This window comes from Oryza sativa, chromosome 8 (assembly GCF_034140825.1).
Source record: "Oryza sativa Japonica Group chromosome 8, ASM3414082v1".
In the NCBI taxonomy this organism is placed as follows: domain Eukaryota; kingdom Viridiplantae; phylum Streptophyta; class Magnoliopsida; order Poales; family Poaceae; genus Oryza; species Oryza sativa.
The window spans coordinates 22,580,604-22,652,692 of record NC_089042.1 but is presented as its reverse complement, the minus strand read 5'-3'; the positions used below and the strand labels follow the sequence as shown (position 1 = coordinate 22,652,692).

Here is a 72,089-nt window from a genome sequence, read left to right as displayed (position 1 = left end):
TATATGTCTAACAAAATAACAAATATGTTTTTTTAAAAAAATAGGAATCCTAGTATATCCTTCCATATATATCTGCTACCTACTTCCACACCCTTATCCATTAACGAGAACTCTTCTATACATACATGACAACGAAGTACTCCACCCTGTTGCTATTACCTCGGGGCATGACGACCATCGATGGATCGACGATATAACCCACGTCTCCACCGACGCCGAGCCGATCCGATCAACTGAAGAAGGCGTCGACATACCACATCACTTCATCGATGACTGGGCTTGCGAGACGACATCATCAGGACAAGAGACGCTCACTACTGGAGAATCAATCTTTTGCTGGGTCAGCTTAAAACCACAATACTCCCGTTCCGTATTGAAACTGGGATTAAAAATCATCTTTTGTCTTGGTTGAAAAAGCCCATCGCACTTTTACGATCTTTAGTCGCGGTTGGTGTTATCAACCGGGACTAAAGATGATTTTTAGTCCCGGTTCATAAATCGTCCCGCCCTACCAACCGGAATTAAATTTCAACGCGAGTATATAATCCCTAGCCCTTATCCTCTCCTTCTCGTGCGCAAACAATTTCTCCTACCTTTCCTTCTCTCTCTCCTCTCTTTCCTCCTTATCCTTTTCTCTCTTATCTTGAGCGAGCGGCACGCATGCATTTGCCGAGAGGAGCGGCAGCGGTGGCCTGCGCGGGAGCGAGCGGCGGTGGCCCCACGCGGCGGTGGCCTGCGCGCAGGAGCAGGCGGCGGCCCCGCGCGACGACGGCGCGGCGGTGGAGGCAGCGGGCGCTGGGAGGAGGCGGCGCGGATGGGAGGCGACCGGCGGCGGCGGGCAATCTGGAGGCGACGACTTTGTGATGATTCTGAGATGATATTGGGGATAATTTTGTGATGTAAATTTGTGGGTGATTTTTAGATGTTTTTTTTGAATTTGTGGATGATTTTTAAATGCTTATATAAAGTTGCAAATGAATCTGTGACGTCAATTTGTCAAGGATTTTGTTTGTGTGGATGATTTCGTTGTTGAGTTCGGTGCGAAATCAATATGAAAGTAGCAAAAAACAATAAAAGAAAAAAAGAAAGAGAAAGAGAAAGCTTCACATGGCGCTTTTATTTTTACTCCCGGTTGGTGACTCTAATCGAGACTAAAGATGACGATCTTTAGTCCCGGATTCTTCCTTCCCGTTTACAACCCGGGACTAAAAAGGGTTGCGAACCGGGAGAGATGTGGGGTTCTCTATCACATCCATGAATATATATATGGGCTGCACACATATACAAACATGCATGGAGCAGTCCAAGTCAGTCAAATAATATGAACAAAAAGCAACCACTTCTCTTCGCACAAAGAGAGTTCAAACGTCTCCATGGAAGAGATAGAGATCAGAGAAAATATATGGATGCCTATTTTATTATCAATGTATTGTACAATGAGTGCGTGGTAACATTTTGTTTAGAGGAGTGTAGTATACATGATTGTGTATTATCATTATACAGAGTTTTAAATCATACTGTTAGGAAAACTATATGACTTTCTATCAGATAACTAATTAAGTTTTACTCTGGCTTATTTTTGATTTATTTCTTTTGATATCAGAAGATGCCAACCCAACCAGGACACTGCAGCACATTACTAGCCACTTACAGATGCCAACTCTATTCCATAGTCGTTTGACTGCTAGCTTTGTTGTTTTTATAGTGGGGAGTCCTTTTTCTCTAGAGGTATTTTACCATCCTTGAGGTGAGGAGCCTCCCCGCCCCCTTATCATTAAAAATAAATAAATTAAAAAAATCAATTTTATTTTGTAGTTACTGTTAATATTTTGATGTTTCCTCTTTATTTTTGTTTTCTTGCATACATACCAGAGAGTATATTGCTAGCAATCTTGGATGCTTATCTGTTCCTCCGATGCAATGCTATATTTAGGCTATAGCATGCAGCGCTACATCTATCATCGATTGGATTCGACTTTAGCCAGCCTGTATATACTCCTTTAGGCTGGTGCTACATACCGAAATGCATATACTCCCTTCATTTTGAATAGTTGTGACTTGTGAGTGTTAGTGCTATTTTAATTTTGATCATAAATCACTTTTAAAGTATAATATTTTGATGAGTAAAATTTACATGTGACATATATAATTTGATTACATGGTATAATCTTTTTTTTGAGAAATTACATGGTATAATCTTATGTAACATCCTCAAATTTTAAACTAAAATTTGACTGCATCATGCTGGCTTTTAATTAAATTTGTTTGGTTCAAAAATCTATTTCTTGTTTATTTAACAAAATTGGTTCAAGTATTATTAGAACCCTTCCAATTTATTCCCTTTATTCTAAACCCTAGTGAATTTGAGCAAATTCTCTCAAATTCAAACCATAGATTATTTTCTTAGTTCACCCTAATGTTAGTAAGGATTTGCCATACTTTAAACCCTAGTGAAACCCTTCCAAACTCCTAGTTTGAATTCAAATCTTTTCTAGGGAAATATTCAAAATTCCTGAAATCTACTGTTCATTGCACTCAAGGTGCTCGACAGAATGCCCAGCCCAGCTAGAGCAGCCCAACTCCAACCCAATCTTATGCAAAGTTTAGAATTGGTCCTAGGGGACCACATCCCACTCAAAACCGTGGTTCTCTTTACCTCTTCCTCCCTTTCACGCGCGCCGACCAGCAGCCGACTTTGCCGCGCGCCGAGCCGCCGCGCGTCGGTCTCGGGATCGATCGCGCGTGCCCAACCGCCTTGGCGCGCTGCCGCCCGTCCAACGCCTTCAACCCACCGTTGCCGCACCAATCTCGACGACGACAAAGCCGGGACGACGACCGCCGCACGAAATCACTGCTCGACGCCGTGCGCTCCCGTCCAAGCCGCCGCCGAGTGCGATTTCGTTTCTACCCGGGATGAATCGCGCCAATTCTTGCCGCACGGTTAGATTGAAGATAGACGGTGGTATCCCCTCCCTCAATTCAAACCATTCACCCCCATGCCGGCTGTTTTCACCCTCGCCGCTGCCGCGCGTCGTGCTCGGATTGGCGCCAACACGTCGCCAGCCGATTCCAACCGCGGTCAAGTCAATCCTTCGCCGGTAAGTATTCGAACGTGGCCTCCCGCCACTCAAATTGATCTTGCCCGCCCTCTCTCAGCCTCTGCCGCCCTAACCATATCCAAAGCTCGAGCTCATCCATGGCGATGACGGTGCCCGAGCTCATCCGCTCCTCCTAGCCCTATAAATAGGACCCCAATCCCTTCCCTGTCCATCATCGATCATCCATGACCATAGCCCCTCAACCCCGAAGCTCTGCTTCATCAATCCGTCTCACCAACCACCCTCGCCCGTCGGTCGAACACCTTGTGCGCGATCGACTTCACCCTTCTCCATCCATCCTCCGCCCTAAATACCTCATAGAACACCTTATATCAGCCATGTTCTAGCATACTAAGCCCTAACCAAAGCTCTGCGTCGAGTTTTACCTCACCGCATCAAGCCGAGCATCGCCGCCCCCGCGCTGCTCTGTTCTTCACCGCCGCGAAGTTTTTCCGGCCGCAATCCGTCGTTTCAACCGATCTCGGTGAGTTCTTCCGTTTCAACCATCTACATACTACCTAGATTCTATTTTAGCAATCCCTTTGCACTAACACACCACCCTCTGAGCTGCCGACGTGAGCACGACCGTCGCCTATGGAGGTGCTCGTCGGCAACTATTCTCCGCACCTTGCCAAAGGTCGGCAAGCTGTCGGAATCCCTCTAAATACCTCGTAGATGCTCTAGAACCCCTCCCCTAGCCATGTCTAACCCTTATCATTTTGATCGCTATCTCGGCCTAACCGTGCCACCGCCGCCCTAGCCGCTAAGCCGTCCACGCACCAAATTAACTCCTCCGCCGCCGCTCGCCGTCGCCGGAGATCCCTAGCTCCCTCCCCTCCTCGGCCGCAACTACTTTTATCCTCTAGCGCCGCCGCAATCCTAAACCCTAGCGCCGCTGGCCCGATTTGGGGAACGGCCGGAGGTTGAAGAAGAGAAGAGAGAGAGAGACTGACAGGTGGGACCCGCTCACAGTGCCATTTCTCTTTTATTCAATTTTCAAACTTTAGAAGCCCATATCTTTTAAAATATAGATCCAATTCCAGTGAAACTTGGACCAATATTCTTCTAAAATCATTCTCTATCTTTTGGACCCCTTTTTGTTATTTTTTTTGCATTTTATCTTATTTTCCCTATTTTCTTATTTTTAAATTTTATTTAAAACTTCTTGTTGAATTTGGATTTTATATGTCTAACCCTAGGTCTTGAGGATTCCTATGACACTCTAAATAATATTAATCAATCTCAGGACATCGAGCAAGGCAAGTTACCATATACCTGTTGATCATTTAAACCTATATTTTACAAATTATTTATTTATAGCCTTCTATTCAATATTCTATTTTCTATGCATAAATCAATCATAGAAACCCAGACAATTTAGTATTGCTTATTTTGCTTACAATCTGGTTAAAATATCCTATACTTAGATTGGGACGATACGTAAGATTTGGATGATTTCCGGGTGGCTAGTATTGTCTCAATCGATATAAGATTTACCAGGTACTTATGTCGAACGAACGAGTACGACCGCAGTTTCTAGAATGGGGACATACCTAGTTATTAGGTTAATTGGCAATATGGCACCTCTGTATAGTGGTTCTTATTTTTAAGTCCTCGCGCAGGAGGCAACTATAGCCGCGAAGGGCAATTTCTACCATTACCATGTACAGGTAATTGGTTTATTGAGCTCAATTATAATTATGGTTATATTTCTAAACCCTGATCGAGATGACGTGGTGTCATACGATCAGTTCCCCTTAAATACCTCGGGAACGCCAGAACTCCTCTTGCTGCTGTTAATATTACGTTCAGAGCATATGAGGATACAAGTTCATGGAACAGGTGCCACAATTGTTAATGACTTAATACTGGGCCATGACTAAAGCCGATAATTATCAGCAAGTCGTGGACTGCGGGTAAAGCGTACATCTACTGCAGTAGAATATCTTTGAAACTATTCGAATTGAGTACCGGGACTCATATGGTACCCTGGTTAGAAACTTAAAGTTTATATGTTTATAAATCTTGCTATAATTCTTCCAGATTGTCCAATATTGCTTTTTTTTTTGCAAAGAACCCCATTATATGTCAATGCATATTATATTTCCGAGATAACTTGCTGAGTATTGTGAATACTCATCCTTGCTCTTATAACCCCCTTTTTCAGATTTGGGTCAAGAGGACCCTTATGACTATTACTACGAAGACCTCGATAATTTAGAAAATCCCTAAAGGTTATACCTCACTAGTCAGAATGTATAGAAACTTCCGCTGTGTATTAATCAGTTAGAAGAGTACCTATTATTGTAAAACCCTTGATATTGTAAGACTTTAACGTATGCAATGAAGAACCAGTTATATTGTATGTATCAATTTTTACTGATCCAGGGATTGATACATTAATCTCAGTCGGATCCAAGTTGTTAGTTTTGGGTCTCGACATCTTAACTAGTTTTAAATCTAGTATAAAAAAAACTAGTTGTAAATCTGTCGTTAGAATAGTACTCCCTCCGTTTCACAATGTAAGTCATTTTAGCATTTCCCATATTCATATTTATGTTAATGAATCTAGATAGATATAATGTAAGTCTATATCTATCTAGATTTATTAACATAAATATGAATGTGGGAAATGCTAGAATGACTTACATTGTGAAACGGAGGAAGTAGTCAATTAAGTTTGGATGTGATCGAATAATGTCTAGTGACAATTATTTTATACTAATGTAGTGACTATAAGTTATATTTTGGACTGGGAATGAATTATTGCCAAAAATTTATGCTATTGCTCCATGAATCATGATAATTAATTATGCCCTCTCATAGCAATAGCATAACTAATGTCTTAGACACATTTTATGGTCTTACACACGTTGAACATTTTTACCGTAAAATTTGATATCTCACTAGAGAATACCAAAAAAATCACTCTTTCAATACTACATATGTATCAAAATATAACAACTTTTAACAATGAAATTGAAAAGTACTTGTACCTCAAGCTTATAGCCAAATGATATATTTTTAGATGGAGGTAGTATGCATTTTTACTTGCATAATCATCTTAATTATTAGATTCGTGCATACATATACTTATCTACCATAACATGCCTAATTTTTTTGCTGCTGATGACGTAGGAATTCTGCGCGAAGCACAAGAAGGACATGGCCGACGAGCACCCCGTCATCTCGTCAGACTCCATGTTCCTCAAAGCCATCCTTCCGACGCTCAATGTCTCACCGTGCAACCCCCTAACCATCACCGGCGGCGCCGGTTCAAGCACTGTCACCGCGGCGGCCTTCGCTGGCGGAAGCTCTTCACCTGCACCACTTCAAGTTCTGGTTTTCCAGCAGCAATCCACTGGCAACGGCAACGTGGAAATTAGCTTCAACAGCAATGCTTCGCCTATGGCCATGTAGGCGCCAGCCGATAATTCTATGATATCCTTCAACAACATCACTGCTGCACCGGTGGCCAATGCGGTGATCTCCTTCAACAACTTTGCTCAGTCGACAGCCGGGCAAGCGTCGGCGACGATGGGACATCATTTGTCAGGTGGTGTCCAGCAGCTGGATGCTCCCTAGCAGAAGGGGCCTTCTCCTACCAAGGCCCTTTGCCACCTTCCATGCGCAACCACATCAACCTGCTTCTAACGGCCTTGCCACTGCAGATTGGGATAGCCATGGACAAAGGCAAGGCTCCTTTGATCGAGCTTCCATACGGTATACCCATGGATGACTTCCTCGTCGGACAAACTGCATATGGCGGTGCCGGACCATCCATCGAAGCCCCTGACGCCACCGCCGCTGCGTACCCCTACATAGATGCATTGAACAATAACGTTGCAGCTGGCTCTCTCATGGCGTCACCAATGGAGCCAACGTTCAGCATCACCGAGCCAACCGTGTTGACCCAGGGTGAGGGATCAGAGACGAATGCGGTAGCAACAACACGTAACAACGCCGCACCATTAATGGTACCTGATCAAGTTACTGCTGATGCTGCAATGGATGCTGAAGAAGACATCATGTTTTCACTGGAGTCTCTCCTTGGGCTGGACTACGACATGCTGCCTATGGAAGACAGCAGCGCCGCCGAAGCCGCTGCCGCTGATGATTCAGCTGGCATGGACATTGGCTGGGACCTCGACCTGCATGATATCTTGGTGGAGAATGCCAATGACTTCGTGTTCCTGGACAGCATTGCCGGGAGCGAGTAGTCGGTAGTCATTTCATAGCAAATAAATTAGCTCTAGTTAAGTTAGAGATTAGAGAGAGGGGATGTGAACTCTCTATGATAAAACAACTTTAGTCTTGTTGCAAGTACTCTGAACATCGATGATTTTTCCTCCAACTGAGCAATCACTAATTTTGTGTTATGGTCACACATATATCGATGGAGGTAAAAAATACTACAATTGTTTCAGCAGACACAAATGATCTTTTTATATTAAATGTGTCCTTCACATATCCTACCCTCCCTACACAACACACACAACCCTAATACAGGGAAACAACTAAATGTGTTCCTCACGTATCCTACCATCCCCACACAACAGACACAACCCCAATACAAGGAAACAGCTATGAATGACTATGAGCTTAGGCCTAGTACTGCTTACTATAGCTACTATTATATATACGTGATTATGAACTCCTACACAAAATATGTTAATTACTATCACAATAATTTTCATAATCAATACTAATTTAAAGAAAAATATACTAACTATTTATCCCTAACTAGCACTAATCTTGAAATGATAATCACTATCTAACATAAATATGGTAATTATCACTATTTGATTACCACGATCAATGTAAGCGAAGGTGGGTGAGCTTGTTCGAACAAAATCCAACAGCTATCTTGGCAAGGGGATCCCTTCCCATTCTCATCCACTTTTCTTTACACACCACTGACATTTGAACTCTCATTCTCTCTTTCTATCCTCTGTTTTTGAGCAAAGGCTCCCTTTCTCTAAAGGGAAGATGACCTTGCCAAGATAGCTGTTGGATTTTGTTTCAACAGAGCTCATCCGATCAATTTTGTTGGATCCACCTATCCAATATTTCTTGAGAAAATTCCTAGGGTAGCTGCATGTCCCTATCCATCTCTTGCCCATGAATCAAACACTGAAAATCCTAATGGCAGGCGACGGATCCACTCGTCCCGATACAGAATTGATGAAGGGGTTTTTAAATTTGAGCAGGAAGTGACATTGGTAATTTCAGGCTAAAATGTACAACGAAGGACATGCGTCCCCTCTCCCACCGTAGATTTGACCCTCAAATGTGTGGCAGTGCATAACATTAGTTTTCTCTCCAAATAATAAAAAAAAATTGTTACTAACATCACTCATTGCACTAGTAATCGTCACCCTGGCTTGCCGGTATTCAAATAGAGCGCTTACTCCCCTTAATTCTAATCACTTCATGTCAGTGAAAAATTGAGCTGTAAGCGGTGTGTGTCATGCACATATGTGTGGCAATGGAGGATGAGACAATCTTCTCCTTCTTCCCTGATGGCCTCTGTCTCATGATTCTAGATGACGACATGAAGGTCATCAAAACCGCAACATCGGCAACGTTGTTCGAACTCCACTATCCATGTAGATTTTGGACGATTTTTGGTGTCCTGCGTGCAATATACATCAGTAGATTGTGTGTACAACACGCAGATATCTGGACGGGTATGGGTCCTTGATGAAATATTTTTGTTTGTGTAATCTTTCAATTTTTGTGGGATTTCTTGTGAATGAAAGTTTTATTGTTTGTATATAGGTGTTTTTTTGTAGGATTTGTTTGGAATAAGGAACTTTTGTGGTTCTTTCAACTTCTTTGATACCATCTTGTTTCTAAATGTTTTGGTCGCTTGATTTGAGATGCAAAATGTGTGTAGTACATTTTCTGATTTTCAGCAAGGTGTTTTGTTTTACTTTTGTATGTGGGTCGGCTATAGTCTACGGGTAAAGGGGCAGTCAGTGACTCATTGCATGTTATAAAAACTTTCTTTTTTAATGAAACTGAAGATAATGTGTCCCTTGCATATCATCTACTCAACCACCTCCCCCTACGAACACACAATGCGATGTTTTTCAGCAGAATGAAATGGTTCAAAAAGAACCAAACCGTGAGTTTTCAACATAGTGGAGTGGATTGGTTGCATTCGTTTCAAAAAATCCCTCAGTGACTCACGTGGTGAACATCTGTGCATTAAATGTCAATATTGGTTCATGTAGGTGTGATATTTTTTATCGGAACAAAATATTTTAAGAAGCACAAAAACATGTGTTTTGGAAAAGTCTCTCCATGACTCGCATGGCTAACATTTGTGCATTGGATGCCGATATTAGCCCACGTGGGTATGATTTTTTTCATTGGAACAAAATATTTCAAATAGCACCAAAACATGATTTTTGAATATATTGGAGTGGATTGGGTTCGTTCGTTTGAAAAATCTTTCCATGACTTGCGTGGAGCAAAGTTCGGAAATTAATGCTCGGGCTTAGATTGATGTGATATTTTTCACCGAAATGAAATATTTCAGAAAACAACACAATAGATTCTTATCGGTCTGCTCTTCTTCTTTCATGTAAATGCTATTGTGCTTTAACTATATCTGTAGCGATGGACCCGTTATGATCGTGTCTCACCAAGATATTTGTATATATTTCTTATTTTCCTGATATTGTAGAATAACCCCATATTTAGGGTGTTGTATAAACTAATGTATAAAAGGACTAAAATACTCCCAAGATAATGTTGTACATATATAGCAAATCAAGAGAAAGATGTGATTTCCGTTTACATATGAATACAATGAGCCCTCCTAGGACAAGAGGGGAGGGGTCTCCCCATTCCATCCACCTCTCTGAGCCTTCATCCTCTTCCTCTCATCTCCTCACAGGACCAAGCTTGGGCTGCCTCCCATTGGAGGGATGCCCTTGCCATGCATGTTGGATTTTGTTCCAACACCTGATTAATATGAGAATTTCTAGAGTCCATAGCAACATTTTATTATTTTAAATTTTAATGATTTTTCAGTTTATCATTTGGGGATTTATTTTATATTTATTCGGATTGTAATTAATCTCATGTTGGGTTCTATGATAAAATTGCATTTAAATATTTTTTATTTTTAATTAATTTTCTATGCATGCATGTCGCCGTTAAGGACATCACCCTGATCTAGTGATCTTCCACCCCCGTGCGTGCTTTGAGTCATAGCTCGGTCTGCCGCTCGATCCTATTGCGGAGCTCGATCTGGCACCATCGAAGTTTGATTCGCTGCCGTCGGCACCCCTTCCTTGCCACTGGAGCTCCATGGTCCGTCCTCACCACTACAGCTCTCCTGTCATTGTCAAGCTCAGTCTACACATCGGAGCTCAATCTACCATCAGTCGGGAGGGGATGGGAGGGTACACGAGGAGGTGGCACCGGCGAAGATGGGAGGGGGAAGAGGACCAAAAGCAGTTGAATGCGCGATGGGGGAGAAAGAGAATGGGACGAGGGGGTTCCGTCGATAAGCAAGGGTACTCTATATGTAATTTTTTTTATCTTGATAAAGAGTCTAAATATAAAAGTTGAGTTGATTTGTTAATATACAATATGAAAATGACTAACATACAAGGAATCGAGGCCTGAGACGAAATAGAGGCACAAGTTCCGCTCCGCCGTTCGCCATCGTTGATGGTCGGGTTAATTTCTGTCGGGCTCGGCACACCGTACGTGACGCGTGGTCGCGCGCGCGCTTCACCCGCACCTGCGGGGGCGCCCGGCGCAACGCTCGAGGAGGATACACGGTTGGATGAAGACTTGGTGAGTTGGCATGCGACAGTAACCGTGACGCTAGCTATCTCTTGCTACCTGATCACTTCTTGTCCATTTGCACTTAGGTGCAGCGTGCAACGTTGGTTTCCTCTGCATAGTAGCACGCACGATCGACGTGGGGAGTGGGGACTACTTTTTATTATTTTTTAAGTTGCTTTTGTTCTTTCCTCCCTATTGCTGCAATGGACGTCAGTTTCGAATGGGTGCAAAGTTTTTAAAGTATACGGGCGTATATTTGAAGTATTAAATGTAGACTAATAACGAAACAAATTATAGATTCTGTCTGTAAACCGCGAGACGAATTTATTAAGTCTAATTAATCCATCATTAACAAATATTTACTGTAGCATCATATTATCAAATCATAGTGTAACTAGACTCGAAAGATTCGTCTCGCAATTTACATGCAAACCGTGTAATTGATTTTTTTCCATATTTAATGCACCACGCATGTGTCCAAACATTTGATATGATGTTTTTGGCTAAAATTTTTTAGAATCTAAACAAGGCCTAAGGTAAAAAATATTTTTCCGGGAACCATCGTTATAGTAGCTGGTAGTTGCCTACATGAAATAGGGGTGGAGATATTTCGATATATATGGACCTGCATGCAAAACATAGAAACATAGAAATGATTAAACTACTCTTGTTCAACAAGACTTAGGAATGATTAATAAACCACTATTGTTTTTTATTTAGTACTCCCTCCATACTGGTAAAATATAACGTTTAGGACAACATTTAGCATACTAAGGGGTGATTAATTAGGGGGTATTTTTCTATATCTGTCCCTATTAAATACAGTTGTGCGTAGCATTCCATTTGAGAAGCAAACTTAACTCAAGCGGCTAGTGCGGTGAGGCTGGAGTCCTTGGGATGATTTTGCATGGGAAACGAGGTGAGCAGGCGTGCTGCGGATTAATTGTGGAAGCTTGGCTATTGAATAGACAAGAGCAATCCCGTCCACAAGGCCTAGCTACGGTTCATAACGTCGTTTAAATCGCAAACGAGGTTAGGGGCTAGAACGAAGTTTTTTTCTATATTGAGAGAGTACGTGCTGTATTTCCTATCATCGTTTTAGATGATATTTTTAAAGTTTTATATTAGTATGAAAGTTAAGTAAATGTTGTTGAGTATGCATATGTGGCTAATGGAGCTAGCGTGCCATAATTTTGTACGGTTCATCTCAATATTTGTGTTCATAAAGATGGCTTCATGTATAATACTAATTGTAGGAATAAGCACGCACTCGAGAGTAATTTGTGTGGACATGAATAAGTAATTTGCGGGCCCATACAAATTTACTTTAGATGACAAGATAAATTAATGGTAGTAATAATTGATATCAGGCTGACGTTGTAGAAATGACCGCAACGAAGAGAAAGGGAGATGGTATGGTTGATGACATAAAATTTTAGTAATAGAAAATAAATGGAGTATGATGACAATAGTGATAGAAACGCCTGTAGCGATAGTAACGGTCAAAAGGATGACGATTGGATATGAGTGCTGATTGGCCGATCTTTGTCAGCGAGGAATATTCTGGTACCGACATTTCAAGATTCTTTTCCAATGTGTATTATCTATATGTCATGATAGAGTTAACGACCATATATATGGCGGCGGGAAGGTTAAAAGTACCATTATTACTTTAAGAGAGCTGAAAAACACATATATTCCCACGAAACAAACTATAATTTCCATATTCTAACACAAGGAAAGGAAATATTTTTTAATTAATTGGAAGCTGAGAGTCTATCCTCTCATATCTGCTAGTACCAATTTTCACACCCCTATCCATTAACACACTTCAATACATGACTACAGTAAGCTTTCTCCGGTGCACTGCAAACGTAAGCGAGAAATGGAGCTTTTACGCCTGACCCAGCTCTTAGCCTCTTAATTATTGTCCTCACATGGACACGTTTGGCAGATGATGTTCCCATCTCCCCAAATTTTCACCAGGCCTGTTTTCCTCCGTTCTCCTAGACCGATGATTAATGTCCTAAGCAAAATTCCAATTTGGCAGATATACGATGTTGTGATGCAAGATAGTATTAAAAAGCACGACCATTTTGTTGGCGTTCCTCCGCTACGCCGTGCGTGCGCCATCGTCGATGGCCCGACGAATGCACGCCGTGATGTGTGGGCGCGGCACCCACGCAGCCGGTACTCGCTCGCCTTGCGCGCGCGCGGCCGCCCAAAGTTCGAGGCCTTCGAGGATATACACTGGCAGGTGCGTTGGCGCTCGACAGTGTGACTATAGCTTTCTATCTCTGGCTGGCGACCTCACTTCTCCTTTGTCCATTTGCACTTAGCTGCAGCGTGCGATGCGAGAAGAGGCGTACGTCGGTTTCCTCTACATGGTCTCAGGCACCGGATGGATGATCGACATGGGGGCCACTTTCTTTCTTTTTTTTAAAAAATATATTTTTCAGATGCTATGTTCTTATCCTTCATGTTGTTGTATTTGGGATGTTAGCAGTTTCATTGGACACTGGCGACATGGACTAGGTGGGTGAAAAATTTGAAGCGAAACAAGCGTTAAACTATTTCTATAGTTAGTAGGTGTGCAACGAGAGAGGGATGGAGATATTTCGATATGGAAATGCAAAACTTGGGAAAGGACTATACTACTTTTGCGCTCTTGTTGAACAAAGGACTAAACAAATCTTGTTTTCCATTGCAAGTGTATCGAAAATCAAGTAGGTGTTCTTGAGTGAGCGTGCACAATGTAATTAACGGAATTAGTACTACTACCGAATTGATTTTTCTGAATGAGATCCCTTTAGGTTGCAGGCAGACCATAACTACTACCACATGCAAAAGCCACTTCCCCGAATCGGTTCAAGGGCTGCATGCGAAAATATATTCACTCTGCTACTTCTCCCCTCTTCTCCCACTTCCTCTTGATCCAGGCCGGCCACCTGCTCGGGCTGGTGGCGATGACGGCGGGCTCGGGCAACGACAGGAGTGGTAGTGCCAGCGTCGACGCAGGCTGCGATGAGCTCGGGTATGGCCGCGGACTCTGCCTCGGACCACACGGATCCCGCCGTATCTCCTCACTATCTTCCTCGGCTTCCTCTCTCCTTACGGCCAATGGGCACGGGATCCGCCGATGCTAGCGAAAGAGTGGGAGCCGCAGAGCACAAAACCCGAGCCAGATCCATTGGCTGCGGGGCTTGCTCGGGGCGGATGCAGTAGCAGCGGGAAGCAGTGGATCCGGCCGAGGTGGATCCAGCGGCGACAGGCTCAGGAGCCAAGGGTGTCGATGAGGGCTGTGATGACTGACGAGCTCGGCTGCGGATCCCGCCTTCTCTCCTATATCTCTCTCTCTCCCCTGGCCTTGGCATATCCTCTCCTGACGGCTGGTGGGCATGGGATCCGCTGGCGGCGGAGGCTTAGGGGCCGGCGAGGTGGAGTGCGACGACGACCGAGTGGTGGCAAATTTGGCTTGGGTTTTGATTTTGACAATTTTTTCGACCAAAATTATTTTCGCATGCAGTCGGTATAGGTGACCGCATGAAGAAATTCCGTCTTCACATACGGTTGCGCTGGTCGCATGCGAAAATATTGATTTTCACAGATACCTGGATGCAGGTGGCTACTTTGCCCATATGCAAAAATAGGTTTTGGCCGTCTACAGAAACAATTGTTTACTGGTGTAGTATGCCATTAATTTGCATTGTTAATTCATCCCAGTATTTGTGTTTATAAAGTTGGGCTTGTGGATTCACATATTCGAATGCACCACATTGCATGGACACGAATTAGTAATTTGTGGGCTCTAATAAATTTACTTGGATTACAAGATAATTAAGTGAAAAGGAGAAAGGGTATGTCGTTGTGACTTTAATTTTCTTTAAAGGATCTATGACTTTAAATTTAATTAGTAGTAAAACATGCACAGAGGATGGCGACAAGTGAAGCGTCCGTGCTATCATAACGGTCACAGGACAACGGTTAGATGGAAGTAATACATATATGGCTGTTCTTCGTCGGCTTCCAAGAAACATTCTAATAGCACTATCACTTGAAGATTCTTTCAATGTCTATATATATTATCCATGCGCTATGATGAGTCAATGACCGTATACATATATGGCGGCGAAAGGTTAAAATACAATTATATATAAATAGTGGAACTGAAAAACACAAATATTTCAACAGTAAACTATATTTTTATATATCTAATAAAATAAAAAATAAATAGCAAGTCTGAGTATATATCCATATCTGCTACCTACTTCCACACCCTTATCCATTAATAACACTCTTCTATACATGACTATGAAGTACTCCACCCCGTTGTTATTACCCCGGGGCATGACGACCATCGATGGATCAATATAACCCTTGTCTCCACCGACTGATCCGAGCCGATTCGATCGACATTGAAGAAAGTGTCGACATACCCCGCATCACTTCATCGCTGACTGCGCTTGCGACGACATCATCAAGATGACTAGATGATCAACGCTCGAGAGTTTAGCTACATTTGTTCATGTATATATCCATGCATCTATGGCTGCACATATATACAAGCATGCATATAGAACAGTCCAAGTCAGTCAAAGATCATATATATTTATATACGAACAAAAAGCAACCACTTCTCGTCACACAAGAGAGTTCAAACGTCTTCACGGAAGAGATAGAGATCAGAGAAAATGGATGCCTATTTGTTTTCTCAAAGTATTATTGTACAATGAGTAATGTGCGGTATCATTTTGTTTAGAGGAGTGTAGTACAATTTACCATTGGCGTAGATTTTTAACCGGGATGTTCATGCGTATATGATGCACATATACACTTTTTTGAATAAAAAGGCCACAAGAACGTATAATAACGTGTATAAGTGCAAAATTGAGGGGCTTTCAACTTTGTGCAGGAAGTGACAGTCGTAATTTCCGGCTAAAAATGCATATAGAAGGACACGTTTCACCTTTCACACCGGCTCAAATGTGGCAGTGAAACTTCAGTTTTCTCCACAAAAATAATAAATTAAGGAAAAAAATCGTCACTACACGTCACTCATCCCCATCTCCCAGGCTTGTCCGGCCTATAAATGCAGCCTCCCTCCCCTCTATTCTCTAATCACTCAAAACACTCATCAATGAAATCTGATCAGCGGTAGCTTTTTTTTTTTCTTTCTGAAGGAACAAAAGTGAGCAATAGCTAGCGGTACATCTCTCTCTGTGGCAATGGATCAAGCGAGGATCTCGTTCTTCCCGGATGGTCTCCGTGTGATGATCATCGACGACGACGCAAAGGCCGTCAGAAGGGCAACGGCGACGTTGTCCCAACTGCAGTACGCAGGTAGATTAATTTGGATGATTTTCTGTATGAGATTTTTTTTTAATCTTGTTTGTGTAATGTTTCTTCTTGCCGGGATTCTTGTTTGTTCAATCTGTGTATTTTTACGGGGATTTCTTGAGGATGAAACTCTTTTGCTGTTTTCTGTAGGATTATTTTCAAGATCGACGAAATTTTTGGTTCTCTCGGTGTCTACGATACTGTATCTCTTGCTTCTAAATGCTTTTATTCCCTGATTTGAGATGAACAAAACATGTACTAGTATATTGTCTGATTTTTATGTACGTGGGTCAAGTATAGTCTGGGAATAAATTAAGTGGCAGTCAGTAACTCATCTTTATCAATTCCTAAATAAAACTGACCATGTTGTTTGATGTTTTGCCATGGTGATTCTTTGTATATTTTTTGTTTGAACCACTGGTTTTAGCCCTCTTTTATACAAACCATGGATGTATGTTCTTGCTTGTTTCAACTAAATTCAAATTAGTCGGTTGCGCACTTTTGCTTCGCGCCATAATAGTTTTTTTTTTAATAAAAGCTTGCTGTTTATGTATGAAGAATTTTGTTGTAGTATTGCACCTGATACTTCACTATTGTTTGAGTTTGCTCAATTAGTACACACCTATTGAGATTTCTCCCCCTCACTTTTCATAAAAAAAGAGGAAAAAAAGAACAGTTTTTGGAAGAATGTCTCCCACTAGCTTTTGAGTTGTAGTCATAACATGCATGAAACTGCTTACACAGTCAATTATTTAAAGCTGTAAAATGTCTTTTCCCACATAAAACAAAACAAAACTCTTACTGCATTTACTCCTTGTCTTTTCCAGTGGTGGCGACGCACTCCACCGCAAGCGCTGGTCTGCGTGCCCTCTCCGGCGACAACGTGGTAGAAATCCAAGCCATCCTCTGCGATGTCCACAAGGTGGTCTCCTCCGGCTTCGACTTCCGCCGCGTCGTCGAGTCCGAGCTTCGCATCCCCGTCATCTACCGTAAGCACTTACCATTCTCTCCCTCGAATGATCGACTATAAACTATACATGAGGTTTTCTCTCATCCGTGAAGCAATATATATCTCTTGATATTTGAGATGTACTTTTTCATGAACGAATTTAAAAAAGTAATGCTAAAAGTTAGAATGGAGTTGAAAACTTATCTTTGTAAATAGTCTTGAATTTTTATTTCATTTTTAAGGTATAAGTGTATGAGTTAGTTGGGAGGTAGATACCTCCACCCTGAAGGAGGTATATACCTCATAACTAATACTATGTGGTATTTATCTATATACTTCCAAGACTCAGAAATGCCTAGACATTATCAATTATAAATTTATCTTCTAGTCAGTTTAATCAATTCAATTTTTTTATCACTAAAACACAATAGGGAAGTATGTACCTTTTAAAGGATGGAATTAAGAAAAACCTCGTATATACATATATACACATATGTAATCTTTCGTTTGATCGTTGATGCTTGCGTACGTGCACGTGTGTCATGCAGTTCTGTCGAAGATGGAGGAGGAGGACATGGTCGCCGGCGAGGACGCGGAGTTCCTGAACCACCTCCTGCTGACGGCGACCTACATCGTCAGGAAGCCGCTCAACCCCACCGTGATGGCCCGGCTGTGGAGGGTGGTGGCATGGCGCATGTACTGCCTGGAAGAAAGGATTCAGGCCAATGTCGCTGCCAATGCTGGCGCTGGTGGCGAAGACGACGACGACGACGACGACGTAGTTATCGTCGAGGAGCCCCAAGTGCACTTCAAGGTGGTGAGAAGAACGTCCGGTGGCAGCAGGAAGAGGCAGCTGACAATCAACGTCGTCGACGACGGCAACCGCGGCAGCGGCAGCGGCGGCGGCGGCGGCGGCGGCGCAGGTTCTTACCCCCAGAAACACCACTTACACTTGCATGCATGCAATATATACTGATCTGAAATTGATACAGTAGCTTCCTGCATACATGGTCCGTGTGACGTGTAGTGTAGGAGAAAAGAATCCGATGCAATTAATTCTTTTTGTTTTTTCTTTACTTTCAACTTTGAAACAGTATTTTATAGACGTGAAATTGCAAAAAAATATGAAAAAAAAGTAGTATAAACAGATTGTGCATTATCATTTTTAAATCATACTGTTAGGGAAAGTTTCTATCAAATAACTAACTAATACTCCCTTTGTTTTTTAATATATGACGCCGTTGATTTTTTCTTACATGTTTGACCATTCGTCTTACTCAAAAATTTTATGCAAATGTATAAGATATAAATCACATTTAAAGTAGTATGAGTGATAAAACAACTCATAACAAAATAAATTATAATTACGTAAATTTTTTGAATAAGACGAATGGTCAAACATGTGAGAAAAAATCAACGGCGTCATCTATTAAAAAACGGAGGTAGTATAGTTTTTCTCCGGCTTATTTTTGATTTATTTCCTTTGGTAACAACAGATGCCAACCCAACCAGGATACTGCAGCACATCACTAGCAACTTACAGGTGCCAACTCTCTTCCATAGTCGTTTAATTTGACTGCTAGCTTTGCTGTTTTCACTACCTTAATTTCAAAAGCATCAATTTTATTTTGTAGTTTACTGTTAATATTTGGATGTTTCCTCTTTATTTTTGTTTTCTTGCATACGTACTAGTATACAGTATGTTGCTAGCAATCTTGGATGCTTATCTGGCCCTCCGATGCGATGCTATCTTTAGGCTATAGCATGTAGCGCTGCATCTTCGATAGGATTCTTGTTGTAGAGTCCTTCAGGCTGCTTCTACATTCCAAAATGCATATAATCCTTTCATTTTAAATAGTTGTGACTTGAGTGTTAGTGCTATTTTAATTTTGATCCTTAATCACTTTCAAAGTATAATATTTTGATGAATGAAATTTATACGCGGCATATATAATTTGATTACATGGTACAATTTTTTTTTATAAATTACATGGTATAATCTTAACTAGATGTAGTTAAATCTAGTATAAAAAACTAGTTGCAAATCTGTCGTTAAAATAGTAGTCAAATTAAGTGTGGATATGAATAACATGTAGTGACAATTATTTTATACTAATGTAGTGACTATAAGTTATATTTTGGACTGGGAATGAATTGTTACCAAAAAAATTATGCTACTGAATATATCATGATAATTAATTAAGCCCTCTTATTGCAATAGCATAATTAATGTTTTAGACAAATTATATGGTTTTAGAGATGCTGAACATTTTTATCATAAAATTTGATACCTCACTAGCGAGTACCACAAAACCGCTCTTTAAAATACTACATCTGTTCCAAAATATAATAAATTTTAACAATAAAACTGCAAAGTTCTTTGTACCTCAAACTTATAGCCAAATGATATATTTTTGAATGGAGGTAGTATGTATTTTCTCTGTACAATCATAGATGCGTGCATACATATACTACTTATGTACATGACATGCCTGAATTTCTTGCTGCTGGTGCCGTAGGAATTCCGCACGAAGCACCAGAAGAAGGACATGGCCATCGAGCGTCCCCTCATCTCGTCGGACTCCATGTTCCTCAAAGCCATCCTCCCGACGCTCAAAATCTCACCATGCAACCCCCTGACCCTCACTGGCGGCATCGGTTCAAGCAGTGTCGCCGCGGAGGCCTTCGCTGGCGGCAGCTCTTCAGCTGCACCACTTCAAATTCCAGTTTTCCAGCAGCAATCCACCGGCAATGGCAACACGGTGATTAGCTTCAGCAACAATGCTTCACCGATGGCCATGCGTGCGCCAACCGACAATACTATGATATCGTTCAACAATGTCTCTGCTGCGCCGGTCGCCAATGCGGTGATCTCCTTCAGCAACATTTCTAGGTCTGCTGCCATGCAGGCACCAGCGGCAAGGGGGCAACATCTGTCCGGTGATGTCCAGCAGCTGGATTTTCCCCAGCAGAAGCTGTACTTTGGGCCCTTCTCCTACCAAGGGCCTCCGCCACCTTCCATGCACAACCACATCAACCTACTCCCGCCGACGTCCTCCCCTGTGACCTGCTCCATGGACAAAGGCAAGGTTCCTATTATCGAGCTCCCATATGGGATGCCTGTGGATGACTTCCTCGTCAGTCAAACCACATATGGCGGTGCCGGACCATCCATCGGAGCCACTGACGCTGCTGCCGCTGCGTACCCTTACACAGATGCACCGAGCAATAACGTTGCAACTGGCTGTCTCATGGTGCCACCAATGGGGCCAGCATTCAGTATCACTGAGCCAACTGTGGTGGCCCAAGGTGAGGGCACCGGCACCGGTGTCGACGCCGGCACATCAGAGAAGAACGCGATAGTAGAAGCACCAAACAACCCCGCGCCATTAATGGTACTGGATCAGGTTGCTGCTGATGCTGCAATGGATGTTCAAGAAGACATCATGTTCTCTTTGGAATCTCTTCTGGGGCCGGACTATGACCTGCTACCTATGGAAGACGTTAGTGCTCCGGACACCGCTGCAGCCGGTGATGCAGCTGGTGGCTCACTGGACGGAGAGGAAGGCGGCATGGACATTGGTTGGGATCTCGACCTGGATGACATCCTGGTGGAGAACGTTAATGACTTCGCGTTCCTGGACAACCTTGCCGGGAGCGAGTAGTCAGTAGTCATCTCATCGCAAATATATTATCTCAAGTTAATTAAGCTAGAGATTAGAGAGAGGGGATGTGTGCTCAGTATGATAAAACAACTTTTAGTCTTTGTTGCAAGTACTCTAAACATTGATGATTTTTCCTCCGTTATCATGCCAGGAATGTGAACTTTTAAAACTCCAAATTCCTATATTGCAGATATGATATTATGATGCAAGATACTGGAGTATTATTTTGAGACATAGTAAGTATTTTGTTGCATTCCTGCGCTCCGGCGTCGTCGCGGACTAGGTGCCTCGCGTGGCTGCATGCCATGCACGCCGCTGGCCGATCGAAGTGGTTGTTTCGGTCGCATCTTCCTCTCGTACCCCGCGCCTCCTCACCTCACACTCTGCCTATTTTCCAACAAATGAAGGCTCACACTAGTGCTCTGAGTGCAAGGATTTCTGGTCACAAATAAGTATTTTGCGATCTTGAATAAGTTCACAGGGGTAACAGAGTGAGAAATAAGATATACTCTTCATCTATGAATACAAGGGTTCCTAGTCTTTTCTATTCATCCACAAATAAAATGGATTTTAGAGTACTTTTCCGCTCCAACTAACTACTTTATTATTTATTGCTCACTGATAGTTGAATTGTTATGCGTGATTATTTCCAACCGAGTAAACTTAAATGGGATGAAAGTACGTCCAGGCTCCATAAGTTGGTTTTGGCTAATTAGGTATGAAGGACCAACGAAAGGGCATGTAGCATAGTGGTTACAGTGACCTGAGTAGTATCCCAAGGTTCTAGGTTCAAATCTCGAGAAAATTGTGATTTTGCTATCGCAAAAGGATAGATTCGCTGGAATACTATCCCTTCAAAGTGATTCATTAAAATGCTATCCTAAACTAAGGGGTGTTCACTGAAATGCTATTTTGGGTCTTTTTGGTTGCTAGAAATGATTTAGCTCTATTTTCATTTTTGTTCTGACCAAAATACCCTTGCCTCATATAGGTTTTTACCAGATGGAATCGATCGAATCGATCTCATCCCGTCGGCATCGGCGCTGACTGAGGAGGAGCGACATCGGCAGCGGCGACATCGTCGCGCCTCCGCATCGGGTCCGGCTCCGGCGCCGGTGCCGGCCCCCGCCACTCCCTGACCTGCTCCTCTCCTTCCTCCTGCCCCAGTCCACTCGCGTCGCCGCCTCAGTAATGACCTCGGCAGGTGTCGGCGAAGAGCGTGGTGACCTCGACGATGGCGGCCGCGGAGGTGTTGGCGTTGGCGGCGGCGCAGGTGGGGAGGAGCGCGCCGAGCCTCGCGGTGTTGACAGGGAAGACGAGGAGGAGCGGGTCGCGGAGCAAGTGGCAGAAGCACCCCTCCCCGCCGCTGCTGCTGGGGGAGACACCGCGGAGGAAGGCCGCGCAGCAGGCCTCCGTGGGCGCGGGCGCCGGCCGCGCCCGCGGAGCCACCACCGCGACGTGCGACAGGCACGGCGCCACCGACACGATGGCCGCTGCGCACGGCGTCGCCGGCGGCACCTCCGAGAACGCCCCCGCCGCCGACGCTGACGCCGCCGCCGCGACCACGACACCACCCAGAGCTGTGCCGACACCACCCCGGCGCCAGGAAGACGGGGACGTGCGCCACCACCATTGCCGCCATGTTCGTCCGCTCGCGCCGCTGGGTCGCCGCGGCTGTCGCCGAAACGTCGGGGTGCTCGCTAGGTCGACGCCGGCCTCCCCGCCACGCCTGCTGCGCCCTCCCCACGCCCGTCGGCGGCGGCTGGCCACTGCCGCTCCCGAGAGAGAGGGGAAAAGAGAGATGAGTATGACAGGTGGGGCCCGCATAAGGGGTATTTTGGTCAGAACAAAAATGAAAATAGAGCTAAATCATTTCTAGCAACCAAAAAGACCCAAAATAGCATTTCAATGAACACCCCTTAGTCTAGGATAGCATTTTAGTGAATCACTTTGAAGGGATAGTATTCCAGCGAATCCATCCTTTTGCGATAGCAAAATCACAATTTTCTCTCAAATCTCCTATGGAGCGAATTTCAGATTGGGTTGTTTGCGGGGCTAAGTTCCCTATTTTAATGGACGTATATATATCCGGTTGGATGTAGAGGCCGGGTAAAAATACCCTTCTCTAAAAAAAAAGGTATGAAGGACCAGGCTGTCTTGTTCGTGACCCTGGTTAAGTGTTTCATTGGTAGCGGTTATAAACAGCTAGTTGGGGGATGTTGGTGGTCATTAAATTCCATTTTGACCCCATGCTCCCCCCCCCCCCCCAGCCCCAAAAAAAATACTTTTGGTAATAAAGTGGGTATAGTAGAAGATCAAAAGCATCAATTTCTTTTAGACTAATCCAGTTGCACAAGTTTTGGCGTCTCTTTTGATGGTCATTAAGTACCAATTTCGACCACCAACTAGCACAATGAATAAAGGGAAAACTAGCATTTCTTACACGTTTATCAATAATAAATAATGTAGTTGTATTAGGATTGGATAACTAATGTGGATGTAGGAATTATACACCAAAGTGAAGGAGAAATGAAGCCGGCATGCAAAGAAACATACCTCCGGCGAATCATGTGCAAGCACATGGATTGAAGGACCCACATGCTAAGCCAAACCGACCTAAAGTGGAATCAAACTATCGTGCATCGCCTTAGGAACTCACAAGTCCGCCGCTGGTGAAAGGCGGTGGAGAAAGGTGGTGCTAGGGGCTGAACTGCCATAGCCGCCTCTCATCTCCACCCTCCACGTGGTGATCCCTGGTTGGCTCCTGATGGCGGTTGTGGGAGTTACCGACTTCAATAACCATCATAAGCCACCTATAAATAGAGCTTACTCCCTCATTTGTAACACATACCTCAAGGAGCAATTCCCTATCCCACTTTGTATTCTCTATAGTTTCTAGTAGGAATAAAACTTAGGAGTTTTGGTCCTATAGTCTTCTCGGAGTTCTGGGTATGTCTCTAGTACTTTACTCTTCTTGTAAGACTATATTTGAATTAATAGAATTACCTTTTTTATTTATTTATGTTCATGGTTTATATATTTCTTTATTGAGTATATGTTCTATGAGTAGTATATACTTTGTATATCTGCTTCATCCTAGGCTAGTCGATCCATGCTATGGTAACAATCCAATAACCTTTATAGGTTGCTCTAGCTCCAACTTGTTCATCCTTAGGGTGAGTCCCGAGGGAGTTAGTGATATTATTTACTGGTATAAGCATGGTGCTTAGGCTAGATAAATGTCGTTAGATATGGTTGTGCACCACGGAAAGTGAGATAGGTGGCAAGTGTTAACAGCCTTGTTCGTCCCTTGTATTCCTCCACGTTCGGGTATGACGTAAGAGTGCGTAAATGCCATAACCACGCTGGCAGACCAGCAGGGAGTGGTCTCTCGGTAGTACCTGGGTGCCTGGAACTAAGTCCTATGTTGTAAACATGTGTACGTTAAGTGTATACTAGATATGATTAGTATAGAAGTACATATGAATTATAGGTTCCTAATGCTAATTTCCTATTAGATATTCTTTTAGAGGTGAATCTCCTGTGTGTCCACTACCTTATCAATTATTATCCTAACCCATGTTTAGACTATGGTGAATTAATTATAAGTTGATTAAGGAGACATAAAAGAAATCATATCTTTATACCATCACCTTCCTTGTGAAAATATAAATACAATACCCTTGGGAATACTCATGGGTAAAATGCTATAACGGTATCCGTGTGCTTGCAGATTTATCTGTGAATGTAAGAAATATTAGCAGTCTCCTCAGTATTTGTGAATGTAAGAAATACTAGCAGTCTCCTCAGTATTTTGCAAGTGTCAGTCAAAATAAGTTAGAAATGCACGAGTTCTCGAGGAACCACAACTGACTAGTCCAGAGTGCCTAGGCCGACCAAGCAATTGGTGTTACATTAGGACAGCTCGCCCCGAACTGTTGGGCTGGAGACCAGGAAGCTAGGAGGGCTAGGCCAGGCCGGCCACCCTAGCCTGACCGATGCAAGAAGCAAGGTCAGTAGGCTGGCCTCACCCACTCAGCCTGAAGGCCAATCGACATACTACCCTACTTACACTTTTGTCATCGCTTCGTGTATGAGAGTTAATCTGGGAGTGATATGGTTGGAGGGACAAACCCTTATAAGTTGGTTTCACTCTTGCTAAACTAGCAATGTGGTACTAAATATGTACATACAACTCTCATGGGCCACATAGGTCATATCCTAATTGGGCCAAGATGTCACAGTTTTATCTCACAAGGACGTTTTCATTCTCTCTGTGTTGGTCGTATTGTCCAGACCATGACAGGACTCTCCAACTAGTTCTAATTAAGATGCAAAGTTTTTATAATTTAGGAAATGTCTATTCATCCCCTAGGCAACATCAAAATCCTCAAGGTCCCTTTAGGGGCATCATAGTAATTTAACCTTAACATTAAACTTTGCTAAACAACCTAGAATCCCTTATATTTGTGGACTAAGGGAGTAATCGAAGTCAGACTGATAGGTTTAGGGCATTATGGTTGATTTCATAAATATTTAGTAATAGGAAACATGATGAAGGATATCGACCTTAATTAATGATTGGATGTTGGTTCGATTGTAACGAGTGTAATTAATGGTCAAAGATGATGGTTGGGATAGGAATAACACCAATGTATAGTCTTAGCCAGTATGCATGAGACACATTCTAACATCGAATGTCTTTCAAGATTCTTTATTTTGCCAGGTTATCTACCGGCCACGATTGGATCAATGGCCACACATATGGCGGCAAAGGTAAAAAAATAATACAATTGTTTCAGCAAACACAAATGATCTTACATATTAAAAATAAAATGTTCATTTTTTTACATGAAACCGAAGATGTTGTGTCCTTCACATATCATCTAGTAGACCGTCTACCCTACCCACACAACACATACACAATCCCTATACAGTTAAACAACTATAAATTAAATGACTACGAACTCAATCCTAGTGTCTACTGGTATTACATACACATGGATATAAACCCCAATACAAAATATGTTAGTTACCACTATTAGTTATCACTATACTTTAATAATAAATACTAATTTACAACAAAACATACTAACTATCTCTAATTAGCACTAGTCTTGAAATGATAATCACTAATTAACAATAAAACATGTTAATTATCACTGTTTAGTTACCAACGATCTATGTTAGACAAGATGGATGAACACAACAACCAATTTTACCGGATTCACTCCTCCAACATCTTTTGAGAATATTCCTATGGTGGCTGCCTCCATCCATGTCTCGTCCACTAGCCAAATAATGAAAACCACTACCTTTGAAAATCGATTTTCATAGGAAGGTCTTGGCCGAACAACCCTCGTTCATTTGTCATAGGCGGGTCCCTTTTAGCCTACCTATAAAAATAAAAGGGTATCTATTTTTTAAGTATTGATATCACTCCATGAATTAACATGCAAATTGATATTTGAAAAAAGAAAGGAAAAAGTACGAATTTCCCCCTGAACAATCGCAGTTGACCGAATTACCCCCCTGAACCCAAAAACCAGGCATTGATTACTTTAAACTCTTAATACCAGACGAATTACCCTCCCCCCCCCTCCTCAACACTGTTTTGAGTGGTTTTGACTTGAGTTTGCACACATGACGCTAATGTGACAATCCAGTAAAAGAACTCCATGGACCCACCAGTCACACCTCTCCCTCCCCGGTCATTCTCTCTCTCTGCCCCCGGTAGCACTCTCTCTCGTGCGACTCAGGCAGGCAGCTGCGGAAGCGGAGGCAAACCAGGCTGTCGGCGGCGGAGGCGGAGCTTGCTTGGGTGGCGAGCGGTGAGGCAGAGCTCGCCCGGGTGGCCGGTGGTGAAGGCGGAGGAAGACTGGGCGACTGGCGATGGAGTCGGAGGCCGACTAGGCGCCAACAAAGTTCTCTCTTTGTGCTGTTGGCGATTGAGGCGAGCGGCTGCGGGCGCGACTAGGTGGATGCGGCTGACGGCAAGCGCGAGCGGGAGGGGGACCCGATCGACGCCGAGCGACGAGGAGGGGGCGCGGCTGGGAGTGCACTCTAGGCAGCGACGGGAGCGGTGGGGAGGAAACTTTGGTCGGCGGCGAGCAGCCTGCCTCACCGGAGCTATGTCGTGAGCCATATCCCACCTCGCCGAAGCCAGAAGAGGGGCGGCAAGAGGTGGAGACATGCGCTGTTGGGTTCCACCTCCTCTTTCTCCTCTTCCCCTCTTCCCCCCCCCCTCTCTCTCTGGCATCGTCTATGGCGTGTGGGGGTGGGCAGCGTCGCGGGACGCGGAGGCAAGAGCGGTGAACTCCGGGAGGGAGCCAGAGTGGTGGGTGGCGCTGTGTTGCCGCCCAGTCGGCCTCTAGCTGCGTCACCGGCCACCCGGTCTACCTCCGTCTCCCCGGCCGCTTGCCTGAGCGCGTGCACGGGAGAGAGAGTGCGACCGTGGAGAGAGAGAGAGACTGGGGAGGGAGAGGTATGACAGGTGGGCCCAGGGAGTTTTTTCGACTGGATTACCACGTTGGCACCTCGTGTGCAAGCTCAAGACAAAACCACTCAAAACAATATCGATGGTGTAATTCGTCCGGTATTAAAAGTTTAGGGTGAGCAATGTCTAGTTTCGGGTTCAAGGGTTGATTCGTACTTTTTCTAAAAAATATATAACTTGTAGAAGTTGGATACGAACTTACAAGTTTGTTGAGCGATATATCTATATTAATCTTCTTGTTATTTTTTAAAATTATTTTTATGATTATTTAGATGAAAACATCTTTATGAGAAAATGGATGTCTATTTTATTTGTTTCCCTCGAAGTATAGTACAATGAGTTTGAGATATTTTTTTAAGGAGAGTGTAGTACAATTTACCGTTGGCATACGGTGCCATTTATCTGGGCTGTTCATGTGAATATCATTCACATAAACACTTTAGAGAAGGCCGCACAAGAACCTTTAACGTATAAGTGCAGAATTGAGGAAGGGGCTTTCAACTTTGAGCAGGAAGTGATACTGATAATTTCCGGCTAAAATGTACAGTAGGACTCGCTTTACCTCTCCCACGGTAGATCTGATACTCATTTTTATTCACAAAATAATAATAAAAATATTTGTTACTAATGTCACTCATTGTGGCAATATTACGGGTGTAAGTGGCTAACGCGCACGGGTTAGCCACTTACACCATTAGGCAGTAAAACCCATCCCCCTGGCTTAGCCGGCCTACAAACAGAGGGTTCACTCACCTCAAATCTAATCACTCTCGTCAGTGAAAACTGAGCAGTAAACCGTTTGTGTTGTCTAAAACTCTGAGCTTGTGTTAGGTGTGAGTGTGATGTTGCATATTTACTAGTGTGTACGCGTGTTCACCATGTTATACAAAAAAGAAAGAAAATCTCTTTAGTAATTAATGGAGGATGAGATGATCTTGTTCTTCCCCGATGGCCTTCATGTGATGATTATCGACGACGACGCAAAGGCCGTCAGAAGGGCAACGGCGATGTTGTCCGAACTCCACTACGCTGGTAGATTAATTTTGGATGATATTTGGTGGCCTCCATGCACTATAGATCGGTAGATTGTGTCTACAACGTGTAGAGATGCGTTCAGGTACTTGTGTCCTGGATAAAATATTTTTGTTTGTGTGATCTGTCGGTTTTCATGGGCATTTCTTGAGAATGAAAAATGTACTGTTCTTATATGTGTGCTTTCTATATGATTTGTTTACAAGAAAGAACTTTTTGGTTGTCTTGACTTCTTTGATATATATTATATTTCTTCTAAATGTTTTGATCCCTAATTTGAGATGTAAAATTTGTGTAGGACATTTTCTGATTTTCAGCAAGGTGTTTTGCTCCCCTTTTATATGTGGGTTGGCTATAGTCTAGGAGTAAAGTGGCAATCAGTAACACATTACACACACACACACACATATATATATATATATATATATATATATATATATATATATATAGATATATATATATATATATATATGAAAATGCTTCTGTACTCCCAGCTGTACTCCCAGGAGTACGTACTCCCTCTCCCATCCACCGTTCATCGCCCCACCAGGACAATCGTCCCCCCACTCCCGCTACCGGGTCTAACTATGGGAGTATCGGACCCGTTTTAAACAAAAAAAAAAAACAATCCCATGAAATCCGTAGGGACCCTATTATCTTTGAGTAATCAAATTCCCCCGGTCATTTCGTGATAGATTAACGGCCAGAGATCCCAGCTCGTGCGGCGCGGTGCCCGTCGTCCACCAGACACGCACCCGACGGCCGGTGAGATACTCCGAGGTTGCATCATCCTTCCTTCCTTCGATCGCTCTTGAATCGGCAACACTCGGCTGCGGCATCCTATACGAGTGGCATCGCGGCCTACGACGGCGACCATAGTTGAGGCCCGACTGGGCTAACATGGTGGCACCGTGCGCGCGAGTTCATTGACATATATCCTAGCAGGTTAATCGATTCTTGTTCCGCATCTGTCTTCTGCATGAATATCTTGATCTCATTGCCAGGTATTATAGTGCTAATTATCAGGTCACCAAGGGAGGGTGCGATCTACGTACTCTACCGGCGATTGGGAGAGGCTAGGTGCCCTAGGTGGCCGGGCACGATCCAGCAACGACTCGGAGGCGGCAGCGCGATTTATCGGCAACCCGATCGATGGTGCGATCCATCGGCGTACATGGCACCACCATCAGAGAAACAAGGCGGCGACAGAAGTGCCCAAGGTAACGCCGGCGACGAAAACCGGCGCCTGATCCTCTCGACAGTTCAGCCGGCCGTTCAGGTGACCCGATCCACAAGAAACGATTTGGGGTTTCTTTTTTCTCGAGCTGAGGTCTGCACTCGATCTATGCGATTTCATCTGTCATAGTTCATCCTCTATTGTCTACTTATCATGAGTTCCTGGGTGCTATGTTAACGAATTTCATTTGTCATCATTGTTCATCCTCCTCTAATAGTCCAGGTATCGTGAGTTCCTGACTGCTATGTAACAAGAAGATTACAGTATATATATTACTTGAAAGAAATTAGCCATTGATTGACTGATCTACACTGGCCTGGGTATATTCATTTCTATGGTCTCAGTTTTTCATGTCCAATATTTTCTTTTCTGGCATTATGATAAGTACATAACCACATACTACTCGATGAAAGTAAAGCATCATATATATCAGTATATACACCTCCTGGATGTATATACTGCTTCTCTGGAATGAGTATGTAATAATTCTTTTTTAAATCTATGGCTATATACTGCTTATCATCTCGCGGAGTTGCATCGAGTAGTATATACTTCTTCCTGGAGGAAATCAGTATATATATACTCATTCTGGCAGGGAAGACATCAGTATATACTGATTCTAAGAAGAAATCAGTATATACCGATTCATACTGATTCTAAGAAGAAATCAGTATATACCGATTCTAAGAAGAAATCTGCAGTATATACCGATCCTAAGAAGAAATCAGTATATCCTAACACTTCAACAGGTTTCGAATGGATAGAGGTATATACTACTTCAAAGAGCAATACAGTATGTGTGCTTCGCTGCCTGCGCATTGTAAATTTTCGATATTATGCTCGTCCAAGCAGAGAGCAGTATATATTGGATTCGTAAACCAAAGAAAAAAAAAAGAAAGTATAAACTCCAACCTAGGATCTAGTACGTAGTACCAGATTTTTTTTTAAAAAAAAACAACAATACATACCATTACTATTTCAAAAGAAGTATGTACGTACTTAATTACACACAAAAACTAGTAATAAACTACAACTATACGCAAAGAAAAATGTATGTACCATTGCTATAAAAAAACTAGTAATAAACTACAACTATACACAAAGAAAAATGTATGTACCACTGCTATAAAAAAAAATATATACACTGCTACCACACAGAACTAGTATATAAACTGCTGCTGAACCCTAAAAAAAGAGTATATATATACTGCTACCTATATATACTGTTGCTTACTAAAAACAGTACATACTTCCACGTAGAAATGACAGTATATACTTATCTATGAAAAAGTAGCATATGCATCACACTAAGGCTAAAATATATTGCACGTACGTTGGTTGGATTGTCGCTCACAATTCAAATTTACTTACAAGTTATCAGTATATACTTACTCAAAAAAGATATCAGTATATACTTCCTCCAAGGAAAGATCAGTACATACTCATTCCAAGAGGAGATCAGTATATACTTCTACTTACTCAAAAAATATATCAGTATGTACTTCCTCCAAGGAAAGAGCAGTACATACTCATTCCAATAGATCGGTATACTGACATTAATAAATAAGGTTATATACTGGTATTAAATAATAAAAAGTATGCACTCCTACTAAATAAAAAGTAGTATATATATACCGTACTACTTCCAAACAAAGTTGTTTATGTACTGTTACAACTATATAAAAGGTACTCCAGTATATATACGGCAACTACTACTACGTAAACTAGTATATATACAGCTACGCATTGCTTTTTTTTTTACGGGGAAAAAGTTCTGATACTGTTCATTCTGAATTCTCAGTATATACTGTTAATTTGTGAATCTAATCAGTGACATATACTACTTTTTAAACAGTACGTACACCGAGGAAAAAAAAGTATATACTCAACCATATCAAAATTTGAACCTGATGTATGTGGTTATGTACCGGGCTGACTGCATGCATGCAGAATTCAAAAAACAAAAACAGAAGCGAATGGTAATTTATATTTCTCTTTTAATCTAATTATTTATTATCAACTAATGGATATCCACTAAGAAGAGGGAGTATATACACCTGGAAGTACATCCTATATATATATATATATATATATATATATATATATATATATATATATGTGTGTGTGTGTGTGTGTGTGTGTGTGTGTGTGTTCTTTTTTAATCACATTGAAGATAATGTGTTTGTCGCGTATCCTACCTGCCCACCCCACCGCACACACAACTTCTATGCATGGGAACGACTATAAATAACTATGAACTCAATTATACTATCTACTAATATTACATACACGAGAGGGTGATTTCAATAAGTGTTCAGTGAGGCCAAGATATATTTTCCGCTAGCTTTCATCTCATTAAACATTGCGCATTAGGAAGTACGCACTTGCTATTACATGTGTAGTACCATAGTCATGTGCATCTTTTATGTAATAAAAAAATATCTATGAACTTCACACCATCCCGTGGAACATACAATATATAATTTCTTTATTACTGTGAGCTCAGTTAATTTTGAAAGCTCACCGTATTAAAATATCTTTTTTTTCACGAATGCGTAAAAAAATTACACACCGTATTAAAATATCAGTTACCTACAGTCCGTAAAAATAGTTTTTCAAAAGCTCGGTTAGTTTTCTTGTTGATATTGAATGTTCTCAACCGGGAAGCAGTCGTGCACAATAAGGACCACTAGGGATTAGGGAAGAAGTTCACTTTGAGCTCGATCGTATCATGGCTGGAACTAAGAGCAAGTATAATAGTGAGCTATAAGCCTACTATAAGCTTAGGTGGAGAAGAGAGGTAGTGAAAAATTAAGGATGTTGGCTCTCATGCAAGAGCTAGCTTATCACAAGCTCCAAGACAAATGTATTAAATGTATAAGTGAGAGATAGAGAGATGAGAAGAAAATTGTAGCCAACCTTATAGCTAATCTATTATATATGTTGACTTTAAGATGGGCTAATAGTAGGAAGTGGGCTCTATTATTATCCTTACTCTAAGGAAAAGAATTAAGGCATCGTGTGATTCGCGGATGCACCTGAGTAAAAGCTGTTGGCTTTTGTGTTAACTCAGCCCATAAGAGCAAGTTTAATAGTATAGGCAACTGCCAGCTTCAAATCATCTATAACCAATTTAATAGCTAATTCATACAATAGTTAGCTATAAACATATACTACATAATTAATATTTGGTCACACCTATCATACACACATGTATCTTGGAATTCGTGCTGCAGCTGGCAACAAATCTATAGCTCGCTGCTCCTCCCTCTCCTCTTTTATCTCATCGAAATGTATCTATAGCTGATTTATAGCCTGCTATTGTACCTGCTCTAAGGTCAGCCCAATAACTAGGATGGTGTCTATAGCATTATAAGCTGCCACCTAGAATGAAAGATGATGTGCTAAGTGAATAAATGAGGAAAAAGAAGGAAAACAAGTCTTGTATGAGATTTGGTTTCTACATAATATCCAAAACATCATGTGATATAAATAGCATTAAATTTAAGAATGAAAACAATGCTATTTGCATTGAAATAGTATTCTCTAGTACTAGTTTCATGATGTGGAGTTTATGTAAACTATATATAGTGTCTTGGGTTGGAACTGGCCTAAAGACACAACTATATCAAACCAATGTGAAAAAAGATAATATAATATTTTCCCTTGCTATAGTCAATCCTTGAACTCAAAATCTCTTTAGCAAATCATTTTTATCTTCAATGCACTAACCAACTTAACTTCCTATCATTACTAGTATGTTTATATCTTTGTTACTTATATTTAATCATTTAGTATACATTATCATTTTAAAAAATGTCTCTACAGAGTTTAAAATTAAATACCTTTACATATTAGGCATATTTTAAAGTGCCAAAATAATACCTTTACAAGATAAAATTTAACAAAATATACTGAAAATGTCTCTAAAGTGTCTAGAGTAAAAATTTTCTACGAAATTTTTAAAGTGTCTCTAAAAAGTATATCTACACTATAAAATTTATGATTTTAGGGCAATTTAATTATAAAATGTCTCTACATGATGCTTTTGCTGTAGTGTGCATGACTGAATCGACATCCGTACATATGATGGTTGGGAGGTTAAAAATACTATGATGTATTAATTATGGAGTAAAAAAATTCAGAAAAACTATTTTTTATATTCTAACATAAGGAAATGGAATGTTCTTTTAATACTAACCGGAGTATATCCTTCCATATCTGCTACCTACTTCCACAGCCCTATCCGTTAATTAACACGCTCTATACACGGCTAACTATGATCGATGGCCGCGCTTGCGCGACGACATCATCAAGAGTTCAAGACCGTAGAGACGCTCGAGTGTCCCTATATTTGTACATGTATATCCATGCATATATGGGCTGCACACAAGCGAGCATGCATAGAACAGTCCAAGTCAGTCAAAGATATGAGGACTTTCCAAGCATGCATGCATATAGATCAGTCTCTCAGAGGCAACACAAGAAAAGTTCAAGAGATCGAGGGCAAACGTCTCTATGGAAGTATAGTACAATGAGTGTGCAGTACCATTTTGTTAAGGTACAGCGTAGTACAATTTACCATTGGCACAGGGAATGATTTTAACCTTATATTAACACTTCAGAAAAGGAGCAAGCATGCATAATTAACTATAAGTGCACGCAGAACTGATCAGAAAGGTTTCTTTTTTCCAACTTTGAGCAGGAAATTAAGGGCTAAAATGCACAGCTCTAATGACATATTCCCTTACTCACACACCGAAACAACAGGTTAATTTCACCCAACTTTTAATCGTCAAAGGGCAACGTCAGTTTCTTCCCCAAAAATAATGAAGGAAAAAACAAATGATGACACTACACGTCATTCCTTGTGCCTATCTCTCCAACCCGCCCCCCCCCCCCCCAAGGCCCCATCTTTGCCGGCCTACAAATGCAGACGTTCTTCCCTTCAGTTTCACTTCAATTCATCTGTGAACAAGCTAAGTGAGTGCACGTAGTTGTTGTACATCGATCTCTTTGTCCATGGAGGATCAGCTCTCCTTCTTCCCTGGTGGCCTCCGTGTCATGCCCGTGGATGGTGACACGAAGAACACGAGAACTGCAACCAAAACGCTTTCTACCTTGCACTACTCATGTACATTTGATTTTCTAGCTTGTTTGGATGATTTCTGTTGGTCTCTGTGCACTACAGATCCGATATTTCGCTTGTGTGATTCTTTTTTCTTATCGGATTCTTGTGTTGTGTAATCCGTGGATTCTTGTGGGGATTCTTGAGAAAATATTGGTGTTTGTTATATGTGTTTTCTATAGGATTTGTTTACAAGATGAACTTTTTTGTTCACTCGGCATCTCTTTGATATATCTTGCTTCTAGCAAATGTTTTGATCCTGGGTGGGTATAAAGAGGCAGTGAGTAAACTCATCATTGGTCACTTCCATAAAATTGACCAACCTGTTTGATGTTCTTGCTGTGTTGATTCTGCATATGGTTTTGTTCAAAATAACTACTTGAAACACTGATCTTATAGCCTTTCTCCATGGATGCATGTTCTTCCTTGTTTCAACTGAAATTCAAATTAGTCGGTTGCGCGCTCTTGCTTTGTGCCAAATTAAATATTCTTTTAAGAAAACATGTTATTTCTATGAAGGATTTTTTATACTGTAGTGCAATTGCACTTATACTTCACTCATTTCTCATTTTACTCAGTTATATATAGACACTCCTATTGTCTATTGAGATCTCTCCCTCTCCCCTTCTTAAAAAAAATTCCTCTTTTGGGATGCATGTCTCCCTAACTTTTGTGTTACAAACTTATAGTCATAAAATTTTCTAAAAATATTTAACAGTGTGTATAATATATGGTTATATATAATAATATATGATTTTACTTAAAGTCATTTATATCATATATAATAAGTAGTAACATAGTAATTTAAAACTGTAAAACTGACTTCTCCCACATAAGACAAAACAAAACAAAACTCTTAACTGCATTTACTCCTTGTCTTTTCTAGTGGTGGCAACGCACACCACCGCAAGCGCTGGCCTGTGCACCCTCTCCAGCGACAACATGACAGACGTCCAAACTGTCCTCTGCGATGTCAAAAAGGTGGTCTCCTCCGGCTTCGACTTTCGCCGTGTCGTCGAGACCGAACACCACATCCCCGTCATCTACCGTAAGCTAGCTAGCTAAGCTTGTGCTCAGATGTTACTCCTCGTCGTCGTCGCGTCTATCAATCAATCCACATCATCCACATATACGTGTCATACAGTATTGTCGACGACGGAACCAGAGCAGATGGTTGCCGGTGAGGACACGGAGTTCCTGAACCACCTCTTGCTGAAGGCGACCTATATCGTCAGGAAGCCACTCGACCAGGCCACAATGGCCCAATTGTGGAGAGTGGTTGCATGGCGTAGGTGCTGCCTAGAAGAAAGGATTCCTCGTGACTCCATGGACGACATAGCTGCCCATGCCGGTGTTGTTGGCAAAGACGGCAATGACAACGATGTCATCATCATTGAGGAGCCGCAAGTGCACTTCAAGGTGGTGAGGTCCCGTGGCAGCCGGAAGAGGCAGCTGACCATCAATGTTGACAGTGGCAGCAGCGACGGTGCAGGTTCTTCTGAACACCAAAAACATTGCGTTATATTGACACCACGCGCACCCGAAGCAAAACTCGGTGCAATATGTTGATATTATTACTTGCATGCATGCCATATAAAACCCTATCTTATTTTGCCTAGTATGAAAACAGTCGTTACCAAAATTTAATTTTAAATTTTTTTAGCGAAATTTATTTTTAGTATTGGCTTTTAAATATGCTGTATGGCTTATTATCAGCATATGGTCCACCGATATGGACCATAGCAGTAGGAGCTAGCGAAGGATGCAATATTTTTTTTAATTACTTTCAACTTTCAATCACTACTTTACTACGTGAAATACTTGCATAAAAATATGAGAATAAAATAGTAAATAGATTATGCACTATCATTGTACAGAGTTTCAAATCATTGTGGCATGCTAAACTTTGTTTCAGATTCCTACTAGTTCTTCTCCTACTTTTTTTTGATTATTTCCTTTGGTATCAACAGATGCCAACCCAAGACAGAAGCTAGAGCACAAGAAAGACGCGAAAGGGCCGCTGGGGCAGCATGTTGCTAGCCACTTGCAGGTCGTTTGACTGTGCTAGCTGTTTTCACTACATTAATTTGATTTGAAAAGCAATAATTTTAATTTGTAGTAACTGCACTTATTTCATATTTGGATGTTTTCGCTTTATTGTTCTTCCATGCATACATAATGGAGTAATATTTCTACCAACCTTGGATGCTTATCTGTCTGTGACACGATGCTATCTTTAAGCTATAACATGCATGGAATTCAATACTCGTGCAGTGTCATGCTACATTCCAAAATACAAATACTCCCTTGGCTTTGAATAGTTCTGAGTGTTGGTTAGTCCTATTTTAATTTAGATCACTAACAACGTTTAAAGTATCGTATTTTGATGAACCAAACATATATTTTGATAACACATGGTATAATTGTAGCTAGTAATAAATCTGTTGGTAAAACACTAGTGAAATTAAGTTTAGAATGAATAGTATCGAGTGACAAAACTTTTAAAGAAGCTATACGTTCTTTTTTTTTTTTGGATTGGGAATGCTGTATTTCCAAAAGTTTATGCTCTTTATTAATTATTATGATACACCCATATTTCTTCCCTCACATAGTAACTAGATAAAAACATAAAAAAATTGGGAAAAATTTAATTTTACGATCCTTTGGGAGATACATAATTCTCTAATGTAAGTTACGTATGTGCTGATATGTATCAAATAGAAAGTATATAAGTACCTCTCGATAGATTGTAAAGTTACTCAGAATTTGACATGTTTATTTTTCTCTGAATAATTTTATTACATACGTGAATATGTATATATTTGAGCCAAAATTAACGTGCCTTAATTTCCTGCTGCCACAGCCGCAGGAATACTGCACGAAGCAACAGAAGGACCTTGATGAGCGCCGTCTCCTCTCATTGGACTCCTTGTTCCTCAAAGCCATCCTTTCGACGCTCAATGTCTCGCTGTGCAACCCTCTGATCCTCACCGGTGGCGCCGGGCCAAGCTAGCTGCATCCCCACGACCACCATCGCTGGCGGCAGTACTGCAGCACCATTTCCAGTTTCGGTTTTCCAGCAGCAACAGCAACAACCTGCTGGCACTGCGGTGATCTCCTTCAGCAACACGACCGTGCAGGCACCCACCGGCAATGCGGTTATCTCCTTCAGCAACGCTGCTTCGCCGGCGGCCACCGGCAACGCGGTTATATCCTTCGACAACGTTGCTGCGTCGGCAGCCATGCAGGCTCCAGTGATGGGACAGTGGCTGTCCGGTGGTGTCCAGCCGGATGCTCCCCAGCAGAGGTTGTACATGGGGCCCTTCTCCTACCAAGGCCCTCCACCACCACCTAGCTACTATGCGTAACCACATCAACATAGTCCCGGCGGCCTTCACGCCTCAGGACGGGATGACAATGAATAAAGACAAGGCTCCTATGATCGAGCTTCCATTTGGGCTACCCGTGGATGACTTCCTCGTTGGACAAACCGCATATGGCAGTGCCGGACCATCCATAGGAGCCCCTGACGACAACGACGATGACGCCGCCATGTACGCCTACACAAGCGCACTGAACAACAATGCAGCTGTTGGTTCTCTCATGGTGCCACCAATTGAGTCAACATTCACCATCATCGATCCAATCGTTGGGACCAAGGGTGAGGGATCTGTCCCTGTTGTCGTTGTGTCAGAGGATCAGAATAATGCGGTGGCAGCAATTGAAGCAACAGCACCTAACAACGCAGAACTATTCATGATGCCTGAACAGGTTGCTGTTGATGCTCCGGTTGATGTTGAAGAAGGCATCATGTTCTCTCTGGAATCGCTCTTGGGGTTGGACGAGGACATGATACCTATGGAAGACGCTGGCGGTGAGGCAACTGACGACTCACTGAACATAAAGGAAGGTGGCATGGAGATCGGCTGGGACCTGGACCTGGACTACATCCTTATGAACAACACCAATGAATTTGCCTTCCTGGATGACATGGCCTGGATCGAGTAGTCCGTGGTCATCATATGGCAAATAAATTAGCTCTAGTTAAGCTAATTAGAGAGAGGGGATGTGAACTCCCCATGACAAACCAGCTTTTAATCTTGTTGCAAGTACTCTTTACATGGATGATTCTCCCTTCATTCTCGTGGAAGAAATGTTTACCTTAATACAGTATTTCCTTTGCCAATTAAATTTCTATGTTGCAGACATGATTCCTTTACCAAATGTTACTGGAATACTATAAACTATTTTATGTCATTCATCCGCTCCGCCGCCATGGCCTGCTAAGTGCCTCACGTGGCGGCACGCCCCACGATGTTCGAGGATGGTTGTTCACTTGTTTGGTGGCTTGCACACCCGAGAACCTATAAACTCTCTCTCTCTCTCTCTCTCTCTCTCTCTCTCTCTCTCTCTCTCTCGCTTCCTGATATTTGTTGACAACTTTTTTTGTCATGCCAATGCCACCGAATGTGATTTGCGGTATACCTAAAGCTTTGCGTTGATATGGAGTTGTCAACCACCTTGACCTTGAGAAAAACTCTGGTCAAGATGGTTTTAGTGTTGCCAATTTAGATACATAGGAATAAACATATGTCTCATGACAAAAACGTTAGGTTTTGGGATAAACCTACAAAGAGAACTCACACTCTCACAGCGAGGACGGATGGCTTATAGTGCAAACCGATGAAGATGGACGAAACTAGGCAAAATGTAGATGCGATATTGAAAAAATGATTCAATTGGATAATTGCGTTGAAACTAGATTGGTGCCTTAATTGAATCAGCCATGGTCCTTACAAAGGGGTTGGTCTTGCCTCCTATAGGATCCCCTCCATGTCCTACTCAGGGTAAAACAGATTAGAACTCGAAAACCTCAGCCCAAGCAAGGAAACCCGAGATTCGATAAAATTGGACTTGGAGTCGGACTCAGCCAGTCTGACCAGCCACATGCCAACGGTTAGACAAGCCCACACCACCGGTCTGATCGGCTCTATGGCAGTGGTCAGACTGGCCCTATGAAGGAATTCGAGTTCTTTCCAAATTCGACCATATTTTCCTATTTTCGCTTTAGGTCCTAAATTTAGGTGTTAGCACATGTCCCCTCCCCCTACCTTTTTGGCTATCTTGAGAGCCTAAAAGCTTGAAACATGGGTCTAAGGGTGATAATTCAATTATTGGCCATATCACCTCCTAAGCATCTCCCCAAATACTTGTAAGTATTTTTTTTCAAATATTTCCCATTAATTATTGTCTGAAATCGTTCCCCTTGCAAAGTTTCAAGAAAGTATGTATTCCCTCAAACGATTCCATATAACCGGTAAGGATCCCCCCAACAAGGTGACCACCTACCGAATTCTCTAGATACCGAGTCTAAAGGTAAAATCGTCTTCCAAAATAAGTCTCCAACTTCAAATGATTTTGCTTTCACTCTCTTATTATTGGCTTTGGCTATCTTCTGCTTATTCTTCTCTATCTTCCAAAGCCTTTAATCATTTATCGGTCACATCATCAAGATTTTATCCCATTAATATATTATACTCTTTGACCAATAAATCATCATGCTTGATGTATCTAAGAGAGCCAAGATTCACCTCAACCAGTAAAAACGGCTTCGTATCCATAGACTAACTCAAAAGTAGTAACCTTGATCGCATCATGTTTAGATATTCTATGACATCATATTGCTTCGGAGAGCACCTCATGCCATATTTTTTTGATGTTCCTTAATATTTTTTTCTTAACTAATTTTATTAAAACCTTATTACTAGACTCGGCATGTCCATTAGCATGAGCGTAGTAAGGAGAACTCAACAATTTCATACCATAAGATTCGACAAAGCCTTTCACCTCTTTAGACATGAAAGAAGAGCATGATCCATAGTTAAAGTTTGATGAATACTAACTCTATGAATAATGTGCTTCAAGATAAAATATATACAGATAGTCTTCTACAACTTCGACCTTAAAACATAGGATTTTCTGAAATTTACTCAATTTATATTCATAGTTTATGGGTTCACATATTGCTCTCACACTTAATACTTCGAATGCACCTAATTTTTTTTGTCATAAATAAGTAATTGCAGGCTTGAGTAAGTTTACATAGGTATAATAAGGTGAGAAACAATCCATCCACAGATATTAGGGATTTTAGGATGCTCCATTTATCCACAAATAAAATGAATGTTGGAATACTATTTTCCAAATCCATTCAATGCAATGAATGTTAGTCTTCTTTGTTAATTCTGGTTAATTTGGTAATTTTCATTTCAGTTAACTGATGGTGACAACCAAATTAATTTCGGTTAGTGAAAAAGGCTGACCAGATTTCTAACGAAAAAAAATTGGTTTCAGTCTTGGTTAATTTTGTTCGGTTTTTCAAACTCGGTCACGTTTCCTTCTTCAGATCATGGTATATATACATATATATATATATATATATATATATATATATATATATATATATATATATATATATATATATATATATATATATATATATATATATATATATATATATATATATATATATATATATATATATATATATATATATGTAGACATTTTTTCACCGTATCGGTTTACTATGAGTGGGAACATGGGGTGTTTCAGTTGATTGATGTTGCTTGTCAAGACATCAGCACATCCTAATACTCCGAATGCACATATTTTTTTTGTCATAAATAAGTAATTGCAGGCTTGAATAAGTTTACATAGGTATAATAAGGTGAGAAACAATCCATCCACAGATATTAGGGATTTTAGGATGCTCCATTTATCCACAAATAAAATGAATGTTGGAATACTATTTTCCAAATCCATTCAATGCAATGAATGTTAGGCTTCTTTCTTAATTCTGGTTAATTTGGTAATTTTCATTTCAGTTAACCGATGGTGACAACCAAATTAATTTCGGTTAGTGAAAAAGGCTGACCAGATTTCTAACGAAAAAAAATTGGTTTCAGTCTTGGTTAATTTTGTTCGGTTTTTCAGACTCGGTCACGTTTCCTTCTTCAGATCATGGTATATATATATATATATATATATATATATATGTAGACATTTTTTCTCCGTATCGGTTTACTATGAGTGGGAACATGGGATGTTTCAGTTGATTGATATTGCTTGTCAAGACATCAGCACATTCCTCAGGCTAGTTTTAAATTCCTAGCCATTTTCTATTACATCAAAGAAGCACATGCATACATACCACTACGCACGTATACTACACGCACACAAGAGTGAGTGCAACTCCTAAGTCCTAATCCAAGCTTAACGAGATGGAGGCCAGTGGAAAATATATTCTTACCTCACAGAACTCATATTGAAAGCACACTCACATGTACACAATATTCGCAGGCATTAGGATTTAGTTCATAGTCATTTATAGCCATTTCCATGTATAGGGGTACAGTTCTATCTGCGCATGCGGTGAGGGGTAGGGTGTGTGTGCGGGGGTAGTAGGGTGGGCGAGCGGGCTAGTATATTGGAGGATATGTGAAAGACCCATTATCTTGGTTTTATGTAAAAAAGAACATTTTCTTTCTAAAATGTAAAGATCATTTGTATCCGATGAAACAATCGTATATTTGTTTTTACCTCCACCACTATATATATGGCCATTGATCCTATTATGACAAGTGGATAATGCAGTCAAAGAAAGAATCTCGAAAGACATATGTTGTTAGAATGTGTCCCTTGTATACCGATAAAGATTATCCATTGGTGTTACTCCTATCCCAACAATCATCTTTGACTCTTACACTAGTTATGATTGAGCGGACATCCAATCAGGTAGTAATGTTGCAATCCTTCACCCTATTTCCTATTACTAAATACGATACGTCATCAACCACAATGCCTTCTACCCATCAATCTAACACCGATTACTCCCTATGTCCATAATTATAATGGATCATTCTATGTTCTTTAGCAGAGTTTAAGGTCCACACTTGCTTCCACACCACGGCATAGGTCCTTTGGTGCCAAGCCCCATGCTTGCCAAGATGAGTCTTGTCAATCCTTTGCCGCATCTTGCCATATTTAATCACTCATTGACTTGGATCACAATATGTATGTGGTTTCTCCAACGATGAAGTCATCCACAGGCTACCCCAAAGGGAGCTTGATCATAGAAGCATTGTCTTTCTCTCCATGGCTAGCCTAACATGCGGAGGGAAGACTACCGGGAATATGTTTATGTCGTTGTGCATGGCATGTGGCAGAAGGCCTTGGTAGGATAAGGGCCTGAGATAGAGCTTTTGCTGGGGAGCATCTAGCTAGACACCACCGGAGAGTTGTTGCCCCATCACCAAGGCCAACACCGTTGCCGGCAGCAATGTTGTTGAATGACATCACCATTTTGTCGGCGAGTGCCTGCACAGCCATCAACGTTGTATGCAATTTCTCCGACAAGGAATTCATCCACGGGCTTCCCAAATGGGAGCTCGATCATAGGAGCATAGCATTGCCTTTCTCCATGGCTATCCTAACCTACAGCAACCGTCAGGAGCATGTTGATGTGGTTACGCATAGTAGGTGGCAGAGAGCCTTGGTAGGAGAAGGGCCAAAGATACCACCTGGAAGCATCCAACTAGACACCACAAGAGAGTTGTTGCCCCATCACCAGAGCCTGCACAGTCACTAGCAGCAACATCGTTGAAGGACATCATTGTATTGCTGATGGGCACTTGCAAGGCACAATGTTTCTTTAACCACATTAATATTCCATTAATTGTTTGATCAGAATTAGCCAAAACCGACACAAGGGACTAGATGCACTTTTAGTCACGGTGAGTCTACTTGATTGGGAATGATCAGACATATTTCGAGCAAATATGAACGAAAGGGTAGCCACTAGTCATCACAAGAGATAGTTGAAAATATCCATATTGAAGAGAGAAAGAGGGAGAAAGTTGCTAGTACCATGAGTGTACTACTTTTTTTGAATTGTGTACAGTACATTTTTCCATGGGCACATAATGGCTTTTTTACATGGTTCCAAGTGTGCATCATGTATATGTAACATACACTTTTAAAAGCAGCATGCATGCATAAAGTATAGCTATAGAACTAAGCAAGTTTATCAACTTTGTGCAGAAATGCCACTCGTAATTTCTTGGCTAAAATGAACAATTGGAAGAACACATATCACGTGCTCACACCGTAACATAGGTTAGCCAACCTTTGATCCTCAAATGTGGCAACGCCAGTTTACTCCAAAAAAAAAAGAAAAAAAATATTGGCACAACACATCACCCATACTGGACCTTCCTCACTACCTTCTCCTTGGTCAGTGACTTCGGTCCCCTCTTCTAATCACTTCATCAGTGAACAAGTGAGTAGTAACACCGTGTGTAGACTTGTGTGAGAATGGAGGAACAGATGTTCTCCTTCTATTCATTGATGCCTCCATGTCATGCTTGTTGACAATGACACAAAGGCCGTGAGAAGAGAACGGTTCGAACCACTCATCAATGAAAAGAGAGTAGTGCATAGCTAGCAATGTGTGATTGTGTACATCTCTATTGGTTGTGGCGGTGGAAGAAGAGATGCTCTCCTTCTATTCCCTGGTGGCCTCCATGTCATGCTTGTTGATGAGACATAAATGCCATGAGAAGAGAGTGGTTCTAATCACTCATCAGTGAAAAGAGAGTAGTACATAGCTAGCAGTGTGTGATTGTGTACATCTCTATTGGTTGAGGCAATGGAGGAAGAGATGATGTCATTCTTCCCTGGTGGCCTCCGTGTAATGCTTGTTGATGATGACACGAATGCCATGAGAACACATCGGTTATAATCACTCATTAGTGAAAAGAGAGTAGTATATAGCTAGCAGTGTGTGATTGTGTACATCTCTATTGGCTATGGCAATGAAGGAAGAGATGATGATGTTCTTCCCTAGTGGCCTCCGTGTCATGCTTGTCGATGATGACATGAAGACCGTGAGAAGAGAGCGGTCTAATCACTCATCGGTGAAAAGAGAGTAGTACATAGCTAGCAGTGTGTGATTGTGTAAATCTCTATTGGTTGTGGCAATGGAAAAGGAGATGTTGTCATTCTTCCCTGATGGCCTCCATGTAATTCTTGTTGATGATGGCAAGAAGGCCATGAGAACCGCAACCGCGACGTTGTCCACCCTACACTACCTAGGTATATTTGCTTTTGCTAGCTTTTTTTCTATGTGTCTTTTGATTCAGCAAGTTTAGTTTTTGTGCACTATATGTCTGTAGATTATGTGTGTACAATATGCAAACATGTTGTGAGGTTATATGTGTTATGTGTAGGATTGGTTTTTCTCATTTTTCTTCTTGATTTGACAATGTTTTGGGAAACAAAGTTTTGCCGTTTGTGCATATATTTGTGCTCTTGATTATTATGTTTGCAGCTCTCGGCGTCTGATATGATTTTTCTTCTAAATGTGTTGAGCCCTTATTTGAGATGCAAAAATGTCAAGTACACTTTCTGATTTTTCAACAATTGTCATTGTCTATGTGGGTCGAACACTGCATACCTATTCTTTTAACATGATGTTTGATGTCCTTTCTATGATGATTCCACATGTTTTTGTTTGGAATAACTAAATGAGATGTCCTTTATTTGGTCGCAACATAAAACGGACCATTTTTCTTCAAATCCTTGTACAATGCAATCGTGAACTTCAATGTAAGAATCTGTAAGAAGATTGTAAGAAGATTTTATAGGAGTTAAAGGTACCAATAAAAATCAAAGTCTTTACGTGGTTCCTTAAAGAGAAAATTCTAACTAAAGATAACCTGACAAGGAGAAAATTGAGGGTAACAAACAATCTTGTTTTCTAATTCACAAGAGCATCCTTTCTTTGACTGGACTGTCATGTTGCACGCTTTGCTTGGATATGTGTCATTTTTTCTTTAATATTTTCCCTCCATGTAATGTAAAATTTATTTTTGGTAACTTGCGAAGAGAAGTGCCTAGATTTTAAAAATATATATATATATGGAACTAGTGCTTTATGTTGATCAATTTGGTGTTGCCATAATGATGTAGTTTTTTGACAATAAAAAATATCTAACAGTTTATGGTCATGTGTTCCAACTAATTCAACTCTTGATCTATGATGCTATCACAGGAATAACATGATACTGCACACAATGGTGTTACACACATGGAACTGGTAACCATGAATCTTTTATTCTATTTTGGATTGCGTGGTACCTACAAAATTTTGTGCTAGAATTTGCGTGATTTTACAAATGTTATTTTAGTTTATTTTTTATTAACAGAAGTTGGGGTTTTGCTCCATCACCTTATTCAGTTCTTCTTATTTTTTTACTCCTAAAACCTTTTAGCTATGTGCTCATTGGCAGAGGACGGAGATGTAAACCATTTCGACCTATTATCTAAATAAAATCTGATCAATTATTTAAACAACCGGTCTCACTTTTTCTTTCTTAGAAACCATCCTCTTCCTTGGTTCAACCGTTTGACTGAGATTCAAACAGTTAAATATCTCTTCGCTTTGTGCCAAAATACTTTTTAAATCCCCTCAAAAAGAATGTTTTTCAAAAAAAAACTTGATATTTATCAACAAATAATTTATTGCAATATTTTACTTTGTAATTATGCACCGGTTGTCCTAAGCTAAGTATATATGCACGGCTATTTAAATCTCGCCCCTCCCTTAAGAACTCATCTATGAATGCATGCTATCCAAATATATAATTATAAAATTAAAATCTTTAGCCCTTAAACTTTGCTCAAAGTCTACCTTTTACCTTGAACTACAAAGCAGGTTTTTCTTACGCCTTTGACTTTCAAAACTGGACAAAATATATGTGTACATATATTTTTAATGGTTTTGTTTGAAACGGATGGGGTTCTCTTGACAGCTTGAAATATAATTTATAAGGAAAAGTTTTTTTTATTCTTACACATTTAAAAGTTAACGTTGAAAAATAAACTACGATGAAAAAGAATTCAAAATCAGCTTTAAAACTAAATTTTAAATTTTAGCAACGGCTGGCTGGTAAGTAAGTCGATGACCTAGCATGGCTAATAAAATAGGTTAGACTAGAGATATAGATGAGAGGTGAACTCTCTCATATAAATTAGTTCCTGTTGACATGAATTTTCTGTTTTATTACATATGTAAATATTTTAAAAATAAAACAAATACCATAGAACAAGTTGTCTAGAAATCATAATTCTTTTTAGAAATGGACCAGAATAAAGTTTTATTTTTAAGAAATTGTATTTTAGAAGCACGGAGATAAATAATCTACGGCAGTAATCCCACAAATCTATACTAGTTTAAAAGGATCTAGTAGTGGTGACAGTGAATCTGCCAACCCCAACTACTTTTATTGTAAATTTTACAAATCACCCCCTGAACTTATGTACTATATTACTTTAAAAGGCTCTAGTGAGGCTTTAGTGGTTGTTTTAGTGAATACGTCATCACAACTACTTTCATCGTAAATTTTGAGTAACTCCTAAACTTCGTTATATTAAAAACCAATCAATCTAAATGTATAGCGGCATATAGAATTAAACAACGGGTAAAACATTTCACGAAAAATACATTTCATTCTGGCAAAGCATAGGTATTTAGCTAGTAAGATAAAAAGAACGTGGTGTTGCATGCTACTCTAGACGAGGATGTATTCCCTTCATCCCAAATTAATATTAATTTAACCTATTACGTACGGGGTGACACATATTCTAATACTACGAATCTGTACAACACTACGATATGTCATCTCATACTAGGTTAATTTATATTGGGAGGAGTATACGTTATGTTGAATAATTGAACTAATGTTTATGTTGCCTTGATCTATGTTGTGGACTAAACCCTAAACCTTAAACTCATGTCTAAAGCATGCCATCTCCAGGGTTATCCTTGGTCTAGTTTCTCTTATCAGTTAAAATTTGAGACAACCCGAGCATATGCTTAGCACTTCCTATTTTAGGATGAATGTATTTATCTTTTTTGGATCACGGTATAACCTTTGTATTTTAACAATAAATAGTACATATCATTCAAATCACTTTAGCTATTTTGTGAAGAGAATAATATACCAATTATTATTTTTGAAGTAAGATAATATATCAATTTTATAGTCTCTTACTCTCTTTTGCCTCATTTATCATCTAAATGTATAAGAACGCAAAATTTCTGTTAAACATGCATGTACCAACCGTAGACTAAATATGATATACATAGCAGATGAAGCAATTCGATTCGGCAGCATGCAACCTTGTAAAATTATAATATGAAATATAATCATGTTTAGTGGATATATATTAAGATTTGAGATGAAAGACTGTAGTATCCCTTGTGAGTGGGAGGGTGGTTGATGCGATAAGTAGTACTATTTTAGTAATGCTTATAATGTGTATAAATTCTGAATCCTAAAAATGCTTATATTTGAGCTAGCTGTGCGATTGTGCAGCATGCAAACATGTACTGTTGTTTAATTTTTGTTCCGTGCGCATGCACTACATCGGTCCTAGCTACCTCAAAGTATGAAAACTGAATAGGACATAAATTCAAGCGTCTGATCTCAGACATACCAAATGAAGCCATCCAACCGTATGTTGCTTACATACTCCTCGTTTCAAAATAACTGACATAGATTAAAGGGTGGTTGGGAAGAAATTTAAATGAGGTGATTGAAGGGAAAAATAGTATTCTAGGATTGCTTTTTTGAGACAAGATTTAAATGTTACAATAATTGTTTTGGGACAGAGAGGTAGTCCATGAATAGATGGCCAAGATTTTTTTTTTCTTTTTCCTGATTTAATCTGAGTATTTCTTTCTTTTTCGATCAATATGGGAATTTCTAGATTTTTTTTTCCTTCACTAGATTAATGTGAGGATTTTTAGGAGAGCCTTAGTATATATAATGCTATTGAAGAGTCCAATAGTTCCTACATTTTCAAATTAGAGTTAGTTTGGTCCCATAAAAACAAACGTTGCATCTATTTTCTTATTACTAAGCACTGAAAAGTGCAAATTCTTCCTTCAATTCATATCAATGAGTTCATTGAAAACCATTCAAGACTCAAGCATCAAATTAGATATTAAGTTAGTCTAGTATAAATCAATGTGATCATCTGCACTGTAAGTTTGTTAACCGCAAAAATCAATGTACATTATCCAAATTACTCATGTTGTGTAGATTCTACAGGCTGCACTGAACTTACTGGTTTCGTAGCGGCCCAGAGGGTCCATGTTCCTAACCAAAAGAGCAACACCATAAAGATACAGTCAGCGGGTCCAGAAGAATGTATAATATAAGGTACTAGAGGATTTAGTTAATTTACAAATGTTAATTTGCATGATACAGACATACACCTTAGGGCTTAGGCCATCGATATCAGTATGTAGTATGCTAATTTACATACAACACAGTAGCCCCAATCATCTTGCAGGCACAGACAACACCATCAAACTCCCCCCTTATTTATTCACAATACAGAAAGACACTAGCAGCCCCAGTAAAACATCAAGAATACTACGCTACTCTGTCGTTTTCTGATCTTTGAGACGACATGAGGATCTTGGCCTATGCAGACGGCGCAAATCCATCATTGAAAATGACCTCACAGGCACAGATGATGTTTTAGGATCACAGGATCCTAATTGTAGTGCTGGAGCATTATAAACCGCAGAATTTTCATCATTAGCAAGCGACGGAGGAGAATGAAGCTGCTCAGTGAGCTCGGTTTCTTCGATGCTGATACTACTGCTGCTCCTGGAACTGCTACTAGCCAAGGTCACCAAAGAGTTTCTGCTCAGACTGGCAAGCCTCTTAGGGGGTCCAGTTTCATAAACTTCTGCTGCTGTCTCCTGTGAAGTTTCATACATGATGCTGTATGCAAGGAGATTCTTCCGTTTTCTCGAATATGCGCTCTCTGCCTTCGCGATGTCCTTTGCAGAGCCACAAGATGAAACAGCTTCCTTGAGACACGCGAAAGATTTTGATTTTCCATTGTAGAATTTGGAGATGCTACGTCTGTTCATGAAAACATGTGGATCTTAGAGAGGTGAAATATAGAAAAATGTCATATCATGTCTGCAGTGTGAACATCCACACTGCAAAAGCTAATAAAATGATGATTGAACCAATAAGTGCCATCACTATAGCCCACATAAAGCTAATATTAGTTATAACCAAACAATTAAAAATGGATAGAATGAAACAACCAAAAGATGCTTAAGGACATTCTACTTGTATGATTGTATCAGGAAAACAGCATGATAACAAAACATCACTGCATATAAAGAATTAAAACACTACGATAAACATCACAACTTCTGTACCCAGGGGAGCAAAGGAGTTGCTTGTACAACCTTTGTCCATGCTTGTTAAAAAATTGCACTTATATACTTCACTGTAGTGATGATACTGGCACCAATGGGTCCTCAATTAGACAATAATTGATGTTTTGTACCTGTTAATCCACTGCAGTCCTTCTCATTTGAAAGTTGCTTCATAACACTGGTCACTACCACATGAAGCAGGTCCTTTTCAGTTAATGAATAATTCAACCAAATATGCCATGATTGTTTGACAGCATGCATTTCTCCATGCTAGAAATTCCTCTAGCTTTACATATCTTAAAGAAGATATACTAGCTTAATTAATTTCGATGGTATGCATTTTAAATTGAAAATTTTGGTGGATAAAGTGATCTTAATTAACGGTAAACTTTGAGACTTTTGACAAGGTTTAAGTAAAAAGTTTAAGTTTCACTAGAACTTTCAACAGCTACCAACTCCTACAAAAAAAATATATATCACAATCACAATCGTCTCTTCTTGAATCATGCATGAAAAGGAAGAGCACTCAACAACCACATGAATTTAACACAAAACGAACTGATTTTCCATTCGACATCGACTTGTCTTTACTTATCCAGAAAAAACATTTCTGTTCACCCTATACTGTAGAGTCAAGCTAATGCTCTGTTAGGTCCGGAGATGAAGCATATAACACAAACACCTCACCAGCACTCCAGCACCAGCAAAAGTTGGCATTTTGACCAACACACAACCTATAACAGCATAATCTGTATGATATCGTGGACAGACTAATTAAAAGCTACTCAATTCTAAATCTAATGGCATAATATATCCAGTAAACTAACATCACCTCAAATTCGATTTCGTCTCTGTGAATTAACAACACAATCAGTGCCCGAAAATAGTCCTCAAACAATACAGGTAGTCCACGGTACATATCATCTCAACAAAATGAAACTCACGATTCAAACTGTTATCCCCTTAAATTGCAACAAATTAACCTGCCCAGATCGTAACTTCCTTGCAATTTCAACACAAATGAGCACCCAATAGATATCAAGAACACCCCCAAAATAACCTATTTCAATTTTTCCTTCAATCCCAAATCACAACAGCAGAAAAAAAAAAAACCCGGCAAGAACTCAACTCACCGGATGGGAAGCGCCTCCTCCAATGCCTCCAACCCCGCGAGGCCCCCTCCTCCCCCGACGAACGCGCTCTGCACCTCCTCCCCCTCCTCCTCCTCCTTCCCCGGCGGCGAGCACTCGTCGCTGTCCTTCCCAATCGAGGACGAGCTGCACGCCGCCGGCATCGCCGCCTCGCGGGCCGCGGCGCGGCCGACGTCCACCGGCATCCGTCCGTCCGACCCGAAGCCGACGGCCCTGATCGCGGTCGGGACACCCCGGATCACCGCACACAACCGCGCACAGATTTGGAGAGAGCGAGAGGCGAGAGAGAGGAGAGATTGTGTAATGGCTTTCTGATTTATATTAGTTTTGATTTTTAAGTTTATTGTTAGTGATGGTGATATGTAACTGATATGGATTATCGTTTATTGCTTTTTTTTCCTGTGCCTAGTCACACAATCTTACGGTAAGTTTACTACGTGATATATACTCTGTGCTAAGTAAATGGCGAGGTTGAGAATTTACAATCTAAGGTGTTTGTTTGGGGGATTGGAAACCCCTTTCATGGCACAAATAATGGAGCGACGAATTATTGTATGATTGTATTAGTTAAAAAACTTAAAATATATAAATTGATATGATTTTTGAATGTAACTCGTATTGCAAAATATGCCGTAGAAGTTGATTAAATGTAAGTAAAGAATGCAGTGTAAGATGTTTTAGTGACCGATTTAGAATTAACACTCTTTTGCCATGTGTAATTGGAGTTTGTTTTGACAAACAGAAAAAAGAATCACACAATAAACAACCCAGGGGCGGAATCCATGGAGCTCTGGGTATTTTCAGGAATAAAAAAAAATTCCAGTTGTTTCTCAACATTAGGCTTCTTTAATTAGTAGCTAAATGTCCGTGATTTGCTACTAATAAAAAATATATTAATGCATTACCCATCCTTTTACATATCAATCTAGTTTTTTTTAAGAAGTTTAGGGATAACTTATAAAATTTACAATGAGAGTAGGCGGGGTAGCAGATTAACTGTCACCACCACTACTTTTTTTAATAGGGATATAGATTTTGTAGTGTACTCAAATTCTTTAGATTTCTATAATATGAATTATTTCTACTGAATTTATGTCAGTATTGCAACTAGATGTGTATTATCCTTAACAATTTTATTTTGTATGAAACGGTTATTTATAAGTGTGAATACCAAACCGTGAATTTCTGCATCAGCCTACTGAAACAACCCTATTAATCTCTATTTACTTGTTTGCTTAAACATTTCTGTGACATTTTAAAATAAGGGACAAATGAAATCATGCACATTGTTTCTACTCTAAATTGATTGCCAAACAATGTTCATTCTTCACATGCTTTGGTCAATTTTTCAACTGAATTCTCAGGCCATTCAGATCTTGGTTGAGGTTAAATTCCAGGGTATCTTTACCCACCACACAAACAAATCAGACATATCTTGTTTTCCTATGAGGAACCAGACAGCATGGAACAGATGAATAATCCTCTGAACTTTGATCAGTTTTGGTGCCTATTTTCCAGTGATGGTTATCTTATCCTGCGACGTGTGCAATAGCACTTTCTTGTAAGCTTCCACAGTCATTCCGGCCTTTTTCTTGCTAAAAATTGGCTGATTTGGACGTGACACCATTGGTCTTGAGCTCTTGGCAGTGCTTGCTTGTTGAGATGAAACTGCAGGGAAAATGTTGTGTCCAACTGTCTCCTCCTCAAGTAAGACACGTCACGTTAGTGTTAACCTGATCCCCTAGTGTATCTTTTAATCTTTTCCTGTTCTTCTTTTCCACAGTTAACTCCTACCCCAGTCTTGGTTTAGCACAGCCTAACTCTCTGAAGTCTGATCTGCCAGTTTGGTGCCTGCCTCCTAGTTACTGTCAAGATTCACAATTTCACATCCTTTTTTTTCTATGAAACAGATTCACATCCAGTTATAACTGGATTTTTGACATTTTAGACTTTTTAAAACATATTTTACAAACAGACCACTAAAAAACTTATTTCAGATATGGATCTATCTCTCGGCACCAAACAACTAGCGCCGACACCATACCTCAACACCAGTCATTTTGACGCTCACCTAAGAACAACTCCTTTTGCTTCAAACTCTACTGATTTGCTATCAAATTTTGAAAAGAAAACTAACCAATAAAATCAATGTATCCTAATTCATTTTAGCCCGTATTGTATTGTGTCAAATTTTGAAGAAAAAATATAGGGAAATTGAATTGTGGCACATGATTGTAATTTGTTTTTGTCCAAGATTTCACAGCAAATCAATAGGATTTAGTTATAAGGAGGAAAGGATGCACATTCTCCTCCATATCAAGATTTTATAGACAAAAATATATTAGAGATAATGAATTAAGATATATTATTATCAATTCTTCCAAAAATTTGACAGCAAATTAATTGGACTTGCAGGTCTAGATGGGAGAGGTTGGCACCGAATTCATCGACGCTGAATTCACTGGCGCCATCAGACCCTCAGCGCCGGAGTATTTAGCCCTGAGATATCCCATCTCGGCACCAACATATCACTGCTGAGGTAGGGTCCATATGTAAGATGTGTTTTATGGGTCTATTTGTATATTATTTTTTAAAATGACTACATTATTAAAAATCTAGCTAGTTATAACATGTGTTTGTTGTGCTTTTCAGTTAGAAAATGAGTCTTTCTATATATTTTATTGAAAAAAATTTAATTACAAAAATTTGACAGAAGCAAATATAATACAATTATAGTGTAATTATATTATAACTTGCATGTAACTACGATACAACTTATATGTAATGTTCCTAAATCTCGCAGTAACATGCTATTTCCACGAAGCGGACCTCTCGAAGCGGACCTCTCGGAATAGAATCTCCTCACATGTAAGCATGTTGTGATTTTTTCTTCCTTGCTAATATGAATTTTAAAACAAATTTAACAGTTCAAAATTATATTAAAGTACACTATAATAATATTATATTTATATTTGATAAATTTTTAAGAGAAATTTGTTGAGATGTATATAACAAAATCGTTAGAAAGTTTTGGTAGTGTGACTTCTTTATTGCCTTTTATTTAAGGACTAGCTAAAGGCTCGTGTGTTGCAACAGAAATTATTAGAGATAAAAGCAAAAGCAAAAAAGAATTATAAGTTTATAACATAGTTAGTTGATTAGGCATATAATGCTATGTTCAAAGCAAAAAGCACGTGTAGGGACCTTATTGACAATGAAGTGCATCGATCTGTCCGGTGCGAACTCGGCGAGTTCTGGCACCACCCGGTCGCAACCTCCGAGTCATGGCATCGTGGTCGCGCCTGTATTTTCTATTATCTGGTTTTGATGCTTCTTAATCCAAAAATACATATTTTATTTATTAGTATTTTATAATAAACTACGCATATTTTAAATGTTATGTAAAGGGATTATCGTTGTATGATGCTAAATTAAATTATTGATCAAAACCTGAGCCAACATGTTAATACTCATTGGTTAGATGCATTCGTATAGTTCCCTAGTGTTTGCTACATGCGGATGAATTAATTTCTTCCTTCGTGACAAAAGGAAGTACGAAGTATGTCTTAGACGCAGAGATTTCGCTTGGCATGGCTCCTGTGGTCCGGACCATTGTGGACCATACACCTCGCATGGCCCATTGTCCATCTGTAGAGGCCCGAAACCGAAACGGGACACTAGGACATAGATGGGCCGAATTCGTAGACGAAAGAGCTGGGCTAAAAATTCTTGGAAAAAGTACACGCAAGGTCCCTCAATTTGTTACCCACATACAAAATCGTCCCCCAACCACAAAACCGGATATCCGGCGTCCCCCAACTTATAAAACCGATCACAATAGTTCCTTCAGCGATTTTGACCATGGTTTTATCCCACATGGCGGCTGACTCAGCGTGGGACCCACGTAGGCCCCACATGTCATGGAGACCATGTCAGCACCCTCTCTCTTTCTCTGTTTCTCTCCTTCCTTTCGCTCTCTGCTCTCGCACAGGCGGCGGCGCGCGCGGCCAGAGGGTGGTGTGGCTGGCGACGGCAGCTCCCGGGTGGCGGCGCGCGGGCTTAGGGCAGCGCGAGCTCGCCGGCCTCCCCGTCCCCCTCGTGCGGTCGGCATTGGCGGCGCGCGGCTACAGCCATCATCACCGATGCGGAGAGGAGGGCCGATGCGGCGGCGACGGCGTCACTGACGCGGTGGGGAAGAGGGTCGGCGTTCTTAGGTGCTTACTCGAGAGTCGAGATAGCTCGTGACTTGGTGAAGCTTGGACGACGACGGCGACCTCGGGATCGGCTTGGCGACGGCGGATGGCGTCAGCTTCACGGCGGCGGCCCACTCCGATCGATGCGCTGCTAAAAGAAGATGTCCAGGGGCTTAGCAATGTCCCCAGGAAGGTGTATTCGCGAGGAATCGAGTTCTAGCTCACCAAGGAAAGAGAAATCAACGGCGAGGACTAGCAGCCGGAGAGGAGGAAGATGGCGTCGATCTCGCGGCTGGAGACTCCTCAGCTTCGCGTGCTAAGGCTTCTGAACCGTGGTGATGTGGCGACGACGCTGGTCAAGTGGCTCGGCAGGATTCGCACTGTGCGTCGAGAACGTGGCTCGTGTGGCGACAACGCTGGCGGAGGCCGGGAGCGTGACCCGAGGCCGCCTTCGCTCCACTCTGCTTCGCCGGCCGCCGCGCGCTCGCCCGCTTGCCGCCACCGCTCCACTCCGCTTCGCCGGCCGCCGCGCTCGCACGCCGCCTCCGCTTCGCCGGCCGCTGCGCTCGCACGACGGCATCGCCAACGCTGCATGCATGATTAATTAGTTAGTTAGCTAAGGCTTTGTGCTATGCTAGTACGTGCATGTGTTGCATGAGCTAGTGGAGCAAGTCTATCGGTTGGTTAGCTTTGTGCATGCAGCTGGTAGTGGATCGAGTGGAGCATGGATGTGTGGCACGACCTCCGCTGCCAGCTCCAAGCCAAGGAGAAGCTCGCGCCGTCGCAAGCAAGTGCCGAAACTCACGCCACCACCCCTCCAAGCACAGACGAAACTCACTGCCGAAACTCGCCGGGCACCTCCTCTAGCTCATGCATGCGGCGGGGCGGCGGCCGGAGATCGAACTCATCGCCATCGTCATCGCGAGGCGGCGGTGAAGGCGAGGCTCTACTTGTTCGCGGCTGCGCAAGTTGACCAGGGAGCCGTCGCACGTGTGGCTCTAGCTCCGCCGCCCCGGTCTCCCGCCGCTCCGCCCCACCAAACGGCAGCCACATCGGCGGCGCCGTCGTCTTCAATCTCCCCTTCCTCTGCCGCCTCACCCCGACGACGACCGCCGCGCTCCTCCTCGCGCGACGGCAGCCATTGGCGGCGCCGCCCGTCCCATCGGCCCTCCTGTCCGCGCTGCTCCTTCCCCGTCAGCCGCCGGCCACGCCGGCCCTCCTCCACGCCGCGTCGAAGACGCTGCCGCCATCCACGCCCAGAGGAAAAAGGAGAGAGGAAGGGAGAGAAGAGGGGAAAAATAGAAAGGGTGGTGACCAAGCTTATCAGTATCCCGATTCGTATCCTAGTATCTTACAATACTACGATGCTACCAAGCCGAAACGATACCGATCCCACCTAGTATCCTAATTTTCATAGTATCTCGATTCTACTATTCATTACTACATGATCCTACACGATCCTACGAAATCTTAGGTGGTATCCCGATTCGACGATCCCTACGATACTACAAAATATTATTTAAGAAAACATGGTTTGAAAATAATGTGAATAAATATGCTCAAATTTATATAAAAATCAGTTAAATATATCAAACCAACGTGGTTTCTTTTGATAAATGTCTCTATTTGTATGACATATATCATTACTACATTTTTTAATATACTAGCAAAATACCCGTGCGTTGCAACGGGTGAAAATTGGAACATCTTTAATGTAATGGCCCAACATAAACGATCACAACCTTACCGATGCTTGCTTTACCTAAAATAATTGGATTATTCACGCGACAACATACATATAATCTAAAATACTTTTTCGATCTCATTCTTGCAACCAATAATAGGATCAATCAAATCCTACATTGCCTCGTATAATCAAGTCTACACAAAATAGAATCACTTTGCTACATGTGCACTCTTCTCTAAATAATAATTAAAAATATGTTTGTTTTTTAATATAATTTCTATAGATGACGAAACAAAAGCCGTTTAAGAGATGAAAAAAATGATTGATACTATCCGACTCATGCGTCTATCAATTTAACGTTTTTTCTCTAATAGTTTTTTCAGAGCTGCTTGTTTTTTTTGTAAACGGTGTTTTTTATGTGAGGTTTTTTCAAACCATTTTTTTAGAAATGGCGTGCTTTTTCTAACAGTTTTTTCCTCGCATGTTTTTTTATTTTTTACAGACGGCAGAAACCTTTTTTAGCTTTTCTGTTCTGACTTTTATTCTCACGCGTTTTTTTGCTTTTTTTTTCTCATGCTTTTTTTAACCGTTTTTATTTTCTCGCGCATTTTTTCTTTTTAGTTGTTCTATGAAAACTTTTCTTTTTAAATAGTTAGATTAGATTAGATTAGAGATAGAGAAGAGATATATAGGGACTAAAAACGAATAGAAATCGGACTTTTTTTTTGCCGTGCTTTTTTTCGCCCTTTGTACTTTTTTTCTCCTTTGTTTTTTTATTTTTTACGAACCTTTTTTTCCCACTTTCTTATAAATCGGACAGACCTTTTTTAATATGAATTTTTTAAGTAGGGACGGACGAAGGAAATGTTTTAAATTTTTTAATAGTAGAGATAGAGAAGTATACATAGCTCATATACATACGTATAAAAAAGAAAAAATATACAATATATAAAGTTTGTATACGTGTATATAAATTTTATATACATACATAGTATTAAGAAATAAAAAAAAGAAAGAAAAAGAAAGAAAAAAAGGGAAAAGAAACGGAAAAAAAAGAAGAAAAACAAACAACCGTACGGGAAATAGGATAATATAGGAATATGATTTTTTTCCAACTTTTAAGGGAATCGGATCTACTGTGTTTTTTTCGCCACTTTTTTTCATAAGAATCGGACATTTTTTTTCCGCCTTGCCATAGGAATCGGAATTTTTTTTGATTTTTCTTTTTTTCGCACATTTTTTCGTCCGGTTTGTTTTTGTTCGCCCGATTCCTTTTGGATCGGACAACTTTGGTTTTTTGGCCCGGTTCTTTTTCGCCCTTTTTTTTTCTGGATTGGACAGTTTTGGTTTTTCTTTTCTTTTTTTCGCACTTTTTTTTGCCCAGTTTTTTTATCGGACAAACCTGGTTTTTTCGCTCGGTTTTTTTGACGGACGATAGAAGCACCTCTTATTTTTTAAGTAGTAGTAGATAATGGCTATATATAATTAATATAAATATTAATTAAACTTAAAAAAAGAAAATCTCATAGTATCCCGATACTAAGATACGATTCTACGATACGATATTACTTTGAGCAAAACGATACTGCCTAGTATCCCGATCCTAACAACCTTGGTGGTGACGTGGTCTATCTGACATGTGGGGCCCACATAGATCAACGTTGAGTCAGCCGCCATGTGGGACAAAACCGAGGTCAAAAAACGCCAAGAGATCTATTGTGACCGGTTTTGTAAGTTAGGGGACGTTAGATGTCCGGTTTTATGGTTGGGGGACGATTTTATATCTGGCTAACAAGTTGAGGGATCTTTGGTGTACTTTTTCCTAAATTCTTTCGTGGCCGTAGTTGCCCAATTTCGTTGATTGGACAGTAGGTAGGCCAAATTCATTAGAGACCCAAATAGTTGACGGGAATTAACAAGGCCAATTTCAGTTGTGGATCAAATATACTAAAGGGAAATGGACTAAAATCTATAATGCCTCCCTCTTGCCCCTGTTCGAATCGCATCTTTTAACAGCAAAACAAACCGTGTAAATCATATCCTCCAACTTTGAAAACCAGTGCATTTTAACTTTTTTGGTGGTTTAGAAAGCGGTTTTTACTAATATGATAGGTTAACCATAGTTGACTCGCTAACGTGTTTACACAAGACCCCATGTAAGTGAAAAAAAAAATATACGACCTACCAATCAACTCATTCTTGTTCTCCCATCTTTTTTTTTTCACAAACGTGCCCGCATACGTGAGCTCTCCTTTGCCGCTCTCTTGTCCTCACCGTTGTTCTCCCTCTCCCGACTGCCTCATCGGTCGCCACCACCAACAAACAGAAACGCCACAGCATGCTCTCCTTGCTCCCTGAAGCTGCTCTGCTCTCAGCAGCGCCAATCACCGTCATTGGAGCTAGGAAGCCGAATCCTAACTCGACTCGTCAGTGTCCAAACCTCAAAATTCACCCCCCACCAAACCGTCCTTGTTCAAAATTAATGGTAAGAATAAAATCCATGTCCCAAGTACACCAAAACCCCTCAGTTTCCATCCCTATACCACCGTCGCTGTTCTACTTAGCCACTGTGGACCGCACGACACGTTGCCCCCAGTGCATCTTTGTGCCCAACCACTATTACATCGAGCTCCTCCGTGATCTCCTCGAACTCCCAAGCCATCATGCCCCTGCCTAAACTCGCTGGAGCGCTGCCACCACGAGCACCATCGCCGCCTACTTCTGCCCACCGCCACCAACCTTGCCATCGATGCCTCTACCGTCGTGAGACATGGGAAAGGGGTCGCTTTGACCCCTAGACCTAGGAATAGGTCTCCCTTAGTCAGTCCCGAGCCTCCATCCCTGAACCGTGCCACGCCGGGAGCGGGGACGGAGGCCGGCGAGGCAAGGGCAGAGTCCGGCCACAGCAGCAACGCGGTAGGGGCAGCGGCCGGATGCAGTAGTAAAGCGACGAGCACGGCGGGGGGCGGAGGCCGGCTGCAGCAGCAGAGCGACGAGCGCTGTAGGGACGGAAGCAGCAAGCGGGCCTAATTCATAGGTGGGCTGAAATTGTTGATGGGAATAAGTGGGCCAAGTTTGCTGGCGGTCCAAATTACTCCCTCCATTTTAGGTTATAAGACATTTTGGCTTTAGACAAAGTCAATCTGATTCAAGTTTGACTAAGTTTATTGATAAATATAGTAATATTTATAATAATAAATTAGTTTCATCAAATCAATAATCGAATACATTTTTATAATAAATTTGTCTTGGGTTGAAAATGTTACTACTTTTTTCTACAAACTTAATAAAACTTAAAACAATTTGACTTTGAATAAAGTCGAAACATTTTATAACCTAAAACGGATGAAGTATTAATGAGTAAACTGTGTCAAGTTATATGGTGGGCTGAATTCCTTGATGGGCCATATTTATTCTTGAGACGAATTCGAGGACATGAATTAGGTGGAAAAAGTACACTAAAGGTCCCTCAACTTGTCAGCGAGATACGAAAACGTCCTCGAACCATAAAACCAGATATACGAGGTCCCTTAACTATATAAAACCAGTCACCCGAGATCCCTCAGCGGTTTTCGTCCCGGTTTTATCCTACGTTGCGCTTTGACCACGGTCGTTGGTGGCTGAGTCAGCGTGGGACCCCGTGGGCCCCACGTGTCAGCCTCTTCTTCTCCTCTCCTCTTCACCTCTCCCTCTCTCTTCTCCATGGGCGGCGGACGGCGGAGCGGCGTGCGGGTGGGCGCAGGTGGAGGGGCAGCAGCTGCACGAGCGGCGGCCGGCGGGGGAGCAGCGGGGCGCGGCCGTCACCGCGTCGTCGGCCGGATCTCCTCTCCCGCCTCGCGCCCGTTGGCCTCGTCTGGCTCTCCATCGAAGAGGATGCGGCGAGGAGGGAGTTGGCAGAGGGGCGGACGGGAGGATGCGGCGGCACTCGATCTCTCCGCGGCGGAGAGCGCGGACGGGAGGATGCGGCCGGCGGAGGCGGCGTGCGAGCGGAGCGGAGCGGAGCGGAAGCGGAGGCGCGGCGGTGGCGGCAGGCGACGCCCCACGCGGCCACCGCCACCGAACAAAAAATCAAGAAGGACGCTTCCGCCGCTGACCGCCGCTCGCCGCACTCCGATTGCCGCGCCGCCGCTCGTCGCCGGCCACCCTCCGCCGTTCGTCGCTAGCTGCAGGCCGCCGAGCCTGAGAGCCGATGCACGTCGCTGGCCCCCAAGCCGCCGGTCGACGCCGGCAACTGTCCGCTGACCACCGTGCAAGCTAGCCAGGTGCCCAGGTCCAACCTGCATGGCACTGTTACACGAAGAAAAACGGGAAAAGCGCTTACGACGCCGACCGCCGGCCACTGCACGCCGGACGCCGCTCACCGCTGCCCACCGCTCACCGCTCTTCCGATCAGGACTTCCTGAACTCTATGGCAGTTTTTGCCGATTATATATTCTGGAAATTACATCCTGATTTTTGAAACAATTAGGCAGCAGCACATGGATATATACACATCTACCACTTAACCAAAGTAAGCAGGCAAAAACACAAGATTGGTGGAGGAACTCTGATTGAAATATTGAATTAACCAAAGTAAACGCCATAGAAGCTTCAGTATTGATGGTCCAGGTGAGATGCATTGGCATATGGTTCAACAAGATCCCAGTTTTTACTGTCGTGTGGGTCGCTAATAGGGAGAGGTCAATCGCTGAGCCCGACGTTAACACAGCTCAAAAAATCACAAGAGGAGGCCTAGGAGGTTGCACTCCTCGTCGGCGACGAAGAGCAGCGACGACACCGACTCGATGGCGCCGGAGCGCGTCCCGCTTCTTGCTGGCAAGCTTGGACACGACGAGCGCGGCAGACGCCATGGCGGCGGCCTCGGCGGCGCCGTTCCAAGTGAGCATCTCCACCAGCCGGTCCACCACCGCCGCCTACGTGCCGACCCGTCGGAGCGCGGCCTCGCCGAGCCGCGGGTTTGTCGCGACCGTTCCAGGCAGGGGCGGATCTACCCATTAGGCGGGGTGGGTCGACCGACTCAGCTACGACTCGTGTTGCCCCACACTTTCAAGACCACCTTATTCTTTTATAGTAGTCATGGACTATCAAAATTAGGTATAACAAGGTATAAACATCTAACAAATTGAGACACTTATACGAATGAACTATTAATACGATATGTGTTGTGTTCGATTGCTCTTATCGAGTTAACATCGCCGTTCTCCGTCCCATCTATATTTTAAAGCTGCGTTCGCCACTGGTTCCAGGTGGGCATCTCCACCAGCCGGTCCACCATCGCCGCTGACGTGCCGACCCGCCGGAGCGCGGCCTCGCCGAGCCACGGGTTCGCCGCGACGTTGACGAGGATCCCGACGCGGCCGCGGCCGCCCGTCGCGCCATCCTCCTCGCCGGTGGCCGCCCATTGCAGAGAAGTCAGAAGTGAGAGAGAGAGAGAGAGACAAGGAAGGGAGAGAAAAAGGGAAAGAGGGAGAGGAGGCTGACGTAGACACCTGACATGTGGGGCCACATGGGTCTCACGCTGACAGCTGCTACGTAGGCTAAAACCGGGGTGAAAACCACCGAGGGATCTCGAGTGACCGGTTTTGTATAGTTGAGGGACCCCACATATCTGGTTTTACGGTTCAAGGACGTTTTTTATCCCGATGACAAATTGAGGGACCTTCGGTGTACTTTTTCCGAATTAGGTGGGACGAATTCGCTGAGTGGAATTCGAGGGCTGAATGTATGCAGGCCGAATTCATTGACAGGAATTTAGTCGGCGTTCATTCGTGTCCTTTGGTGGGCCTTAAACTCCTTCGGGCTCCCGGCTTCCGCTCCGGCGCTGCGCCGCCGCCGCCACGGCGTCGCTGATGAGTTTGCCATGCCACCCAACATCAAAACCCTAGCACCGCATCCCGAGAAAATCCCAAACGCAGCTTAATCCACGCCTGAACCGAAGACGACGCGAAAAATCGAGCTCCACCGGCCAGCCATGCCTTCGATCTCGCTCCTCCGTGTTGCATCCCTCCAAGGCTCCAGCCCGGCGATCCATCCTGATTGAGATGTGCCCTCAAGGTCTCGATCTCCATTTTGATAGCATGTCTGATTGCTTTCATGATTTCTGCAGGATAGTTGAGAATTTTCCTCAGCCTTCTCCTCATTCAGTACTGCCTCCTGTCCACAAGCTTTGCCTGGAGAGCTGTCACCTCCAGAGCCAACAATCCTAGGCTCATCAACCAGCTGTGCACACAATTTCTGTCCAACAAAAACTGCACCAAGGAAATCTTGACAAATCTTCAGCCAGAATATATTATACTGAAAGCATCCTAGTCCACAGGAAGGAAGCACACGAGGTTCAGAAGGCGACATCTATCAGCCAGGCTACCGAATACTGATGGTGGCTGCTTTTCATAGCCAAGCAAAAAAAGTTCAGAATTGCCACTGGAATATACAGTAGATGTATTACAACAACACACGGACAAGGCAGTGAATGTCCCCCCCTCCTGAATCTTGGGAGGATCTGAATTTCTAGTACAGATTTGATCAGCTTGTAAACTGTTTACTGTTATAGACAGCTTTGGATCAGAACACTGAACACCTAACTCCACACCTTTGACAATTCAGCTGGGGGTGTTCATTTGGCTCTCTCCTGCAAGAATTAGTATCTGGGATATATACAAGGAAGCAAATGGAGGTTGAGGGCATTGTACAACAGGAGGTTAACATGGTAGTCGTGACACCGTCAGCTTGCCGGACCGTCCCGGGTGGTGGCGAGGGCAAACCCGCCTCGTTCATACATGCGCTGGATCTCTTCCCGATACTCAGTTAGCGACTTGTGTGGGAGCGCAGGCGTCAGCTCCACCACATCTCCCATGCACAGTTTCCGGTTAGGGTCACTTATGGGCTTGTGGTTAACCCTCGGGCGCAATTCCTCTTTCAGTGGGAAGCTGTAAGGGCTGCATCTTGGACTATTGGCCCCCACTCTCTCCATCAGATCGACTACAGTTGAGTTCGCAGGAAGCTCTTGGACAGACATCTAAAGTCAAAAATATAATTTTGTCAGACAATTGAAATGGCCAGTTATATCATCACAGAATATTACTATTTTCGACATGACAAGTTGGGAAGAAATCAAAAGGAGAGGCATACCTTATCATGTTCAAGCATAATCACAAAGATGGGTCCATCGTGGTTGCACTGGCGAGTGTAAGAATAAGGGCAGTCCTCCGAATGCGAGGGAAATGGACATGGTGGCCTAATGGCATCAGAGCGGCCTAAACCTGAGGACCGCTCTTTGCTCATTGCTTCGCATTGCCATGTGAGCACCCATCTTGCCCATTCCACCATTTGGAGTACAAAAGAGTGCTTGCAACCACCTTCCTTGTATCTCCAGTGTGCAGCAAATCCATACTCTGCTTGTAGATGCATTTCTTTTGTTCGGATCTGAACTTCAAATGGGTGTATGCCCTCACACATGATGACAGTGTGCAATGACCGATACCTGCAACTAGTAAATTAGCAGGGATTCTTGTAGAGATTTTAACAAATTGATCAAACATTATTCTACATACCCATTCAATTTTGGATGCAGGATATAGTCCTTAAATCGTCCAGCAACTCGGGGCCAGAGCTTATGGACAATGTCAAGAGCTTGGTAACAATCCTGCTCTGTATCAACCACAAGACGTAGACCATGAATGTCATGAACATCATCCATCGTTAAGTTCTTCCTGGAGGGCCACATGCATTGCATGGTAAGTTGCTGTGCATACCCATTTGTGACAATAATATTCAGTTTTCAATAATTTAAATTAAGAATTCGACATACTTTATCATCTTGGAGTATATGCTGTACAGGCTCTTGTGCCTCCCAGAAAGACTGTGATACGAAATACCTTCATCTCTTAGACCTTTATCAAGTTTATCCAGAGTAGATGTAAGAAGTGCTTCGTCAAAAGATATGACAAGTTTGGAGGAAAGCTCCTTGTGCTCCTCTGGGTTCAAATGCTTAAAGCAAATATTTTCCAGCTGGTCTTTCCAGCTAGCGATTCCTAACCGATTAGCCAACGGCACAAATATCTCCATAGTCTCCTTAGCGAATCTTTGTTGTTTGACCAAAGGCAAAGCTTCTATTGTCTTCATGTTGTGTAGACGATCTGCTAGCTTTATCAGAACTGCTCTTGCATCAGCCATTGCAAGAAACATTGTATGCAGGCGGTCTGCTTCAACGGTTCTGCTTGCAGTATTGTTGTCCCGAGCAAGTTTGCTCAAGTGGCTTAACTTGGAGACCTGAATAAAGCATAAATTGCAATACAAAGACTTTTACATTTGGACTAGGTGTAATCAAAATTAGTTAGAAGATGGTTCAGGTAATGCATTGCTACCAAAAAAAAATCATTTTTCAACAAGGAAATGTATTTAAAGACATAATCAAATTCCTTCAGATGAGAGCAGGAAATAAGCAGTTCAACCAAACTCCACTGTTGTTTAACATTTCCCAAGAATGGCCATATACAGTATTAAAAAACAAAGAAGAAACAACACCACCACACAGGGGAGTACAAAATATGGTTAAAGTTGTGTCACTAATTGGTTGCTACAAGTAATAGATCAAATCTGCAGCATGCCAAAAAAGAGGTGGGCGACATCCTGAGCAAGCACTTCAGCCAGCTAAACATTTCGTTTACTTAGCAGTAAAGCTATCCATATGATTGAAAGCTTTAGTAGTGAAGTTATCCATATGGTTGAAAGCTTAAGCAAGATGAGCACATGGCCTGTTGACTTTGAATAATCAACAATGATAACATAGATAATTCAATCATAGCCGTGGAACCAGCCCTTCATCTACTAAACTGGGAGAGCTCCTAAACTATTATGAATTTATGATCCATCTAAAAATCAAGTAAACAAAACTCATACCCCTTCAACTAGATCAGCCACGCCGGCACCAAACATCCGGAAAATCTGATCATAATCCATGAAGCTATCATCAATGGTGTCATGCAGGAGTCCGGCAGAGACGACGGTCGCGTTTGCGCCTATCTTGGCTAGAAGCACGGCGGTCTCCACACAATGCTGCAAGTACGGATCACCACTCGCCCGCGTCTGATCACACAGGCAAAGCACAAAGGGCACTAGATTTAAGGACATAGATAATTACACCTTGCAAAAAAGAAAAAGCAAGAAGTTAACATTGGAGTTTCGTCCAAGTTCTTGGGAATTGGGATTCCACCTGGCCTCGGTGCGCCCTCTCAGCCTCGAAGAAGGCCTTGACGACGAGCTCGTCGTGGAAGATGCGGTGGCGAGCCTGGGCGCCGGCGAGGAGGTCGCGAGCGTACGGCTCGCACGACGGCTCCGCCTCGGAGAGGTGCTCGTCGAGCTCGAACGCGAGCTCGCCGGCACCGACACCGACAGCAGCCGAGACGCCGAGCGGCAGCGCGGCGACCGGCGCGTAATCGACGCAGGAGCCGAGCGCGTTGCGCACGAAGCTGGAGAAGAGCCGCTCGCGCTCGCGGCCGGCGAGCCAGGACGCCGAGGGGCTCCGTGACGCCGGCGAGGAGGCCGGGCTGTGGAACAGCGGCACGGGGCTGTGGTGGAGCATGTCCCGCCACTTGAACGGCGACGACGGCTGCGGGTAGGAGTAGCCCCCGCCCCCGCCCCCGCCGCCGACGGCCGTCGCCTCGCCGGATCTATCGTGCCAGAGCGCGCCCAGCTCGTCCTGAGCCGCGGCGGCGCGAGGGGCGGCGGTAGGTGAGGAGAAGAGGCAGGATAGCCCACCAGCGATGGCCTGGTGGCGGTGGGAGCTCGCCGGCGACGGGGGAGCCGCGGTGGCGCACGGCGCCGAGCCCCGGGAGCTCGCCTCAAGCTCCGACGACGACGACGACGTGTAGACCGCCCCCGGCGGGCTGGTGTACACGGCAATCGCCGGCACGGACATCCTCGCCGCGACCTCCCCCAACCTCTAAACCACCAAAAATCAAACTCCACAAAACCGCAATTCCCCTTCCCCCCACCAAACCAACTTCCGAAATTCGGATTTCGCGCTACCACCAATCCAACCAACTTAAATCGACTGACCACCCGCCAATCAATCAATCAATCAAATCCGAGCAGCTAGAAGGCCGCACTAAACTTAAGCTGCAGAGCACGAATCCCGCGCGAAACACTTCGATCTTCGGGCGATCAAACCGAGCGAATTCGCGGCGGGAGGGGAGATTTTGCGCGTGTTTCTTGTGGGTTCGCTCGCGTGGGCGTAAGGGGCGTTGTGAGGTGTGGATTTCGGGGGCGAGAGGTTGGAGAAGAATCTGGGTGACTCCTCGCTAACAATAGGCCGCAGCTGGGAAAGAGGAGGTGAAATGTCGGAACTGCCCCGTTCCGGGAAAGAATCTTCGCGGGAATTTAGCGGGTGTTTTTTTTTTTAGCTCATATCCGTTTCAGGCATTGCGATAGTGTCTGCTTCTTATTACCGGCGGGAATAACCTCTCTTGTTTATTCGTATCCAGCGTGGACCGACCAAGCTGTGCTTTCGTCAGCTGTAAATTATGGTAAATTTGGAAAGTATTTTGTATTTTAACTTTGATTTAAAAATTTTACATGGTCCTTTTTTTACTTGTCTTGCATCATGCTCCCTCCGTTTTCACTATTGTATCAAATTTTACCACTCATAACTCTCAAATGATTAGACTACAATAAATTTATATTTAAGGGTAATTCGATCCATGGTATTGCAAATATATCATTTCAAATAAATATCATTACAATTCGTCTACTCGTAGCCATGACACTGAAATTTTACAAAATTGTAACCGTGCCACTATCGTTACGTTTTCCATCCATTTACTCATCTGCACATGGGACCAATCATGTTAGAATCATCTTCTTCCTTTCACCCTCTCTTATCTTATTCCATCTCTGCAATTTTCAACACTGCCTCCTGTGCCAGCCACGAGCGTCCTGGCTAACTCCATCGGCGTCCGCCCCCTACCTGTTGGGGGCCTCCAGCTTGACGTCCAGTTGCAGCGCGTGTATGGCCATCATGTATCTATATCTGACCTTATCGCTGCTACTTAGTGCCACCGGCGAACCTGCGTTGCGCCTAGTTGCCGTCCCGGAGCTCGCCGCAATGGATCTGTTCGTGCCATTACCATCCTCGACCTGGTCTCTGCTAGTACCATCGGCGAACCCACGCCTCATTGCCTTCCCCGAGCTTGCTCGTGTTGTTCGCATCGCCAAACTCACCGCTACTGCTAGCACCATTGGTAGACCCGCAACTCATTGCCTTCCTCAAGCTCGTCATCATGGATCTACTCGCATTGTTCCCATCCCCAATCTTATCGCTACTGCTAGTGCTACCGGTGGATCAGCACCTCGTTGCCGTCCTTGAGATGAGCTCACTGCCACGGATCTGCGCCGTAGAGTCGAGCTCGTCGACATCAATGGGCCTCGCTGATGCCCTCGCACCTATCAACCTACCAAAGATGGATGAACCTCATCTCAGATATATGCATCCGGTTTACACTTGCCTGCATATATTTTATTTTACCCTAACGAACAACCATAATTTAACAGGGCACAAAATTGTATCGCACATATCGCACCTAAAATTGCGATTTCAATTATGTAATCACTATTTTATAATTAATTTTTTATTAAAATAGTGCTATTTAAAAAATTCGGGATGCGATCAGGTGGAGAGAGCGGAGAGGAGGTTTAATAGTATAGCCAATTACTAGCTTCAATTTATCTATAGCCAATCTAATAGCTCATTCATATAATAGTTACATACTAAACTATTAATAACTGGTCTCACCTGTCATACACACACTGCGTCTTGTAGTTTATACTGTAGCTGGTTATAAATCTGTAGCCCGTTGCTCTTTGCTCTCATAATTTATAGCCTGCTACCTGCTCTGAGAGCAGGCCCCCTCGGTCAGCTCGACACGCTGCCTCGACCCGTCGACCGGGCGCACCGTACACCAGCTAAATTATATTGCGTCGCCCCTTCGCCAACGTTACGTGGCTGGCTTGCTGGCCGCGCCGCCCGAGCTCGCGCCGGTTTCGCGACGCGCGTGCCGTTAGCTAGCTAGCGATCGAGCCAGAAAGAGGGAGTCTCCGTGGCGCGCGTCTCCGTCGATCTCGTGCCTTCCGGAAGCGGCCGCCCCGGGTGCCACGTCGCGGTGGCAGCTAGAGCCACATCGGTGAGCAGGACGCCTACACTTTGAGCCACGCATCACCTGTGTACAGTACACTACTACTAGTAGTACAGTACGTCTACAGTAAACTAATTGAGGATAGGAGTAGTACTCTCTACTAGTCGTTCAAAAAAACCAATCATAAAGCTAGATACGCATGTGTTAGTATTGAATATGACGTGTTTGTATTGAGTATTTTACAGATGAAAAAAGTATAAATTATCTCTCTAAACTGTAACGAGATTCAATTATACCTTAAACTACAAAACCAGACATTCTTTGCCCTTAACCCCAGTTTAATCCGCGGTGGTTTTGATACTACGTGGTAGTCCCGTCATAAATTTTTTTCCCCTCATCCTCTCTCTCGGGCGTCATTGGGCATTGGTCAAGCAGCGGCGCGGGCGGTCGACGCGCACGATAGCACACAGAGGCAGGCGGCGGGCGTGGCGCGGGACGCAAAGGTGGGAGTGGCGAACTCCGGGAGGGAGCTAGAGAGGCAACAATGAGCTCAACAGCGCCCCGGTACTCAACAGCTGCGGCCTCTCCCCAATCTGATGTTGCCGGCTATCTATCTGACGGGGACGACACCTTGAGGAGAAGGCCAGGGAATAGGAGGACTGGGAGAGGCGCGGCTGACTGCCGGAGGAGGTGGTGGAGCCTGCCTGTGAGGACGGGTCTCTATTGGAGCGACGTTGTTGATCTGGATCCTCGCCACCGGTCGGTGGGTATGGGTCTCCACCCTCGCCAGGTCGCCGTTTGGTTCTAGAACCGCGCGTGAGGTGGAAGGCGAAGCAGATTGAGCACCAACTTCGCAGTGCACCTCTCCTGCCACGATGCCCTCCGCAGCGACAAAGATGCGCTCGCTAGGGACGGAGAAAGCGTGGGGCAGGGGGGGTCTTTAGACCCTCCTAGCCCCTAATATACCATTAGAGCCCCTATAATACCCCCTCTAAAATTTTAATCCATATATTTATAGATGAGGGGTTATTATAGATTTTGTTTGAGGTTGTTAGAAGGGCCAAAAGGCTAAGAAGGCCCAAAAAAATCCTAACCCAACCCTATATCTCTCTTTGTTGCTCTTGTTTATTTTGGTTTAGCCCCGCTATAATTTTATCCTGGCTTCGTCACTAGCGCTCGCTGACGTGACAGGCAGAGTTGGCGGCGGTGCGGCAGTAGGGGGGCACGTGCATTGCCCCTTCTGCTAATGCAATGGCCGGTGGCGGCAAGAGGTAGAGAAAGAGGATAGGGAGAGAGGTAGAAAGTGGGCCCCACTGTTTTTTTAAACAAATGCTGACTAGACTGCCAGTAGGAATAAAACCACCGCGGATTGAACCAGAGGGATTATTTATACGGTTTGCATATTTAGGGGTGAAGAATATTTAATTTTATAGTTTAGGGATGTAATTCGGTGGACTTAAGGGGACTAATTCGTATTTTTTTTCCTCGGCGGAATGGAGAGGTACTCCTTAACCTATCGTCATACAGTATCGTTTAGTCTTCTGGAAACAACCGTACGCTTGACGAAATCTATCAGTGTTCTTTCCCAGATCACATGTGAAGTACTCGTACAGTCGTACTACTACTCCCGATATCATATCACCCATAGATCGCTAACCGTTTGCTGCTCCTGGGATCGATCTTGCTTGCATCGGCGAATTCATTATTGACACCGGAGGTTTCGACACACGCAAAGCGCTTGGGTTGGATCGGATCGCACAGCACGTGAGGATTATTAGTGTAAGATACTATCCTATCTGCCCATAAGCTGATTGTTTAGGCTGTGTGTAGTTCACATGAAAATTAAAAGTTTGGTTAGAACTGAAACGATGTGACGAAAAAATTGAAAGTTTGTGTGTAGGAAAATTTTGATGTAATGAAAAAGTTAAAAATTTGAAGAAAAGTTTGGAACTAAACTCGGCCTTAACTGACAAGTCCTCTCTGGTAAACACGGCCGATGCCTCAAAAACTAGCTATGTCTTTGTCGACAAATCCTTGGGTCAAAATCACCCAGATTTTTTCCTACCGTTAGATTAAGATCCAGAGGACACAAAAAATGCTACATATTTTTTTCTCTGACTAGTCAGATCACAAAACTATATGGGCTCGAATTCTAGCCCATAGAACAATACAAAAAATTATACAGGCCATAACTGCAAATACATCATGGCCCATAATGATCAACTTCACATCCAATAAAGGTTAGAAAAAAACAAAATAACACAGGGAGACCACACCAGTTCGCACAAATCCCCTAGATCGAGCAAAACAAATCGAGCACGCCATAGACAGTGAGGAGAACGAGAAAAAGAAGAAGAAGCAAATTCTTACCAAGAACATTGAGGTCAAGAAGTTGAAATCAACAAGACATAATCTTCCAGGTAACAAATTACCTAGCACAAAATCCACCTTTACCTTTCCCCATTGACTTCACCATATTCTGCCAGTCATCTTTTAAATCAAACAAAAACAACTCAGTTCTGTAAAAATATTGGAGAAAAGCACTTGGAATAGTGAATTTCTTTTGGAGAAAAGTGCTTGGAATAGGAAATTTCTTTAGATCAAGTAGTTAAAAGTATGTAACTTTTTCAGAAAAACTCGTAACAAAAACTATCAATCTATAGTCAGTTACAGTTACAAATAACAAAAGTTACAGATGTAACTACTGTACATCAAACTGTAACTGGGTTGTAAATGGAATCATTCTTAAATTTCTTTAAAAATTTAGTATTCATGCAGCAACATTAAAACACTTTCCCCTAGTATAACAAGCTCTAAATTATGTTACAAATATATAAAGAACTATTTATCTACGGTCAGTTACAGTAAG

General features: G+C 42.5%; 5 protein-coding genes, 1 long non-coding RNA gene and 1 pseudogene across 6 annotated transcripts; 3 read left to right on the top strand and 4 right to left on the bottom strand.

Moving 5' to 3' along the window:
* Positions 1–1,436: 1,436 nt before the first annotated feature.
* On the top strand, positions 1,437–7,318 carry LOC107281962 (two-component response regulator ORR33-like; annotated as a pseudogene).
* Positions 7,319–16,027: 8,709 nt separating this feature from the next.
* On the top strand, positions 16,028–21,065 carry LOC4345758 (two-component response regulator ORR33-like). The gene is made up of 5 exons (NM_001422584.1): positions 16,028–16,247; positions 17,072–17,233; positions 17,742–18,116; positions 18,690–18,736; positions 19,713–21,065. Exons 1-5 carry the CDS (start codon positions 16,133–16,135, stop codon positions 20,856–20,858), a joined length of 1,845 nt encoding a protein of 614 aa, NP_001409513.1. The 5' UTR covers positions 16,028–16,132; the 3' UTR covers positions 20,859–21,065.
* A 978-nt stretch (positions 21,066–22,043) lies between these two features.
* LOC107281961 (non-specific lipid transfer protein GPI-anchored 25-like) lies at positions 22,044–22,685 on the bottom strand. The gene has a single exon (XM_015793824.3). It carries the CDS (start codon positions 22,683–22,685, stop codon positions 22,044–22,046), a length of 642 nt encoding a protein of 213 aa, XP_015649310.2.
* Positions 22,686–28,271: 5,586 nt separating this feature from the next.
* LOC107277233 (two-component response regulator ORR31-like) lies at positions 28,272–38,759 on the top strand. Its single transcript, XM_026020007.1, is given in 7 exon segments — positions 28,272–28,386; positions 35,638–35,799; positions 35,896–36,243; positions 36,722–36,801; positions 37,621–37,758; positions 37,760–38,107; positions 38,109–38,759. Coding segments are annotated over 7 exon segments (1,842 nt in total).
* A 10,252-nt stretch (positions 38,760–49,011) lies between these two features.
* On the bottom strand, positions 49,012–51,502 carry LOC4345757 (protein OXIDATIVE STRESS 3 LIKE 1). The gene is made up of 2 exons (XM_015793230.3): positions 51,195–51,502; positions 49,012–49,753 (listed from the first exon to the last, which is right to left on the bottom strand). Exons 1-2 carry the CDS (start codon positions 51,395–51,397, stop codon positions 49,258–49,260), a joined length of 699 nt encoding a protein of 232 aa, XP_015648716.1. The 5' UTR covers positions 51,398–51,502; the 3' UTR covers positions 49,012–49,257.
* A 3,460-nt stretch (positions 51,503–54,962) lies between these two features.
* On the bottom strand, positions 54,963–56,670 carry LOC136351352 (uncharacterized). The gene is made up of 2 exons (XR_010734375.1): positions 55,631–56,670; positions 54,963–55,553 (listed from the first exon to the last, which is right to left on the bottom strand). It is a non-coding gene; the product is annotated as an uncharacterized lncRNA (long non-coding RNA).
* Positions 56,671–63,368: 6,698 nt separating this feature from the next.
* LOC4345756 (probable GTP diphosphokinase RSH2, chloroplastic) lies at positions 63,369–67,398 on the bottom strand. The gene is made up of 6 exons (NM_001403629.1): positions 66,304–67,398; positions 65,991–66,176; positions 64,900–65,360; positions 64,643–64,801; positions 64,221–64,572; positions 63,369–64,107 (listed from the first exon to the last, which is right to left on the bottom strand). Exons 1-6 carry the CDS (start codon positions 67,006–67,008, stop codon positions 63,814–63,816), a joined length of 2,157 nt encoding a protein of 718 aa, NP_001390558.1. The 5' UTR covers positions 67,009–67,398; the 3' UTR covers positions 63,369–63,813.
* Positions 67,399–72,089: the final 4,691 nt, after the last annotated feature.

What these genes read in the sequence shown, in the direction of transcription:
- LOC4345758 (NM_001422584.1), top strand. Translation starts at nt 16,133, where the DNA reads ATGGATCAAGCGAGGATCTCGTTCTTCCCGGATGGTCTCCGTGTGATG. An exon ending in GTCCCAACTGCAGTACGCAG is followed by an intron (nt 16,248 to 17,071) that starts GTAGATTAATTT and finishes TGTCTTTTCCAG; the next exon opens with TGGTGGCGACGCACTCCACC. An exon ending in CGGCGGCGGCGGCGGCGCAG is followed by an intron (nt 18,117 to 18,689) that starts GTTCTTACCCCC and finishes TGGTAACAACAG; the next exon opens with ATGCCAACCCAACCAGGATA.
- LOC107281961 (XM_015793824.3), bottom strand. Translation starts at nt 22,685, where the DNA reads ATGCGGGCCCCACCTGTCATACTCATCTCTCTTTTCCCCTCTCTCTCG.
- LOC4345757 (XM_015793230.3), bottom strand. Translation starts at nt 51,397, where the DNA reads ATGCCGGTGGACGTCGGCCGCGCCGCGGCCCGCGAGGCGGCGATGCCG. An exon ending in GAGGAGGCGCTTCCCATCCG is followed by an intron (nt 49,754 to 51,194) that starts GTGAGTTGAGTT and finishes TTTCATGAACAG; the next exon opens with ACGTAGCATCTCCAAATTCT.
- LOC4345756 (NM_001403629.1), bottom strand. Translation starts at nt 67,008, where the DNA reads ATGTCCGTGCCGGCGATTGCCGTGTACACCAGCCCGCCGGGGGCGGTC. An exon ending in CTGCATCCAAAATTGAATGG is followed by an intron (nt 64,573 to 64,642) that starts GTATGTAGAATA and finishes TACTAGTTGCAG; the next exon opens with GTATCGGTCATTGCACACTG. An exon ending in TTATGCTTGAACATGATAAG is followed by an intron (nt 64,108 to 64,220) that starts GTATGCCTCTCC and finishes TTTTGACTTTAG; the next exon opens with ATGTCTGTCCAAGAGCTTCC.